General features: G+C 48.6%; 2 protein-coding genes across 2 annotated transcripts in view; both read left to right on the plus strand.

The window, feature by feature from the left end:
* Positions 1-25,708: 25,708 nt before the first annotated feature.
* Positions 25,709-59,045, plus strand: LOC149363269 (calpain-A-like). Its single transcript, XM_089573423.1, has 19 exons — positions 25,709-25,841; positions 28,934-29,116; positions 32,224-32,293; positions 32,428-32,689; positions 34,800-34,968; positions 35,049-35,114; positions 40,994-41,082; positions 42,006-42,083; positions 46,493-46,671; positions 48,134-48,297; positions 49,541-49,758; positions 51,292-51,334; positions 52,190-52,376; positions 52,945-53,003; positions 53,857-53,925; positions 54,350-54,428; positions 58,168-58,281; positions 58,801-58,859; positions 58,955-59,045. Exons 1-19 carry the CDS (start codon positions 25,809-25,811, stop codon positions 58,979-58,981), a joined length of 2,148 nt encoding a protein of 715 aa, XP_089429549.1. The 5' UTR covers positions 25,709-25,808; the 3' UTR covers positions 58,982-59,045.
* A 6,083-nt stretch (positions 59,046-65,128) lies between these two features.
* LOC149363270 (lactosylceramide 4-alpha-galactosyltransferase-like) overlaps positions 65,129-72,089 on the plus strand; it is a 9,381-nt gene continuing 2,420 nt past the window's right edge. The window contains exons 1-3 of the mRNA XM_089568446.1: positions 65,129-65,231; positions 67,382-67,644; positions 68,470-68,769. Coding sequence (XP_089424572.1) covers positions 65,129-65,231; positions 67,382-67,644; positions 68,470-68,769 — 666 coding nt within the window. The remainder of the gene's footprint in view (positions 65,232-67,381; positions 67,645-68,469; positions 68,770-72,089) is intronic.

The following is a 72,089-nucleotide window of genomic DNA, read 5'->3' on the forward strand; positions in this document are numbered from 1 at the left end:
GAAGATAAAAAATTCTGCCAGTTTTTACCTTAGATTTTGCAACGACTCTTCTGCGCTTTGTAACGAGGCTTTGACGCGGGTAAATGCAGGATTTGAAAATACCACATATTTTATGACCAGGAAGGAATGAAAGGCCTGGTTCCGGTTACCTAAGCGCAGTAAGTGGATATGCTTGTTTTCCCCTCATTGGCTCCGCTTTTCTCTTTTTACAAAAATTGGCAATTGGTAAATTGGTTTTGTAGAGAAGGAAATGGCGCAGTATCTGTCTGTTACGAAGTCGTGCCTGCCTTGTACGTATTTTCCTTTTGCAGCAGAGGTAGGCAAGGCGCCTCAGTTTTCCACGAAAGGGTCACAATGCGGCGACGACGATTTTGCACCCCTCGCGGGGGCAGTTGACCGCTCGCGACGCTGGAGGGTCAAGGAAACTCCGCCCCCTCCCCAGGATTATCGCCGGGAAGCGGGCGCGTGCACGAAGTAGGGACGGGAAGCGGCCATTCGAATGCCCCAGCACCATTCCCGACCTTCGCAAGCTTCTCGTTAGCACCGTAGTTTTCCCTCGCGTCCCTTCTCAATCTATTCGTGTTTCTTTCCCCCCGTCCTCAACATCTGCAAATTGTTGGCGCACTGGGCCTTGAGGATTTGTTTTTTTTTTTGTTGTTGTTTGTCACGAGAACGCGAAGGCGGGAAAACCGCGAGCCGAGCAGTTGGCCTGGAGACTTCGGTGCGTGCAGACGTGTGTGAGGTCAGCCAGGGAAGTGGTCGGCAAGCCAGCCTAGGCGGGTGTCTGACGCGTATAGCGCGGCGACGGCGGCCCCGAAGACACGTGGAAGACGCGTGGCCCAAGTTCGCCCGTATCCGCAACACCCCATCAGCCCCGCGCGCCTGATAACCAACATATAAGAGTGGTGCACGGAGCTTATGAAGGTCAGACAAAAATACGCGAAGATGATCGTTCGCACGGAACAACACCCAGACGTAGACAGCCACCTTCTTCACCTATGGGAAGCACGAAGAAGCCTTATCAGGAGATGGAGGCAGCAAAAACACAACAGGAAACTCAAGCTGTAGATCGCAGAACTGACTAAGAAGGCATCAGAACACGCAGACAACATCGCCACGCAAAACTGGCAACAGTTCACGGAAACACTTAGAGGAACACTAGGCATGGCCCGAACTTGGAGTATACTAAGAGCTTTGATAGACCCCACAAAAACCAAAACGGAAAGCGGCAAGTCCATGAAAAGAATACTCCACACCTTCCCTGGAACGGAAGACCAAGTAACACAAGCACTGAGGGAAAAATGCTACGGCACAATCATGCACCCAAAGCAAGACCAAGTATACACCGGCGAAAACAACCCCGAGATGGATAGGCCTATCACTGAGGAGGAAGTAAGGGCAGCCATAGGGGAAGCAAAAAAGAATACGGCAACCGGAAAGGACAAAATAAATAACGATACCATTAGAAACATGGGAGACACGGCCATCGCCGAGCTTATGAAGTACCTAAACGCTATCTGGGAAAAAAGAATCGTGCCGGCGGAATGGAAACATGCAGAGGTAATTATGATACCCAAGCTGGGTAAAAGACTCCAAATTGAAAACCTAAGACCAATCTACCTAACCTCCTGTCTAGGGAAGATATACGAGAGGGTGATTAATGAAAGGATCACAAACTACATGGAGGACAAGAGATATTATCCTGATGCCATGTTTGGCTTCAGAAGGGGACTGTCCATGCAAGACGTACTACTACAATTAAAGGAGGATGTCCTCACTGAAATACCAAGAAGCGGCGAACACATAGTGCTAGCACTCGACATAAAGGGAGCCTTCGATAACGTGGGACATGCGGCCATCATGGAAGGTCTCAATAACATAAACTGTGGAAGCAGAGCCTTCCGTTATGTCAAAGCCTTTCTCACGGAACGAACAGCTACGATAGGCATCGGAGATACAAGATCGGAGAGCTTCACGGTGCCAAACAAGGGTACCCCACAAGGCTCAGTAATATCACCGCTACTATTCAACATAGCGATGATAGGACCGACGAAAGTACTGGACGAAATAGAAAACATCAGCTACGCAATGTATGCAGATGACATAACAATATGGACAACCACAGGCTCCCTAGCAGCTAAACAAGAGCGGCTACAAAGAGCGATCGACCATACTGAACAATACGCCAGGGCCAGAGGATTATCGTGCTCAGCAGAAAAATCAGAATACATAAGAATAAAAAAAGGTACACGAAAATACGACTCCCAAATCACCCTGAAACTCGGAAACGAGACAATACCTGAGAAAACGGAAGTCAGGGTACTTGGAATGTGGCTGCAAAACACAGGACGATGTAGCAAAACCATTGCCTGTGTTAAGAATACAACAGAGCAAGTCGCCAGAATCGTGCGAAGAATCAGCAGTAGAAAGAAGGGGATGAGACAACAGGACACCCTAAGACTCATAGACAGCCTCGTCACGAGCAGGGTTACGTACAGCCTCCCCTACCACGAACTAAACATGCAGGAGACTCTACAAATCGACATCATACTACGCAAAGCGTACAAAACGGTGCTAAAACTTCCAATGTCCACACCAACCGAAAAACTAATGGCCCTGGGAGTATCAAACACCTTCGACGAACTACGAGAAGCGCAACGTAGTGCGCAATTAGACAGACTCACTCAAACCAGAACGGGAAGACACCTACTGGAGAAATTACGGCTACCTCTAGGTACACAAAGAGACAAGGAACAGATTAATAATGAAGACAGAAACAACATCCGGGTAAGACCAATACCCCGACACATGGACCCGAATTTACATCACGAAAGACAACAAGCCAGAGTCCGAGCACTCACCAGGGAACTCAGCGACAATCCCAACGTAGTCTACACGGACGCAGCAAAGTACCGATACCAACGCAAAACGATCGCCGTTGTAACAGACGAAGGAGGGCAAGAAATAACCAGCGCAACGATAAACAACGCAAACATAGAAGCAGCTGAAGAAGCCGCCATTGCTCTGGCAATATCGCACGGCAACGCAACAGGACACAACCTCACTATAGTGACGGACTCCAAACAAGCACGTAGAAACTACACAAGAGACAGGATCGACAGCATCGCCAATCATATTCTACACACGACGAGAAGACACAAAAACACTAAACATAGTATAGTGTGGGTTCCGGGACATGAGGGGATGAGGCGCAACGTGGCAGCAGACGAGTTAGCTCGAGGATACGTCAACCGAGCAGATTCAGCACTTTGCACCACAGGCACCTTTGACCCAGTTACCCCCACGTACTCAGATATACTCGATCATTACAGGGGTCAGCGGAAACGCTACCCAGCCCGACACAAAAGGCTCACCAAAGAGGGGGCGGTAGACTGGCGCAGACTACAAACCGGTACCTACCCACACCTGCACAAACTACACAGGATTTTCCCTACACAATATGCAGATGAATGTCCGTGGTGTCAGGGCAAACCTACACTAGAACATATCACATGGAGCTGCCCTAAGGCAGACTTAGAGCCAAGAATAAACCCGAGTGTGATGCAGTGGGAGCACTTGATGGCCAGCGAGGACGAGGAAGCGCAACGATTCCTTGTGCGCCGAGCCACGATGGCAGCAGTCAAGTGCGGTATCCTGGACCCAGGATCGACCACGGCACCCAGTGACCCGTAAGTGTCAAGAACACGAATTTATTGACAATAAAGTTTTTTCCATCCATCCATCCATCCATCCATCAGCAGCCCGACGCTCCCTGCGACCGGACCTTGCCACCCCGCTGATAAGCCACCGTTTCTCCCCACTCGCTTTACTCTTTTCTTTGTCCTGTCGCTTTTTCGCATCGTAACCTTTTGTACAGTATTGCTATAGTGTACTAGATATTCTAGTACACTATAGTATTGCTTTGTTGTTGTAATGTGGTTGTATAGTTCTCGCCCTTATGTTTTCGTTTTCCTGTTAATAGTTGTTTGTATTCGATTCTGTGTTTATTCATGTCGCCTCTCTGTATTGCCATTATTTTATTGAGCTTGGTGTAGCAACTTTTTGTTGTCATCCTTTGCCAGAGTAAAAGGGTTTCTAAAGGAGCTTGCGCTATGCCTCATACCTCCGGTCAACGGCTGATCAGGCGTGGCCCCTATCGCCGGTCAGCAGTCGAATCACATCTTTTGCACGCGGGGTCCGGGAGAAGTTTGTCGCTCCTCCCCCTCCAAACTTACGGAGAGTGCAGTGGTGGGCAGGTTGGACAGAATAATTATAATTTCGGCGCCAACCAAACATCAAGCCGCCCACGACATCGTGACACTGTCTCACATATCTCGGCGGACACCTGAATTGAGCCGTAAGAAAAGAGAGGAAGGTGTGAGTGAAAGAAGAAAGAGGAGAAGAGGTGCCAAACTGGAGGGGAAAAATCGAAAATTGGTTTTGTGGAAAGGAGATGAGGCAGGAACTGTCTCACATATCCCGGTGGACACCTGAACCACGCCGTAAGGAAAAAGAGGAAGGTGGGAGGGAAAGAAGAAAGAGAGAAAGTGCCTTAGTGGTGGTCTCCGGAATAATTTAAACCACCTGGGGATTTAACGTGAACTGACATCGGACAGCATATGGGTGCCTTTTGCGTTTCGCCTCCATCGAAACGCGGCCGCCGCGGTCGTGTTCGAACCCGGGTACTTCGGCTCGTCTACCGACCAAGAGTAGCCGTATCAGCTACAACTCGTCCGACTGGCCGAAGCCGCCGCCGAGAGTCAAGACCTTTCGGCCGTCGTCTAGGCGGGTAGCCCTCTGGCTACTCTTGTGATTGTACTGGTGTCCACGTGGGCCCGATCAAGCAGCAACCGTGAACAGTCGACAAGGCCGACAACCTCGCGACGGCGGCGGTGCAGTGTGTTGTTTGTGATGCCCCCCTCCTAGCCTAAGTGGATTAGGGCAGGGGACCTCCTCGAGCGGAGGTGACCACGGCAGCAGCGGCGAAGGCCGAAGATGCAAAGGGGGTTTAAGGGGGCATTGACAGCGGCAAACCACAGCGGAAGCGGAGGCGACGTGGCGGCGCCAGTCAGGCCGAGTGTATACCCTCGGGTCGCCGAAGGACGGAGGGTTGCTACGCACAGTCACGCTGGCTGTTAATTGAAGACGGCTGTGTCCTCGACAGAGGTCTCGTGTTCTGTACATCCAGCAAAGAAGCACGTTCGTTCACCTGCTGGTAGACTGCGGGAGATTCATTTCCAGCCGTGTCGGATTAGTCAGCATCTACCCCTTCGCATCGACCGAGCTGCGAGAGAGCGGAACAGCCCGCACCGCCCCTGCCGTGGGTGATAACTCCAGCGTCCACTCCGGTCCATCCGATTGGACTTTATTCCCCAGTGAGGAATCTGGGGAATCCGAACCCTATTTAACTTGGCTGTGAGTGTGGCCGGGAGAAGCCTGCTAGCTCCCGTCGACTCCGGTTGACGAAGAAGTTCCCTTCCACTGAGAGTCATTCTCAGTCGCTCTTTGTAAATAATGTAAATAAGTGTATAAAGTTTTCATTGCCTTCCTCCGAACCCAGTCTCCCATCCTCCTCGTCCTATCACCGGTCCGGCCATGCTACCCGGGTCGCAACACTACCCTATGTCTGTTGGATATTAAAAGTTTTCCTATCCTATCCTACCCTTACCTTGGTTTTTGCGGAATCCAGCCTTTCAAAGTAAACTTGTATATTACATTTCTGCTTTACGGCCCGATCAGTTATCCTCCCACTGTTGCTTTTTTTTTCACCGCAATGGCAATTTATACTGCAACCACTATTCTAAACACGATCATTTGTGCGTTAATTACTTGCACATGAACTACCCTTGCTAACAAGAAGCCAGGATACACTATACGTGACTTTTGAGCGCAGAAGGATGCCGAATGTATCGCCAAAAATACAAAAGTCATTATTCCTCGAGGAATGGTATTCGGCAATAAAAAATCTATAATGACGTCTTGAAATAAACACGAAGAGAGATATGCAGTCTACTGCCTCAGGACTAAACCAAACCCTGTCTTCTGCATCAACGCTGATTGCCACACCCAAGGCCAGATCGCCCAACAGGACATTCTAATTAAGGTTTGTTGCTAAATTTAGGATCGCAACCTTAAGCTTGAATGAGATGCAAGCCAAAACGCTCGCGATTTCTTCCGCTGCAGCGCAAATACGTGAAGGAGCTAGACACCGCAGCGGACACGGGACAGAGAAAGAAGACGACACAGGGCGGTACTTGCAACTAAAATTTTATTTGAAACTTCATGGCTTTTTAAAGACAGAGGCACGTGTGATCTTACAATCAGGTAAAAAGTATGAATGAAAAGCAACAGATAACAAGACCTAACTGACAACAATGCACATGAAAGATATGCGAGTCACAGTCTACAAATATCAGAATTTTGTAGATTGTGACTCGCATATATTTCATGTGCATTGTTGTCAGTTAGGTCTTATCTGTTGCTTTTCATTCATACTTTTTACCTGATTGTAAGATCACACGTGCCTCTGTCTTTAAAAAGCCATGAAGTTTCAAATAAAATTTTAGTTGCAAGTACCGCCCTGTGTCGTCTTCTTTCTCTGTCCCGTGTCCGCTGCGGTGTCTAGCTCCTTCATGTCTCACCAACTGGCCTACACATCTGCCCTCCGAACCCAGTCTCCCATCCTCCTCGTCCTATCACCGGTCCGGCCATGCTACCCGGGTCGCAACACTACCCTATGTCTGTTGGATATTAAAAGTTTTCCTATCCTATCCTACCATTACCTGGGTTTTTGCGGAATCCAGCATTTCAAAGTAAACTTGTATATTACATTTCTGCTTTACGGCCCGATCAGTTATCCTCCCACTGTTGCTTTTTTTTTCACCGCAGTAAAGTTTCACAGGTTCTTTCGTCTTCCTTATTGCACCAGCGGTGCCCCGCCAGAGACGGTTTGTTCCAACTGGAAGACTGAAGCTCTTCGCACCAGGGGTGCCCGTCAGAGACGGTCTTGTGTTCAGTTGAGACGCAGAGGTAAGGCGAACACTTCAAGTTTTATGTTACAGTATTTACAATAGATACAAGTTAAGGCACTAGACACATTAAGCAGCAAAAAGGACAAACCAAACAACAAAAAGGTGGATCTGGCTAATACAAGGGGAGGCCCCTACTCGGCGTTGCCGAAGATGCGTTGCATCTCACCTTAGCCCAGAACCCCGCTTTCGGCTCCGGGGCCCAGTTTTAAAGACTTAAAGGCCCGGCCCACATTTGGTGGCTTCCAATCATGTTACGATGTTCACATGATTGGTCTAACGAGAGCCTGGCCAGCCCTCCAGCTTCCGTAGGGCAAAACGCCCTTTCCAGAAACCCAAACGCACGGTCGTGTCAAATGAAAATAAACACAAACACATTCGTGCTCGGTACCGCGTGTCGGGTGGACACCCGTACTTCCCGGCGCGTTCGCGAGCGGCCGCGTTCCAAGAAAGGAGACGCTCCGCTTTGAGTGCCCCCAGCCGCGTTCCGATGACCCCCGCGAACGCTACCGATACCTTACACGCCCTTCCCAAGATTCTACAAAGGGCTCAAATGGCACTTTTAGAATTACAAACAAAAGGGATCGGTGTCTGACACGAAACTACCCTTCGGGTGACATAACATAAACGAAACGTACACATTCAAACGCGCGTTTCACACCTGTAAAACCAGCACATTCACCGAAGTCCAAGCTGTCGCGCTGCGACCAGTTGCACCAACAAAACCAAAAACAACACTGTACACGGGCACCAACACAACATTACGCAAAATGCACACTTAAATACACACAGTGGCATGCCTGCCGTGCGCCGTAACACAGCGTCCAAGTTGGTGTGTTGCACCCAGTTCACCAGCATGCACACCCGCGTCCTGCTCGACACACACACCGACACTCGCAACTAGAGCGTTCAGTAGCACGCACGACGTCCGTAAGTGGCCACGTGAGCCTCCTTAGTCGCACCGAGCGTCCCTGTGTCCATTCGAGCCACCACGTGTTGTCAGTAACACAATTAACGCCTAAACGGTAACTCACTCATTAGGCTGGCGCCACAACGGGGCGTGAACTGAAAAGACGGTGCCCTCCAGGATCGAAAACGTTGTGGTACTCGATGGGCCCAAATCCCTGATCACGCGACGCCCTTGAGGGCACGCTCTCTTCGGCGCACCAATACGAGACGCGTGCTGCGTAAGGAGCATAGCTCCTGGCCCGTCCAAATATATCAGTGCGACCGCTTTTGCCACACGTGATTTGGCGTTCTGCGGCACGGAACGTACTGTTCCCCGCGCCGACTTCCAAAGTGAACGCCACGCACCTGCCTCCTGTTACTTCTGCCTCGCTTGGAGCCATTGGCATCCTTTCTGCACGGGCAACCCTTTAAATTGCCGCTCCCTGCTTGATCGGCATTTGCCGGCTTCGTGGCATTGTCTAACTCAGAGGCTCCATGAGCTACCTCGCAGACACTTGACCCGAGCTTGCCTTGCGGCAAGTCGCCACTCATTTCCGGGTCCTCAAATGACCTGGTCGGACACACACCGGGTGCGTTCGACAACGGCGCGGCGCTCTGCCCGGTCGGCCCAGCAGGCCCACCTCCGCTCTCTGCCTCGGATGAAGGGCTCTTGCCACCAGTAACGCTACGGGGCACTTCATGCCCTTTGGCCAACACAGTGTGTGTTTGCAGCAACGCCAGATTTTCATCTGTTACTAGCTCCGTGTCAGAGGTCACACTCTCATCCATAGAGCCTACAGGAATTAGATCGCTGTCCTGCTTGGTTTCGGACAATTTGGTCTCGATTGGCCCTAGATCATCAAAATTGGGCTGCTCTTTTTCTTTGCTAGCCGCCTGCGGTGGCGGAAAAGCTGTGATATTTCCGCGCGCTTCAGGATTCTCGTTTGCGCTCTCTGCGGCCTTTGCTAATAAAGAGGCGTCCGCGCATATCGGCTGATTGCCTACAGCGACCTGACTGCTCTTTCCTCCACCTGTGCTTTAGAAGCATAAGCCTTTATCTTCCAGCACATGCGGCCTCTCCGCTCGGGACTCGGAGCAATTCTCCCTAGCTGATTCACTGGCTCTCCTAGACTCCTTGAGCTCAGCGAGCTCCAGCGCTAGCTGCTGGCGCTTTGCTTCTAATTCATCCAAGACGCACTTAACATCCTGAGGTTTCTCCTCGCACAGCGGCGCCTTTCCTCTATTCACTTTCGCAAGTTCAGCCTGAAAGTACGCTAAGCGCGCCTTCGCTAATTCCACTTGGTACCTCACATCGAGTGAGGGCCGGCATGGATAGCCCTCCATACCTCCGTCTGTACTCCTCAACTGTCCTACCGGCTCGAACACATGCACAGGGACGCTAACAATGCGACGAAGGAAACTCACAGTTTCGATGCGTCTATCCGCATTGCCAGCTCCTTGGCGTCGGAGCCCACCGCCACTTTAACCGGACGCTGCGATGAGCTGTCGCACGCTGCTGGTCCTGTGCCCGGTGTCGTCACTTGCTGCGACCCGCCGGTGAGCGTCGAGTTCTCGACGCGCTGCTTCCTTGACCGGACGCAGTCCCGCGTCGCTGGACTAATGCCGTGGTCCTTACGTCCTTGCCGCCGTCTCTCCGCAGGTCCTTTCTCGAACGCTGCTGTTGCCTGACAGTCGCCTTTCTCCCTGCGTTCAATCTTCTTCCTGCGCCGTCTTCCGATGGCCGCAGGATCCTGTCGACTGCGCCAGTAAAGTTTCACAGGTTCTTTCGTCTTCCTTATTGCACCAGCGGTGCCCCGCCAGAGACGGTTTGTTCCAACTGGAAGACTGAAGCTCTTCGCACCAGGGGTGCCCGTCAGAGACGGTCTTGTGTTCAGTTGAGACGCAGGGGTAAGGCGAACACTTCAAGTTTTATGTTACAGTATTTACAATAGATACAAGTTAAGGCACTAGACACATTAAGCAGCAAAAAGGACAAACCAAACAACAAAAAGGTGGATCTGGCTAATACAAGGGGAGGCCCCTACTCGGCGTTGCCGAAGATGCGTTGCATCTCACCTTAGCCCAGAACCCCGCTTTCGGCTCCGGGGCCCAGTTTTTAAAGACTTAAAGGCCCGGCCCACATTTGGTGGCTTCCAATCATGTTACGATGTTCACATGATTGGTCTAACGAGAGCCTGGCCAGCCCTCCAGCTTCCGTAGGGCAAAACGCCCTTTCCACAAACCCAAACGCACGGTCGTGTCAAATGAAAATAAACACAAACACATTCGTGCTCGGTACCGCGTGTCGGGTGGACACCCGTACTTCCCGGCGCGTTCGCGAGCGGCCGCGTTCCAAGAAAGGAGACGCTCCGCTTTGAGTGCCCCCAGCCGCGTTCCGATGACCCCCGCGAACGCTACCGATACCTTACAACCGCAATGGCAATTTATACTGCAACCACTATTCTAAACACGATCATTTGTGCGTTAATTACTTGCACATGAACTACCCTTGCTAACAAGAAGCCAGTACTCGGCAATACGCAAATACGTGTTTCGAACGGTCGCGGCGGCTCTAGCGACCAGAGTGACGAAGTTGCAGCAAGCTAAAATTGTCGCAATTGATATTGTAGGAGGGCGTTGTGGCTGAGCAGAACCTACGTCGCTTTGCAACGTTCAGCCAAGGTGCAGGCCAAGCGTTCGGGCTGCGAGCGAGCGTCACACGTCAGGATCGTCGTCTTCTTTCACTACCACAGTTCACCACAATGAGCGAGCGCGGCTGCTACACTACAATTACCCCCCCCCCCCCCCCCCGGCGGAAAAGGAGGCATCCTGCCGACTTAGGGCGCACAGATGGTAGGCGGATCGTAGTACGGCTTGAGACGGTCGACGTGCACTGTTTCACGGCCCCGACGGCGCGCATCTTGCGGCGGCGAAAGCGGTTCAATAATGTAGTTGACTGGAAAGGTCTGGCAGATGGCACGGTACGGGCCGTGGTACTTTGAAATGAGTTTTGTGGAGAGACCGAGACTGGTTGAGGGAACCCAAAGCCACACGAGCGAGTCTGGGGTATAGGACGGAAGCGGACTGGTAGGGGCGCGAAGGTGCTTCTGGCGATTCTGATCTTGCGTTGTAAAAGAGCGGGCAAGCTGGCGGCATTCTTCAGCATAGGTCGCTGCTTGAGAAAGGGTAAGAGACTCGGAGATATCAGGGCGATACGGAAGCACAGTATCCATGGTACAGGAAGGCTCGCGGCCGTAAAGAAGAAAGAACGGAGAGAAGCCTGTTGTGCTCTGTGTGGCAGTGTTGTAAGCATATGTCACAAATGGGAGAATGCGGTCCCAGTTTGAGTGGTCCGAGGCAACATACTTGGCGATCATGTCGGTCAATGTGCGATTGAAACGTTCAGTAACGCCGTTCGTTTGAGGGTGATAGGCCGTAGTAGAGCGGTGAACAATGCGGCATTGGCGAAGTAGGGCTTCGACGGTGTCTGAGAGGAAGACACGGCCGCGGTCACTCAGAAGCTCCTTAGGAGAACCATGGCGTAGGACGAGATGATGCAGGATGAAAGACGCAACGTCGGGCGCAGACGCGGATGGCAAGGATGACGTTTCGACGTAGCGGGTGAGGTGATCGACTGCCACTATGACCCAGCGGTGTCCAGCCGGAGTTATCGGAAGGGGTCCGTAGAGATCGATGCCAACGCGGTCGAATGGGCGCATGGGGCAAGGCAAGGGCTGCATCGGAGCAATGGAACGGCGAGAAGGGGTTTTGTGGCGTTGGCATTCCGGGCAGGAGCGAACGTACTGTCGGATGAAACGGTACATTCCCCGCCAGTAGAAGCGGAGTCGAAGGCGCGTGTAGGTCTTCACCACACCGGCGTGAGCACACTGGGGGTCGGCGTGAAAAGAGGCGCATATGTCGGAACGCAGGTGACGAGGAATGACAAGGAGCCATTTGCGACCGTCGGGAAGGTAGTTGCGGCGGTAAAGGAGGCCCTCCCGTATTGCGAAGTGGCGGGCTTGACGACGGAGAGTGCGGGTCGCCGGTCGCTGAGATGGTGTAGACAGGAGAGCGAGGATGGAAGCGATCCAGGGGTCCCGTTGTTGTTCAAATGGCATGTCGGCAATATCAAGGGAGGAGGCATCAGTGGTGGCGAAAGATGTAGAGTCTAAGTCACAAGGTAGCGGGGACCGCGATAGTGCGTCGGCATCAGAATGGTTACGGCCAGATCGATAGATTACTTCAATATCGTATTCTTGTAAGCGCAACGCCCAACGAGCAAGACGGTCTGAGGGGTCTTTGAGGGACGACAGCCAGCAGAGGGCATGGTGGTCGGTAACGACAGAGAACGGGCGACCATATAGGTAAGGTCGGAACTTTCCAATAGCCCAAATTATTGCCAAGCACTCCTTCTCTGTCACGGAATAATTGCGCTCGGCCTTTGTCAATGTGCGGCTGGCATAGGCAACAACATGGTCCGCGCTGCCGGGCCTGCGCTGAGCCAGCACGGCGCCGAGGCCCACGCCGCTGGCGTCAGTGTGAATTTCAGTGTGCAGGCTGGGGTCGAAATGGCGGAGGATCGGCGGGGACACAAGCAGGCGCCGAAGCGTTGTGAACGCCGCGTCACAGTCTGGTGTCCAAGACGAGAGGCTGGTGTCGCCGGCAAGCAGATCAGTCAGGGGAGACAGGATGGAAGCGAAATTGCGGACGAAGCGGCGAAAATAAGAGCATAGCCCGATGAAGCTACGCAGCTCTTTCAGGGAGGTGGGTCGGGGGAACTCGGCGACTGCGCGCAGTTTTGCAGGATCGGGAAGGACGCCTTCTTTGGAGACGACGTGGCCCAAGATGGTAAGCCGCCGGGCTGCGAAGCAGCACTTCTTTAAATTCAGTTGCAAGCCGGCGTCGGTCAAACATTGCAGGACACGCTCGAGGCGGGCCAGGTGGGACGAAAAGTCTCGAGAAAAGACGACGATATCTTCGAGGTAGCAGAGACACGTGTGCCACTTGAGTCCGCTGAGAACTGTGTCCATCATGCGCTCGAATGTGGCCGGCGCATTGCACAAGCCGAACGGCATGACGTTAAATTCGTAGAGGCCGTCGGGCGTAACAAAGGCCGTCTTGGACCGATCAGCAGCAGCCATGGGCACCTGCCAGTAACCGGAGCGGAGGTCCAATGAGGAAAAGAATTCTGCGCCTTGTAGGCAGTCGAGGGCATCGTCAATACGTGGAAGTGGATACACATCCTTTCGCGTAATCTTGTTGAGGCGACGGTAATCAACGCAAAAGCGGATGGATCCGTCCTTCTTCCGCACGAGAACAACGGGAGAGGCCCAGGGACTTTGAGAAGGCTGGATGACGCCGCGCTGAAGCATGTCGTCCACTTCTTTGGTAATGATGGTGCGTTCAGCGGCCGACACGCGATAAGGACGCTGGCGCAAAGGGGCATGCGTTCCGGTGTCAATGCTGTGTGTGACGACGGATGTGCGGCCAAGAGAGCTGCGCGGGAAGTCGAAGGATGGACGGAAACGTTGAAGTAATGCGACGAGCTGAGCACGTTGGTGTGGCGAAAGGCTGGCATCGATAGATGGGGAAAAAACAGAAAAGGTGTCTTGGTTTGGCGCAGCAGGAGGGGAACTAATGGCATCTATCTGGAGAGGGGCAAGTTCTTCAGAGACGGAGTATGGAAGAGCGTGATCAACTGCTTCGACATGTCTTAGGCACTCGCCGCGGATAAGCGTTGATGGACACGAAAAAGGGTTCGTTACGTAGATTGCACTCTGGCCATCGCATATAGTAAGAAGAGCGAACGGAAGGAGGAAACAGTGGCGACGGACAGCAGCATCAGTCGGAGTAAAGAGAACAGTCGAATCAGGATCGCAGGCGCAAGAGAGAGGAACCAGGGCTGCAGAGAAGGCAGGGATGTAGGTATCCTCAGCGACCATCATTTTACCGCGTCGGGGAGAGGCGTCGCACGGCTGGGTGGCACAGAGCGGAGACAGTTCAATGCTGGCACGGGCACAGTCGATGATCGCATGATGAAGGGTTAGAAAGTCGCAGCCCAGAATGACATCGTGAGAACAGCGGGACAGCACGAAAAACTCGGCGACATATACAACATCCCGGATAACAAGGCGAGCTGTGCAGGACGCTAGAGGTTGAATGCGGTGCGAGCTTGCAGTGCGGAGGCAAAAGTTCGAAACAGGCGTCGTCACTTTACGGAGTCTACGGCAAAGGGCTGCGCTAATAACGGATACAGCAGCGCCTGTGTCTACAAGGGCTAAAACGGCGACGCCATCAACAAACACTTCTACGACATTTGCGGGTGAAGACGGAGGACTTTGACAGTTCGATAGAATCGCAGTTCTTGCCTCCGGAACTGCGGCCGTTAGTTTTCCTCCGGACGGGAAGGTGAGCGCCGGCGCATGGGAGAAATAGATCGGCGACGGGGAGAAGGCGACCGGCGTGAAGAATATGAAGAGCGGTCAAGGTGGAAGGAGTCCGCAGGGGTGCCGGAGGAAACTGGTTGCGAGGGAGGCGCAGGGTCGTAGTGGAAGGAGCCTGCCCCGTCCCGGAAACTCGGCGGGTGTTGGCGACAAAGCCGAGCGACGTGGACCGGCAAGCCACAGGCGTAACATATGGGGCGGTTGTCGTAGGTGCGCCATGGGTTCATGACGGCGCGGCGAGGCGGCAGACGACGACGGATAGGTGTCGGTGGAGGTGGTAGGGGCGCGACAGACGGGTGGTTAACGTAGGCGTCGGGGCGTCGGGGTCTGGCGGCAACCTCAGCGTATGTGAGAGGAGCCGTCACAGGCGGAGGCCGAGGGCTACAGGGCAAAGCGTCGGCGACCTGCTCTTGAATGGCTCGTCGAAGTGCGGGATCTAGGGGTGGCCCAGGGTCGCCAGAGACAGGCAGGAGGGACAGTTGGCGGGCCACCTCTTCCCGTATAAAGGCCTTGATCTCGGGAAGCAGTGAGGCCGGGTCAGAGACCAGACTGCAGACCGGCGGCGCAGGAAGGGACTCGTCGAGGACTCCGGAACGGCGAGTAGAATTCCTCTGCTTCCTGAGGACGTCGCAGCTCTGGCAAAGCTGTATGACATCGATCACTGTTTGCGGATTCCTGGCGAGCAACATTTGGAACGCGTCGTCGGAGATGCCCTTCAGGATGTTATTAATTTTATCGGCCTCCGGCATGGATTGATTGATGCGCTTGCACAGGTCTAGAACATCTTCGATATAACTGGTGAAGGTTTCGGTGGCGTGCTGAGAGCGAGCACGGAGGCGTTGTTCGGCGCGCAGTTTGCGCACAGCTGGGCGGCCGAATACCTCCGAGAAACTGGTCTTAAAGGACGACCAGGTAGGCAGGTCGGCCTCATGATTGCGAAACCACAAGTTTGCAACATCGCTGAGGTAGAAAAGCACGTTACCGAGCTTGGTGGCATCGTCCCACTTGTTGTAGGCGCTGACGCGCTCGTACGACGACAACCAGTCGTCGACATCGTGATCGTCGGCACCACTGAAGACACTGGGATCTCGCTGACGGAGCCCGCCAGAACAGAGGATGGTAGGCGACTGGATGGGGGCTGTCTGGCTGGTGACTTCAGGCATAACGGGCAGCAAAGGTAAGGTGCGGCTACGGAGCTCCAGGATGAGGACGAGAGGGGGAACTTACAGGAGCCTCCACCAAATGTAGGAGGGCGTTGTGGCTGAGCAGAACCTACGTCGCTTTGCAACGTTCAGCCAAGGTGCAGGCCAAGCGTTCGGGCTGCGAGTGAGTGTCACACCTCAGGATCGTCGTCTTCTTTCACTACCACATTTCACCACAATGAGCGAGCGCGGCTGCTACACTACAATATAGATATTCCTTACGGCGGGCTGCACGCCTCTCAATAAATAGGCAGCCTTAAAGTAATAGTTAAAAAGTTAACTGTTCAATATTAGCTGGTCATGGTAGTCAGTACGTCTTAGCTATAGTCTGATGTACTACACCGCTGGCAATACTATGCTGAAAAAAGCGGTCTTCTAACTCAAAGATCCTATATTTAAAAATTGTGCAGTCTTAGGTGAAACACCCTGTATATAGAAATGCAGGCAAATAGCTGAGTAGGGAGATTTTAGAAGCCAACTGTATTTTACAGATACTGAGGACAAATAGGTGTTTGCTTGTACCGATACGGTACCACGCTCTAATCGCGAAGAGACCACTCTCGTCGAAAAATTGACTGGGGTTCAACGTGGCCTGAACCTAGTGATATGAGCGAGACCTCTGTTAAGCATAGTCTCCACTGTCTCATATCAAATGTCATGGTAAAAGTCAAGGTCAAAGATCAGGTACCCAATGGTCATAGTCATATGATCACGTGGTCGTACTACCATAGCTTGGGCCGTACCACCACGCAGTAAACTTCGGTTTGATCTTGTGAGTCATTGAAGGTCATTGTCTCGTCCACATCGAAATTGGAAGCTGTACCCCGAGGAGTAGAACTCGCACTCTAAAAGCTCGTAAAGCGAAATACAGGTGACGTAATCACCAGACCATTCAGGAAGTAAGCTGCGTGCGCCGACAACGACTCGTTTCGCGTTATCTCAGAGGCTGCACTGCCGTTCACTTAGGTTGCAAGCCGTTCTTATCAGTAAAGACGTCACGAGTTTGATTCCACTGACGGGAAGAGTGTGAAATCCAATTTTCTGTCTGACAAATGCCTGTATCGCTGCTTGACAAGCGTCAGCATAGCAAGGAAAAGGCAGAGAATCAATTTTTACTGAGAGCAATGATTGAATAGAGTTTTCCTCGTGGGCTTTCAAAAAACAAGGCCATGAATGTACCGTCATTCCTTCCCTGGACATCTCACTGAAAGAAATCTCTTGCTTGAATGTCAGTTGTGCGCTGTTTACATGTGCGCTGTTTACATGTGCGCTGTTTACATGTGCGCTTGCAACCCCTTCATGCTGCTTTTTAACTGTTATCGCCATATATATTGTGGGAATCCTGGCTTTCCGCCGTTGCCGTTGCTCGGCTGTGCCGGCCTCCCGCGTTGTTTCTCCTCTTTCCCTTGCTCCCGCCTCAGGCGGTGGAGAGGCGGCTAGGTGACTAATCACTGTCATTTGGCCACAGCTCCGCCCCGGCTCCCCAACGGCCTTTGCCATTGGCGCCTTTTGGCGGGAAATCGGGACCCGCTACGGGCGGCCGCGCACGGCGCGACCGTCCGAGCGGGGCCCAGAGAGAGAGATCCCTCCGAGACAGCGTAAGGTGCGTACGTTACTGTTTGTCCGTGCCGGCCTTTGCCGTTCGGACCAGTGCTTACTCGAGCTCGCCCGCACGTGTCCTCTGACCTGCAGCGGCTCGAGCCTGTCCAGCGGGGTCCAGCGACCTCTGACAGGCGTACCTTGCGTTGAATGCCCACTCTCTCTCGCAACCGGCCCAACGGTCGACACGAGAGAGAGATCACAGCACTGCCGCGGGGACATTCTCCTGCAGCGGCGTGTTAGCGGTGCGCATTACTCGAGTCGCTTCGTGCGCGCAGCGGAGCCTTGCTCCTCGCGCGCCCCCGGGACGGGGTGGCTATTGAGTGTGTGTGTATCAGCTGGAGGACGATGTGAATAAACGTCTCCTTTGTGAACTTGGAGGCCTATTTCTTTGCGGCGAATCGCTCTCCTCCCAGCGGAGGCTGAGCGCACTGCATCGGTGTCCCAGTGTGTGTGTGGTGACGGCTGATCGGGCCCCTTGGCTCGCGCGAAGCTCGAACCCGCGGTGGGTGGTGGCCTGTGTCCACTTAGGAACCCACAACTGGCGCCCAACGTGCTAAGTCACTGGCGCTTACGCCTTTGACGGCACATTAGCCGAGCAGGTCGCCTTGACGATCACGCTTGCGCACCGTGTCTAACACCCCAGCGGGGCACTCGGCAGCTACATGTCGGCTCCCTACGGAGTTGTAGCGTCGTTTGATCCGCTGGCTGCTGTTCCTTCGAATAGCTAGACACCGTGGTTGGCCGCGGCCCCCAGTGGGGTTCACGGCGAGACAACCCAAAATGTCGACCACGCGGCTCCCATTGGAGCTGTATCGGAAGCACCCTGCGGTGCATCCGCTGGTCGCATGCCTCAGCTGTGCAAGCTTTCCGCCCAGTGCGAAAGCAGTTCGTGTCACGCTGCCGCAACCGGCAGTTTCGAACAGCAGCAGCCGTGCCCCGCGAGCAGTCAATTCTGCTCTGGGAACGGCGAGGCGCTGGCCCGGTTCCCTGTGGAAACCACGCCGCTCATCGAACTAGGAGCCTTGCCTCCCTCGTTCGTGTAGCCCGCCCAAGCCTCCACTGAGGCAGGGGTGCAGTGCGCTCAGTTGGCTGATGCGGCTCCGCGAGCCTGCGGGTCGGCTGGCGCGCTGGGCTCTCCTGATACAGCATTACGACTTTTCCGTGCAGTGTCGAAAGGGGAGCACAAACGTGGTAGCTGACGCGCTATCCCGTGCCCCACTCGCCAGCGGCGCCTTGACGCCTGTAGGCGGAGGGGGCGAAACAGCGGACGAGCCGCCGGGCGGCAAGGAGGGGGAACCCGCAAACGGGTTAACCCATTCCGCTAACCAGGCGAGCAGCGCTTCGCAAAGCGGACGAGAGGCAAAGCTCTTCGTGAGCGCCTCGGAGGTGCCGACGCGAACGGAAATTTTGGCTGCAAACCTGAGTGGGGACGAGACCATGCTCCCCTCTGGGATGACTGGAATCGTTTTCAGCCGTAAGAGCTACTGAAAGCCCAGCGAAATGACCCCTTTTGTCGCGAGGTGAGCGACGGTCTCAGGGAGACGGAGCGCCGTGACGCTACTTGTATTGTAGCGGGCGCAGGGGGGCAGAAGCCAGCGTGTGTCGCGGCGAACCCCGGGGATTCATATTTGCTGGACCATGACGGGCTCGTGCTGAAGTACATAGCCACCGATGACGAGTCCATCGACCCGTTCTAGGTGGTTATCCCCAAAAGTCTAAGAGGCGCACTTTTGCGATTCTCTAATGACGAGCCACTGGCCGGTCATCTGAATGGCTCCAAAGTTTTTGCAAAACTGAGTCATTCGGTGACGTGGCCCGGCATGAAGCGTGACATTTTCCGCTATTGCCGTTCCTGCCATGTCTGTCAAGCGGTGAAGTCACGGGGCGGCAAGCCGCCTGGAATGATGAAACCGATTGACAGTGTGCGTCCGTGGCAGATGGCCACCTGCGATTTGATGGGGCCTTTCCCCAGGAGCAAGCAGGGGTTCATAGACCTGAAGGCCTACGCGTCACGGTCTGACGAGCTTGCGCCCGTACCCATTGGTATCAAAGGCAAGCGCAAAGGCACAACTGGTGCTGCGGAACGCAAGCGTACGGAGCACCGGTACAATCTGAGGCGACGGTCACCGGCGTGATTGATGCCGGACGGCGGACTCTTCCGCAACCGAAGGCACGCATCCTCAGCTAGCTGGCGAGCTTTCTCGTCAGGCCCTACCCAGGCAAAGCGCGGTGTTATTTTTTTTTTGTTTTTGCAGCATGCTCAGTTCCAGCCTTGTGTGTTTATCAGTTTACTTATTTGTTTTGTTTGAGTCAGTTTCTAGCCACTTTCGTTTCCCCGCTTGTACATCTGTTTTCGTTCTAACGTACCGAGATGTACATAGGCAAACTTCAGCCCGCTCGTGCTTGCTCTTATCTTCTAGAAGGAATAGATTGGATTAGGTGTCGTTTGTACAGCGCGCCTTTTCTCATTTCCGGCCCGACTGTGGGTGGTTGGCTCGTTAAGGAGCCGTGTGTCGCGGTGCGAGTTTTGTGCGGCCCGTATGGAGGGGAAGTTGGCGGGGCGTTTGGGACGATGGGGGGCGGAAAGTGCACCCTTTGACCCTCGCCGCGGCGCCTCTGGACGCTTCTGATCAGGGGATCGTTGCCGCCGACCAGCGTCCGCGCACTTGCCAGTGTATGCGTGGTTGTGGCTGTGACTGTGTGCGCGCGTAACCATGAGCCAAGGCGACGCCTGTGAGTTGTGCCGTTGTGTGCTTCTGCGTGAGCGCGAGGATGAGAAGGACCCCTCGCTGTGGACAAGGTTACACATCTGGACGCCGCCGAACGTCCTCGCCCGTTTCAGCCGGCGTGAAGGGGGTGCACTAACTGTCTTGTGCCCGAACGTGATGTCGTGTCCAAGGGCGCGAGGTCAGTGCTCTGCCGCGGCCCCGTCGTCATCAACGCACCCTACATCAACGGAAAGAAGACCGCCATCAGTCGTCGGCCCTCCCAACCCGTTCAACTTGAAGTCTGCGAGCGGTGAGTCGCCGACAGGCCCACTGGGCCGCGCCATCGAACTTTGAGGCTGACATCCACCTGTCACATAGTTGTACAGTTGAATTCACATCTTCTTGTGTACCGTGTATATAATCTGCAAGCTGTTTTGATTTACTGAAGCGTATGCAAGTGTTGTTTGCCTTGTTTTCCTTTGTTTGTGTGTTGTTTTTTTACTTTGTTCTGGCTGGAACTGAAGTGTAGCTAGTTTTTTTTTGTGTATTCATTTCTTTATTTTGGAACTGAAGTGTAGCTAGTTTTTTTTTGTGTATTCATTTCTTTATTTTGGAACTGAAGTGTAGCTTATTTTTTTTGTGTATTGATTTCTTTATTTTTGGCCGCGTGCTTTGCCGATGGGTAGGAGGGCATTTAAGGAGAGGGGGATGTGGGAATCCTGGCTTCCCGCCGTTGCCGTTGCTCGGCTGTGCCGGCCTCCCGCGTTGTTTCTCCTCTTTCCCTTGCTCCCGCCTCAGGCGGTGGAGAGGCGGCTAGGTGACTAATCACTGTCATTTGGCCACAGCTCCGCCCCGGCTCCCCAACGGCCTTTGCCATTGGCGCCTTTTGGCGGGAAATCGGGACCCGCTACGGGCGGCCGCGCACGGCGCGACCGTCCGAGCGGGGCCCAGAGAGAGAGATCCCTCCGAGACAGCGTAAGGTGCGTACGTTACTGTTTGTCCGTGCCGGCCTTTGCCGTTCGGACCAGTGCTTACTCGAGCTCGCCCGCACGTGTCCTCTGACCTGCAGCGGCTCGAGCCTGTCCAGCGGGGTCCAGCGACCTCTGACAGGCGTACCTTGCGTTGAATGCCCACTCTCTCTCGCAACCGGCCCAACGGTCGACACGAGAGAGAGATCACAGCACTGCCGCGGGGACATTCTCCTGCAGCGGCGTGTTAGCGGTGCGCATTACTCGAGTCGCTTCGTGCGCGCAGCGGAGCCTTGCTCCTCGCGCGCCCCCGGGACGGGGTGGCTATTGAGTGTGTGTGTATCAGCTGGAGGACGATGTGAATAAACGTCTCCTTTGTGAACTTGGAGGCCTATTTCTTTGCGGCGAATCGCTCTCCTCCCAGCGGAGGCTGAGCGCACTGCATCGGTGTCCCAGTGTGTGTGTGGTGACGGCTGATCGGGCCCCTTGGCTCGCGCGAAGCTCGAACCCGCGGTGGGTGGTGGCCTGTGTCCACTTAGGAACCCACAATATATATATATATATATATATATATATATATATATATATATATATATATATATATATATATATATATTTACATGTGCCCTTTTCCTCAATAAAGAACGTTTATTGTTGAGTGGTTGACCTGTGTGCTGATTACATATCTTCGCCCCGTGAGCTGGCGGAAAGGTTCAAAGAGGAAGTAGATCGGAACAACATATTTACTCAGTAGATTGGACGGTCTTTCTACAGCAGTTGCAACCAGCGTTTCACGCGTGCTTGAGCAGCTTTATTCTTTTTCACTAATGAAATAGAACTAGTAGAAATGACAATATTAAGCTGTAATTTTTGTGTGCCAGCCTAATGGGAGAAACTAGACTGTGCAAAAGAGAAGCTTTCCATTGAATGCCTTTCTTGCATCCGTTACGAACCTTCTCAGATGTAAAACATGAAAGCACTGAACAAAAACATGTGTTAGATACATCTCGGATTCATCAAGCATTCTTATACTCACCTTTATTCATTCCGATCGGTTTATCTGTAACGCCTTCTCCTGGTTATTAGCATATTTTCCGCGCCCTTTTCGTAATGTGTGGACAGGCTTCGGAGATATGGGAAGCCCTTAACACACTGTTCAGCATTTACTGCAACGGTCAGCTCATGAATATGCTATATGAATTTAGTGTGCATCGCTATGACGTCACATGAGTATACTACGAGTGTCTCCGACGTATGGTTTACCGACAGCAGCTCAGAAAACGTCAGCGGGCTGATGCTCTCATCGTAGCGACCGGACTATCTATCGCGTGAGCTACGACCGCGTCTGAAGAGGACCCTCGAGCTGTAAATGTACCGGTTTGTCTTTGTTCGCCTTAGGTGTTGCAGTCGCGTTGGCGTCGATCACCGCAATCTTCACCAAATCCATTCATGCTCTTTTCGAAAGGGAGCGTCTGCTCTGCTTGACGCCTACTTCCTTCTTCGTACTACCAGAGCGTGTGCAACGCCAACGCTGTCCACGACGTGCCAATGACGGCAATGTACCCCTCGCTTCATGGTGAACTTCTGAGCTTTTTTTTGAACGCGCTTCCTATTGACCGTTTGTTTTTAAAAGGACGCTGCAGAAAGAATTAACTTAGACAGAATCGAGAGGTAACGGCATATAAACTGCGATGAGACCGCTACCACAGAATACTCAGCTTTTATCAGGTAGGAGAGCCAAAAAACAAAATGAAATACAGGTGCGCCGTAACCAGTGATGTTCCAATCAGGCCAAAATTTTCTCAGTAGACGCAGAATTTCCTATTTTAGGAATTCTTTTCCTCCAGCAGCTTGAGAACGCGGTCAGTTTAAAAAAGAGAAGACATTTTCCGTTCCCAGAGCTCAATGAAACTCTGTAAAAAAATTCCTTTTCTCCAAACTTTGCCCCTCTAATTCCCCGAACGGAACATCTCCGGCCATCACCGGCAAATTTATCAGGTGCAGAGCGGATCTTGGACGCTTTCCTACTCCCCCGATCACTTAACAAAGACTGCAACCTGTCCTTATCGGTGCGGTCGTCACGAGTTTGAATGTAGTGGCGGGAAAGTTTATAAATTCAATTTTGCCAGCCTAAAAAGGATTTTCATTGCTCGACAAGCGCTAACATACCCTGAAAGAGCCAGAGAGAACATTTTTAATAGGAACAATAAATGAATGCAGTTGTCCTCCGAGTTGCTTTAATGCAGAAATGTTTTGTGCGGGGTTTGCAAGCCCCGATTTCATGCACTTCGCAGCAACCATTTTATACGTCCACACCTCGCGGCGACACTTTAGCGTTCGCCCTCTGAAAGGCTTACCAGGAAGCAGTTCAGATACCCCTGAATAACGACAGAGACAACCACTGTCTTTTGAAAGGTATATATAGCTATATACGTATATATACGTTGATACTATATACATGATTGACGTTATACTATGTCTCGGGTTCAGGTTTCAATTTAAAACAACAATTTTTGACTTGCAACACACACACACACACACACACACACACACACACACACACACACACACGCACGCACGCACGCACGCACGCACGCACGCACGCACACACACACACACACACACGCACACGCACACGCACACGCACACGCACACGCACACGCACACACACACACACACACACACACACACACACACACACTGTTGAGGACGGAGGGGCCCAGCGTGTTGGGGGGTGTCGTTCAGGGCAGCAGGACCCGACTCGGAAGGACGATGGCGAACTCCATTTAGGAGGTAACTGTAGAGAAGGTTTATTCACATATTTACAGGCATAAGAGAAGTGAGAGACCTGAGTGAGAGACTGAAGTGGGAGACGATTCTGCCGCATTCGTTGTCGACTTTTATACCCTTCTTGGTCCCCAAATTCCCTAGGTTGAGGACGCCCACGCCGGAGTGGGAGGGGCCTATAACTTTCACCTCTGCGCTCAAACACAACACCGCACTTAGGGTCACGCCCCTGTCACGTGTTGATTCCGAGGGAAAGAAGGTTGCCGTCGAGACGTTGAATGCGGTAGGTGGTGGTTTCTGGCCAGCTGAAAGCCCCGCGGGTCACCGACATCTGTGGTTCATCAACTGGTACCCGCCGCTCGAGGCCGGAACGAAGAGGTCATGAAAGGCCGGAAAGTGCTCCTTTGTCCTTGCCCACCAGCTCGTCGCGGCGCTTGGCACGCCAAAGAGCCACAGCCAACGAAGCCCTTTGTTCCCCCGGCATGCTCACAGCAATTGGGGAAGATAACATCGGTCTCCCCGCGGCGGCGGCGGCGACACTTGAAGAGACTTCGGAAAGGCGGTCTGTTTTTGCTAAAACTTCAACCCCTTCTTTATGGTTCTGTACTCCGACCGGGAAGGGCTCGGTAAATGGAATCAGCGGTCACCTGGGTCCCGTGTGTGGTCCATGACGGCAGGCTTGGGGCAACGGTCGCCGAGTAGAAAGCAGGTACTCTCAGCCACCCAGGAGACATATGTGTGCTGGCTGCTTCCGCCGCTGCTTAGCCTTCGCCGTACCTTGCTTAACGACGACCCACGTTTGGTGGTAATTTCTCCCAGACCCGCGTTCTTCGACCCTAACACCGCATCTGGCTTCCCGATGACACACGTCGGGAAGTAGTCTTTCCAGGCCCGTGTACTAGGACCTTAACAACACACACACACACACACACACACACACACACACACACACACACACACACACACACACACACACACACACACACACACACACACACACACACACACACACACACACACACACACACACACACACACACACACACACACACACACACACACACACACACACACACACACACACACACACACACACACACACACACACACACACACACACACACACGTACGTTGTAGGTGCGCGAACAGCCGTAGGAGAGAATTTCAAGGACGGGGCATCTATTCATTTCATCCAAGGGGCCACTGCACTGTCACGAAAGCCGTCCAGCACAGATGGTCAACATTCGACTCTAGCGCGCCGGTGGAGTCTCCCGTGCAATTTCAGAGCAATTGAACATTTGATCTACTCCGCAAGTCGACGACCACCGCTGGCGGGTTGAAGTTTCAGAACAAAGGCCTTCGTTCATATGCCGTTCCCTAAATATAGGGTACCGTTGCGCTGTACCGGTAGTCCCTCCAGACGTTCATGACGTCACGTTATGGATTGATTGATTGGTTGATTTATTCATTCATGCATTGATTGATTGATTAATTGATTGATTGCTTGATTGATTTTTGCGGGTGTGTGCTAACTTGTGGATTACGAGGCGCACCTCTTTGTGGAGGGCTTCTGATTGATTCCGATCGCGTGGGGTTGTTTGCCGCGCAGCGGAAATCGACCTGCCAGTAAAAAAAACCCAATTGCGAGATGTAATTAGGAGCTGTCTACTACTTAGAGCGCCTTATGTCCTACGATGTTGCTGTGGTAAGTAAAAGTCTCTTAACCCTAAACATTTGTGCATCTCCTGACAGCTTCAAACCACTTCAGCTTGTTATTCTGCGCCTTCAGAAATTTACTGTGAAATCGCCGCCAGCTTTCCTCGTCACCATTGACTCATACGCAGACACACCTGCTTCCAACCAGACAAACAGGGCGAGTCGTAAGAGGGAGAGAGAAAGAAAAAAAAGGTTAGAGGCCGCAGAAGTGTTTCAAGTACTTGTGAGCCTGTGGTTGGGCAAGGGGGAGATAAGGGTTATTTATTGGGCATCTGTCAGCGGCAGTACCGCAGTGAGAAGGTGCTTGCCAGGAGCGCTGTGCTACATACCTCTTTCGTCAAGTCTTCCGAAGTGTGAGAAGTTCTCCGTTTTACGGTGTAAGAGAAGTAAACGCCAAGGAGGAATCATGGAACATTGCAAAAGGGAGAAAATCTGCAAGGTAAGATATATGCCCACGGCTTCTGTATTTTTTCCTTTTCGCCATGTCCCGTGTTTGCTCTAATTTACTCTCCACCAATATTTCAGTTTCGACGGGACTTGGAGGCACATTGTTCACTCTTTTTTTTTGTTATTGCCTACATGTGTGAAAATGCGCCCTTATGGAGACACGTCACTGATTTAGTGTTACATTTTTTTATTTCTCCATTTTATAGCCTACTTCGCATAACCATTCGCGTTCAAATCTTAAAAATTCCACGTTTAGCTGTCAGCGGTGAAAAGTATGCAGGATGTGTGATAAATATTAAGAAAACATCTGTGCGACAGGATGCTAACTCGGGCTTATCTTTTGTAACGCTGCTCTAGTCAAACAAAGTGTAAAAGCTCAAAGTGTTTTTATCTGTTAGGGGCAGGATCCCAGAATACGCTCGAGTAGGCGCCTTTTATGCTGTTCTGGTCACCGCACCCTGCTCGTGATACCGGCGCCGTACACTGTTTCCTTCCGCTTTCATTAGGAACGTGCTCTCATCCCACGCTTGAGGAATAGCATGCCCGTACTCTAGTAACGTACAGACTGTGTCCCGACTCCCAGAAGAGTGGCCACTATGGTCAGCGTGGTCTTGTATATGATCTGTTTTAAAAGAAAAAAAAGCAAAATAAAGAAATTACACAGTACATTAAGACTGCAGAAATAACACTGCGTTGAACACTTTGATTCCTGTCTGTTCTAGGTCGAGAACCCAAACATAAGAAGTTTAATGCAATGCTCCTCAGAGTTGCCGCGGTGGCTCAGTGGTTATGGTGCTCGGCTGCTATCCCGAAAGACGCGGGCTCGATCCCAGTCGGGACGGTTGAGTTTCGATGGAGGCGTACTTCTAGAGGCCCGTGTACTGTGCCATGTCAGTGCACGTTAAAGAACCCCAGGTGGTTGAAATTTCCGGAGCGCTTCACTACGGCGTCTCTCATAGCCTCAGTCGCTTTGGAACGTTAAACCCCATAAACCGACCAAACCAACCAATGCTTCTCAGGATATTAATATTCCATTCAACCCAGACAAAACTCTGGTACATGTCATGAGTAATGCATTTACTGATTTTGCTAAAGTTTGTGCGCGCTGCATGAACCTACAAAGTACGCATGCTTACGAGCGAAAACTTGCGCACTCGAAACTTGTAACTGCTGCTCAGTTGTAAGTTTAAGGTTATATGTCGTTGATTCAGACTTCACAACAGAGGAAATTGGGGATGTCTAAGGTTTATATGATGCAACTAAAAGTATATGTAAATGGGCTTGACGGCGGCCATAAACAAAGAAAGTAAAACTGAGCCCTATGAATTACTTCCATTCTTTATCTCTAACTATTATATGCGCATTCATTAACTGAGGAAGCACAAGTTAACTGTCATGGAAGGCGGATTGCATTTCTGCGGAAAACGGAATGCTGTTATGGTGTGCTGTAATAAGTGCAATATCACAATGAAGGCAAACTTCACGTACGGTATGCTCCGGTACTAATAGGTGTGCATTATAAAGGTAAGTCTGATACGTCAGCTGCTTTCAATGGACTAACCTTGAAAGGTCGTTGCGAAACGGAAGTGGCATTACCTGCAGTTGCAATAGCTGGTAGTGGTATGCTAGCGTTGGCTAGTATCGCATGTGTAAATTCAGGTATTTTTTTTAGACTTGACTTTGGAAACTGAACACTCATAAATTTTATGCTACCAAATCTGCTCAATATAGCTAAGCACTCAAAATTTTAAGGCGAAAGCCTTTAATGTCTCATCGTTGTAAGCAGCAGTTGTCGACAGAGAATGTCACGCTTTTCAGTTGGTCGAAACGGTCGCGACGTCAGAGTGCGCCAATTTCAAACGGAGCCAATTGTACTTTGGCTAGTAACCATGCAACCAATTGAAGGGACCATATAGTGATGCTCCAAGTAAGTGGGACTGAGCTTAGTTAATTGCTTAATTGCCCAATTAGCCTAATTAACTTCTCTAGTCAGGCCATATAAATAAATAAAACCTAGTAAGAAATTGGTCGAGCTCGGGAATCGAACCACGGTCTTCGGAGTGCGAGACGAGCATGCTATCCACTCCGCCATGCCAGCTCGATGGTTTGGAATGAACAAAGGCACGTCTAGTGAATACGGTGTCTTCGCTCACTGCCATCCTCCTCCCTTCCCTTCCGGTGAGGTTTAGGTGTCCACCGAGGTATGAGAGAGAAATACATTTCCTTTCCTCAAAAACCAATTTACCGACGAGCGAGGCGTAGAACCGAATGGGCGATGGCGTTCTATGGACTCCCTGGCAGCGTTGCAAAACGCTCTCGCGTTCCACTCTTAGAGGCGAAGCTTAACATCTTGACCACACATCACTGACCACACTTTAGGTCAAAAAAGTGCACCCCCCCCCCCCCCCCCCCCCTGAATTTTGACGGGTGTCCACCGAGAATGTGAGACAGTTACTGCGTAATTTTCTTTCCTCAAATACAATTTTCATTTTATTCATTACGGGCCATCTTCGTCTTTCTTCTTTCACTCCCACTTCCTCCGTTCCTCTACGGTGCGGTTCAGGTGTCCACCGAGATGACAGAGATTTACAGCGCCATTTCCTTTCCTCAAAAACCGTTGCGGTGAAACGGCAAGGCATCGCGCCGAACGGGTGGTGGCGTTCCGTGGACTCCCTGGCAGCGCTACAACACGCTGTCGCGTTCCACTCCTAAAGGCGAAGCTTAAGCTTAAGCTTAATTAGCAGTTAATTAGTATTCAGGCATTAATCAGTAATTAACCATTAATTAGTGATTTGTCATCACTTAGTGATTAGTACTCAATTACATGTGACGCCACCAGTGCCACAGAAGCACTGAAAGTGGTGCGGAAAACGCTTTCGCCTCTACGCACTTTAGACAGTCAAAGTGCCCCCTGAATTTTTTTTCGTGCTCTTGGAATAGCTCTGTACTCACTACTAAATTAAATTTTTGATGTGGGGGATAGTTCATTATATTTCCATGTTCACGATAAAACTGTAATTGTGTGTCTGAAAGTAAAATTTTGTGTTCCAGTTTCGTTTTTAACATATGTGTCCTGGTGCGTAGTTCGGTGAACGCTTCTCAGGCACCGAGGATATGATAAGCGGCGCGCCTCAAGACTACGACGCGTTGCTGGAGCAGTGTTTGGAGAGTGGAAACCTTTTCGAGGATCCGGAGTTTCCGTGCACTGAAGCCACGGCCTGGGGCACCGCGGATCCCGAGATCAATATCGTGTGGAGGAGGCCTTGGGTAAGAACCCATTGCCGTGACTTTCTTGATTTTCTGAAAAAAAAATTACCAATATCCATGCCATCTAGATTACTGCGTGCTTGCTCAACCGCCTCCTTTTTATAGCGTTAGCTCTGATTAATACTCGCATTAATCAAGGTCGCGTTAGTACGAAACACGAGGTCATAAAACACAAGTTGGACCTGTGGGTGGTACCATTGGTGCACAGATTGTGGACCACGTAATTGGTGTAGATGGTTCGGAGTGGTATAAAACCGTTCAGCGCGTTAGATCGCTAGTCGAAGTAAAACATAGCCTACCAAAGGGATTTGCACCGACGGCCTTTGGTTCCCCCAAACCGTGACTTCTTGAAACTTCAAACGTCCATTATGGCCAAACTAATTGACGTAGGACATTCGAAGGGGTGTAAAATGATTTGTCTTCTGGCGCTTGTATACGTTGGCGTCAAAAAAGTAGGTATCCGGGTATAACGAAACATTTGTACCTGATATAGCGAGGATGTCTAAATACTCAATATTCGTTGGATATTGCTAACGCTCGATACTCATATATCTGCCTCAGCGTTTTGCTCTTTTTTCATTTTGTTTTCTCCCCCATGTTTTAGGGTGCCAGTAGTGGTGATCCTAGCTATCAGACAGTTTTAGTTGTGCGTCCGCAAAAGATTTGCACACGCACCGCGCACGCAACGGGCGCGCATTACGGCGCATTGATTCCTGCGTTTGCGACGACAGTTTTAGTTGAGCGTGACAGGCGTAGCGCTCGTGAAACATAACACACTGGGGCGCCATCTAATTGCACCAAGTGAAAGGGTCTGACCTGTGTAAGCAAAAATGTGCTTATTCTAAAGCGTTAGTATTAGAACACCCATTATCGCCAAAAATACCCGGCGATAGTGTAGTCCTTGGCGTGTGAAGCTTGTGCATCTGAGAGAGAGAGAGAGAGAGAGAGACTCTTTAATGAAGAGCAGAGAATTTAGCCGGCGTTTAAAAATCGCTGGCATGCTACTCTGCGTAGGGAGGGGAATTTGGGAGATAAGACAGAAGGAGAGCAGTGTGGAAGAGGTAAAAAAAAAACGAAGATAAAATGCGGTCATGAAATGGGTACTAAGGATGCAATGGCGAGTATTGATGTAACCTATGGAATGATGGAGTGCATAGACAGTCAAATGGGCTGACGAAGTTCACTGCATGAAGAATGCATGAAGGTAACGTGCAAGTGAATTTACAGCTTATCGAGATGTCCAATGTCTTTTAAATATGTGAATAGAAAGTTCATTGCAAGTCTCTATTGCCTAAGGCAGGCTAAGAGACCTAAAACTTGGTCCATTGTTAGGGGCACTGGGCAGAGCTTCTGCATGCAATGTTCATAGTACGCACGCTCGTTAGCATACGCAGGGCACTCAAGCAAGATATGTTCCACAGTTTCTATCGAGGCACAGTTGTCACAGTGCGGACTGTTCATTTGTCTAAAACGGTATCGTAAGCCTTTGCATCTGCTCATTCTCAATGAAGAATGCTGTACGGCTGAAACTTAACACTGAGTGTTTTTATCGGGTTATCGTGCTGCGCAAGTCTTGGCATGTCTATTGGTTTCTGAACGTCAGGTGCGTTCATTCTGCCCTCGCAGTATTTTCTTGGCTATAATTCGGTTAAACCCACAGCAGTTTTTTCATAATCACTGTCAAGTATGCACCATCATCAGTTAACAGCAGTGAATTCTAAAGCATCACTCCATCGTCCGCGGCGATGAAGTATCTTTGTGTGCTTAAGCGCACGTGTGCGTGTGCGCATGCGTGTGCGTGCGTGCATGCTTGTGAGTGTGTGTGTGAGTGCGCGCTTAAAGCTCTGTTTTTGATTATTGGATGAAACAATTATATCTTGATTTCTATAACAAAAGCAGTCACCGAACACAAGGAACGCAGGCGATTTTTTTTATAATTTGTGGTGTCATCAATTGGAGATTAATGGTAAATTATTTTAAAGATAACAGATCTGAAAGCAGAAGAAAAAAACGACCACATGACGGATATGGGATCAGAACCTATGACCTCCGAATTTTGCGTTCGGTGCTCTACCAACTGACCTACGGCAACGGCCGTCCAGTCTTCTGCTTTTGGGGGTAATTAAGTGTAGTGTAACCGAACCTTGAGAGTGCTCATCACCGCCACTCTCGTCCATAGCGGCGGACGTAGTACGTCCTGTGTTACCGCGAGTGCCATGTAGGAAAGTGACCGAAAGGTGAGGACGGGAGCTGTGCCAGAACCTTTGGCATGAAGACTCCGAGAATCGAGGCCATCGTTAGCTACTGAGCGGACAAGGGAAGAAAAAGAGGGGTTCGTTGTGACATACATGACGGAAGCCAGCAGTCACCGAAACCAAGGAGCGTAGGGGATTTTTTAAAAACTAATTTGTGGTGTTCATCAACGGGATAATATTAGAGTGACTATTTTATAGATAACTGATTCACTCAGCAAAGTTTCACAGTCACCACGATAGAGAAGTGCCTTGTGGCGTTAAGTCCTTTGGCGGGCTAGCTGGTTCGTCCTTTACTGCGTGTCTCAGGCCACTCTGTGCGCTTCATTACTGAAGAATTAAACAACGCAAAGCACATGACAGAGAAAGACATATCATGCGCTATTCAGTGTTCAATGTCCCCGTCATTTGTTCCCTTTGTTTCTTCAAAATGACACTAAACAACCACTCGCCTATGTGTGTGTTCTTATGCTTCATGGAGTTTGATGCACTACCCCCTGTACACCATCCGGTTCGAAAATTCCCTCACCACCAGCCCTTGCCGTGGCTCATGCAGTGCACTTCTCATAACATCAGTATCACACTGCATTAAATTCATTTAATTAACTGATTAGCATTCGAAATAACTAACCAATCAAAGAAATATCTGGAGATTGAGAACAACTTGCCCCTCAACCTTTCTGTGCTGGAAAGTGTCACGAGTGCCACTAAAGCTCCGATACAGGTGCAGGAGCAAACTCACTTCCAGTGTCCTGGGAACTTTCTAAAAGTGCGTTACTTATCGAGTGGAGATGCTTTAGTCGTTGCTCTGCATAAGCTTCGTAACGCTCACGAATTGTGTCATCGCGCTGGCAGGAAATCATCGACAACCCGGAGTTCCTGACGGAAGGCTTCAGTCGCTTTGACATCGAGCAAGGATCGCTGGGTGAGTATATCACAAACTATCTTTCATCCTATCATCATTACCCTTTAACCTAACCACCAGAAGTAAATAGACTTGGGAATGTGAGAAGCCAAAGTTATCAGCGATACGCTCAACCATTATCACTTGAATTTCAGGAAACTGCTGGATGGCCGCTTCCATCGCCACCCTAACGATGCACCCGAAGCTGCTGGAGAATGTTGTGCCTGCGAGACAGAGCTTCGCGGAAGGAGAGTACGCAGGCATCTTCCACTTCCGCCTCTGGAGGTTCAACAGGTGGATCGACGTGCCCGTCGATGACCGGCTTCCGGTGAACGAGACGACCGGCGGACTGGCCTTCATGACCTCCAGCGCCGACGGAGAGTTCTGGAGCGCCCTACTCGAGAAGGCCTACGCCAAGTGAGCAGATACCGCTAGAGACTGAATATTTCGAGCTGAGCATTTACTTTGGCTTCAAACGATATATTACCGTGGCGCTGAAACGTGGCATGCTCTGCCGAAGTGCGCTGTAGTTTTACTATTTTCCGCACAAGCTATGGGGTCGAGTTCTCGCTTAGCAGGCGTTGGAATGTGGTTAAACAGATTTGACTAAAGATAGCCCTACTCTGGCTAGATGGACGGAAAAAAATATTAATAAACAGTCATGTTACGTTATGCGTGTACCTCAACAGAATGCGAGTTCTAGCAGTGAAGCACAAAAGCACATCATTGCTTTATATATTTTGTCCTGATCCACGTTGCGAAATACCGCTTACTCGAGCGAATGGCAGGTACTAAGTGAGATGCACTTGTTGGATTACCTTCTGTGTTTAACAGTGTCAATACTGGCTCATAATATTATAGTGACACATCAGGATAAGTAATCTTGTCCTTTTGCTAATTTTAGTAAGGTGCAGAACGTATTATAACAAGCCGCGGTGGCTCAGTGGTTATGGTGCACGGCTGCTGACCTGAAAGACGCGGGTTCGATCCCGGCCGCGGCGGTTGAATTTCTTTGGAGGAGAAATTCTAGAGGCACGTGTACTGTGTGATATCAGTGCACGTTAAAGAACCCCAGGTGGTCGAAATTTCCGGAGCCCTCCAGTACGGCGTCTCTCATAGCCTGAGTCGCTTCGGGGCGTTAAAACCACAGAAACCAAACCAAGCCAGAAAGTATTAGCTTCGGTAAAGCCATAAAGGGCAGCTCCGCTATCGTGGCCCTATGCTACAAGCCAAAAAGATGTCCAGACCAGCATAAATCACTTGTCCTGTTCGCATTCCCTGATGGCAATTGACGTTAATCCGTCTGAAGAGAATAAAAAAAATTGTTCCCGCCCGGGGATGTTTTTGTTTTCCGGCTGCGATGAGAATGCTTATCAATTCCTTCAAGGAATTGCTACGGGTTGATAAGGGAATGTTACGTTCCAAAGAATCTCACGCTACAGCGTGAGCTTCGTGAGGGACGCCGTAGTGGAGGGCTCCGCATAATTTGACCACCTGGGATTCTTTAACGTGCAGTGACATCGCACAGTACACGGACCTCTAGAATTTCACCTCCATGGAAACGCGACCGCCAAGCAAACAATGTAGCAGATTTTACGAATCGCGACGATACCCGCACATGAGCATACACTGAGCACATGAGCACATGAGCATACGACGGCTTTAGCCGTCGCAAACGTGTCGAAATTTGAACGAGGCCAGTAGTCAACTCCGAGTTGCAGGCTCATGAGAACTTCACGCGATCCTCATAGTGGTGCCAACGAGATAGATATTAAGGCTTTTTCATTTCCCCTGCGGCTCCCAGATTAGGAACAAAACACGAAAATAACATTCCCTTTGATTGTCCCGATATTTGTATTTTTCATTAATTGCTTCGATTACTTATCGCGGGAGAAGAAACAGCACATGGTTCGAATTGATATCGGAAATATTTTTTAAAACTCATTCAAATATTATTTTAACGTAATAACATTAAATACTCCCCTGTAACAGTGAATTATTAGCACTGAGAAACAATGGACTTTATTGCAATAGCATTAGAAAATGAACACATTTACCAGAACAGGATTCCATCAGGCTTAAGGTGAAGGAACCTAACGTTAAAAATGGAGTTTTTTCATCAACATAAAAAAAAACGATTTAGGATGGGAATAAACTCGAGTTATGCTACACCTAATTCCACGCCGATTGGCGGCTGGTATAAAATCACTAGATGAACAGATACCTTTTCCCAGTTACAGCATAAATGTCTAGAGCATAGAAATTGAAACGGTATGTGTTAAATTGAAACCACCGGTTCTGTAGATTCGTGCTTAGTGTGAATGCATGGCGTGCCTGTCACCTTCGTTAATATTCCCATATTTTCGCACTGTGGGCTGTAACTCTTCGTAGCGTAACGTAAAATGAAAAATGTGAGGTCTAACTTCATTTTTTCGCAGTGTCGCCAACTACGCTGATTTACAGAAAAATACACTAATAGAATCAATCAATAAATTAATCAGTCAGTCAAGTCACCCTGTTTTCGCAGGCTGCATGGAGGCTACGCAGCACTTGTCGGAGGCTCTGGGGTCGAGGCTTTCGTCACATTCACTGGGGGTCTGACCGAACAGCTCACTGTGTCGAGTGAGTCTAAGGATTTCTTTAGGATCCTACAGAGGGCACTGGACAGGAATTCCCTCGTGTCTTGTTCCATCACGGTGAGCTGAATTATAGCACTTTGATCCGCGCTGTATTCAGCTCGACAACCAACCTGAAACTTCCTTCGCAAACTTAACAGGACGAAAAGAAGGGAGCCAAGGGCCTCCATGGTTTGCACGAGTACAGTGTCACCGGCGCTGAGAAGGTAAGCAAGCTTTCCGAGAATCTCGTGGATGCAAAATGGCTGTAAAAAAGGCCCACTGCTCCTCAAAAAAATATCAAAAGTAATACAAAATTCTCGTTATTTTATGCACTTCGTTTTCTTGAGTTTCTATTGTCTTTACCGAAAAATCATAGGTTGCAGTTGAGAACGCTCAAAAATGCGAATCTTCAGTTTCTGCTGGTGGAGGAAGTAATTTCTACAACCCTTTGATCCAGAGTAAGCGATCACTTCACTGAGGTGCCTTTACTGAGAGAAGGATAACAAAAGAAAAAACATGTTCGCAATAAATAATAGACAGGGAGTATCGAAACAATTAGCACTTCTGCAGTTTTCCTGTCATCGTACATCCATGTTGTTTTTGACGTTTTTAGAAATACTTTACTCTTCGTCAGCTTTTCATGGCAATGCAGGGAAGGCTGCAGGTTGCGAGAGTTCGTAACTGTGCCATTCCGACAAATAATTCGGCTGCAGGAGTGTGCACACCAGGCCACCTGCCCATCGCTTCACTGTACCGCTGGTGTACTTAGCGCCATCTACGGTAGTTTTTAAAAATCGACAGCGTAAGTGCTACGTACAGCGGTGACTGCGGAGTCAGTGGCGTTGGTGTGCAGAAAAAAGAAAGCGGCCCACGTGCCACCTAGGTCACGTGACATTGTGACGTCATCGCAACCTCGTCAAGAGCAACGTGGGTCACTGTGTTTGAAACAGCCACCTTCCTGGGCAGTGGCGCATCGCTTAACAGCGCACCACTGCGTCAAGAGTGGTACGAAGACGCCCAGTGATGTACGAATGTAAATTAGAGGACGAATTTCGTATTTATGGGCATTAATAAATTAACGTTATCATGTGATTTCAATAAGGCGGAGTTTAAGAGTACTCTCAAGTTTTTAAAGAGACGTGCATAGTTCGTTTATTGTAGTCGAGAAAGCTGTTTATTCCTTAGAATTTCAACGTTTAAAGTTGGCAGTTGTGTTAGAAATCTGCTTTCAATTACGGATATTGACAATATGCTATGTTTAAGAGGAAACTAACACCTTCAAACAGGGACAATACTCCAACGCGTAGGAAGAAAGGGTGTGTTTCAGCTCTGCAGTTCCCTCTCCGTTTCCAGAAAATTTCTCAAACACACACCCCCTACTCTGCCCAAGCAAGAAGATAAGCTAGGAGATAAGGCTATGGACGTAGAGGTGCCACCTATACCTAAATGGCCGGCCAATTCGATGGCAGATACTCCTCTCGCACCTCCCACGAAAAAGACCTAAACGACGGTAGCAGATTTAGTCGACAATGTAACCTCAGATTTGCCAAAATGGATGCCGACAGAAAGGCCGATCTAGAACGTCTAGATGCCGAATTCGCGGCTATTCTGGAAGAATTCAAAAGCTTTATCATAGACAAAGTTAAGAAAGAAATCGCCATCCTAGTGATCAGGATCACTACACACGGAATGCAACCAATTCATGCGCAATATGGCCCCCCGCCCGCAGAGAATTAGCGTGTGGCAGTGGAACTGCAGGCACTTCCTTCCCAAGAAGGATCACCTGCAGCTTCTAACCCAGAATACTGAAGCGAATCCAGACGTAATAGCGCTCCAGGAGAATAGAGGACAAACTAAATTAGCGGGATTCAAAAGTTTTATGCAGAAAGGCGCGGACACCAAAAAGAAACAAACGCTATCCTAGTACAGAGAAACATCACGGCTATTCAGCAGGAATTCGATGGCAAAACTGCTAATTACACTCTGATAGAGGTTGTTCCTCGCAAAAGAGGAGACAGAAATCTTTTCGTACTAAATGTGTACAGCTCTCCCCAAGATAAAGGGCTAGACATTCCAAATTTATTGCGTAAGACTATTCACTTCACTAAGGGAGCGTAACTCCTCGTAGTCAGAGACTTTAACGCACCCCATGCTGTATGGGGATACGTTAAACCCACCAAGAAAGGCACGAAGCTATGGGAAACCTCACCCGACCTCGGCCTCACTTTACTTAATGATCCGCACTCCTATACGCGGATAAGCAACAGCGTCAGCAGGGATACCACACCCGACCTGACCTTCACCAAGATATAACTCAAACCAAATGGAATCAAACCGGAAATACGGCAGGCAGCGATCACTGCATCATAACAATCTCGTTTCACACGTCCGCACACAAGTCAATTCAAACAAGCACTACGCTCACGGATTGGGATAACTTTAGAAAACTCAGAGAAGAGACCGCTACCACTAACATCGAAAACTTAGACAGTTGGGTAGAGCAGCTTAAAAATGACGTGCGCAAGACGACCAAGGAGGTGGAAGCGACGGAAGATCAGCCGACGGCTGACTCCAAGCTTCTACATCTCTGGGAAGCGCACAAAAGCATCCTCAATAGGTGAAAAAAACAAAAACACAACAGGACACTTAAGCTAAAGGCAACCAAACTACAGAGACAGATCGAAGCCCATACATCCTACCGAGCTAGGCAACAAGGGGGCCAGATGTGCGACAGCCTAAATGGTCAGTTAGGCAACAAAAGGGCCTGGCTCCTCTTAGGGCACCTCTTAGATCCCACTCAAACAAAATCCACTACCAGATGTCACATGAGCGAAATCATACACGCATTCCCCGGAACAGATGCGGAGCTCCTAGACGAACTTCGAAAGAGATACCTGAACACGTCTAAAAGCGACGCCCTTAACCACTACACGGGTGCTCCCAACGACGAGCTGCACAGAGACATAACGGACGCGCAGACATGGGCTGCAATCGGTCACCTTCGCACAACATCAGCCGCGGGACCGGACGGAGTCACGAATAAGATGCTGCGAAACCGAGATAGTAAATCTATCTCGGCAGTTACCAATTTAATGAATGGATATTGGCGTAAAGGAGAACTGCCTCAGTCATGGAAACACGCGAGTGTAACGTTTATTTTTAACCCCAACAAGAGGCTCAGCACTGACAATCTCAGACCCATATCTCTTACCTCGTGCTTAGCCAAACTCATGGAGCATTTGATCTTGACCTGATTGCAAGGCTATGCTGAGGATAATGACTTATTACCAAGTATTATGTTAAGTTTCAGGAGCTCCAAGACGTCATGCTCCAGTTGTATAACGACGTCATAGATCCCCCGGACAAAACCGGCACCATAGCCGTTCTTTGACTTGACTTAGAAAAGGCCTTCGACTATGTATCGCATGGAGCAATTCTAAGAGGCCTCTCGAGCATAAATATAGGTGCCATAACCGACAAGTATGTCAGCTCTTTCATATCGGGAACGACGGCAGAACTCTTAATCGGGGGAATCAGGTCGGATAGGATAGAACTGGAAGATAGAGGCACGCCGCAAGGCTCCGTCCTGTCGCCCTTTCTCTTCAACCTATCACTCATATCGCTGCCTAGCAAGCTAAACGCCATAGAGGACTTACGTCATACACTATGCGGATGACGTTACCCTATGGGTGGCGAATGGTTCCGACGCTCACGCTCACATAGAAGAAACTCTGCAGAAAGCGGTACAAGTAGTCCAGGAACACGCGAGTAGCATATGACTCAAATGTTCTCAACCCAAGTCTGAACTCCCTCTAATCAGACAGAAGAAACAGAGAGAAACCACCATAGAGGTGAACCTTCAAGGTCTCTCGACACAGGAGGTCGAAACCATTCGAGTACTAGGTCTGTTCATTCAAAATAAACCTAAGAGCAACATTACAATCAGCCGTCTGGAAACAACGGTCATGCAGATAGTCAGGCTCATTCGAAGAATCACTGCTAAAAAGAGCGGAATGAAGGAGGCCGACGTCTGCCGCCTTATGCATGCATTCGTCATTAGCATATTCACCTACTCTCTACCATACCTCAAACTATTTAAGGTAGACATCGAGTATAAACAGGCTTCTCAGACAAGTTTATAAAGCTGGTCTAGGCTTCCTAGAAACACACCCACGGACAGATTTTTATCCTTGGGTATACACGACACCATAGAAGTACTCATCACTGCACACAAGGCGATGCACATCCAAAGACTGGCCAACCCTGCAGCGGGAAGAGAGATTCTGGATCGAATAGGCGTAAACGCTGAACCAATGTCCAACCGACCGGGCCCTCGACTACAAGGAGGGCGCGACAAACTACTCATCAAACCGCTCCCCAAAAATATGCTGCCGGGCTTCCAGGATAGCAGAAGACGAGCCAGAGCCCGGGCTCTACATAGAAAGTACTTCAATCATCCTGGAGCAGTATACACCGATGCAGCCGGTTATAATTTCAGTCAAGGGGCCTTCGCCATCTGCGCATCCAAATTCATAGCAGGAAGAAGCGAGTGCATCACTGCGGCCTCGGTCACGGTCAAGTACGCGGATCAAGCAGAAGAAGCGGCCACAGCCTTGGCCATAGCAAATACTGACTCTGACATCATTGTCAGCGATTCAAAGACTGCCATACGCAAGTTCTCGCGCGGTAGAATATCCCTAACTGCTAGAAGCATTCTCACAAATGTTACGCTAGAACGAGAGATAGAACTGGTATGGACGCCTGCCCATTCAGGGAACCCAGGGAACGATGCAGCCCACCAACACGCTCGAGGTTTTGTCGGCCGAGCGGTGGGCTCTCGTCCAGGGGGACCCGAGATGGAGGCTGTGATTTCGTACCACGACATTACCCAATTCTACAAACTCTCTAGAAGAATCTATCCTCCCCCCGCACAAGTCACTCTCCAAACATCAAGAGGTGGCTTGGAGAAGACTACAAACCCATTCATACCCGAACCAGTACATTTACGCCCACATCTACCCCGACCTCATAGACACCACCAGCATCCCCTGCGGTAGTACTGCCACTCTCGATCACATGCTATGGGACTGCCCGGAGGATCCTCCCCCGGAAGCTCTTATACAAGCTCCCTCACCAGACGCCTGGGAAGAAGTGCTGCGCAGCTCGGACCCCGCCATCCAGGCGGGAGCCATAGAGCGCGCTGAAGAGGTCGCCGCCAGCTATCAGCTAACGGCCACCTGGCCCTTCTGCTAAGAATCCAGGAACCCTTCTTTTCCGGCAATAGAGTTTTCTCTCTCTCTCTCTCACGGAGTACAGGGGGCATTCACGTGATGTCACGGGCCCCATGTGGTTGTCCAGCACGTAGCTCCAGCCGTTCAGGGCGGACCAGGAAGCGACGATTCCTTTTATACACACTGGCGGTCTTGTAGTGCTCCACAGATTCAGAGACAAAAATGGCGGCCGTTGTGACGTCGAACATTTATACGAATTTTTATTTATTTTGTAACGACGAAGAAGTTCCTATTCAGGCAAAGACGACGACGAACTTCTGACCGTTGTATTCAGCGGCATTGCCATTGCTTTATGTGTGCGCTCGGTGCTCGACTTCTGTGTCTACGGACCGCCGGCGCCCAGTACCCATCTTACAATTTATTTATTTATTGCTTCTACATGTGAAGGCTCCGTAGCGGCGCTTAAGGAATCAATTGTTCGGACACAATCGTAGAGTCCTAGTCTTGCATTCTGTGTTTAATTTTGGCAAAAGAAAGGACAAGCCGCAATGCCGGCAGTGCATGCAAGGCATCGATTTACAACCGAATTGAAATTGCAATACGTCAACAAGATCACTCTGGCTTTAAGGTCACGAATGTCGCAAATTATCATCAGCAAAACAACGGTTATGCTTATTGAAATATATTAGTACGTCATGCACCGGCACATATGCCAAAGAAACGCGGTCGTTGAAATAAGGCAAAGCAATCATGCCTCTCATTTTAGAAAAAAAAAAAACATTCATTTTGAGCGCAGTATTCAAAAACCAGAACAGTAACAGCAAAGCTGGCCTGTTCGTGCTTGATATTTCTTGCTGTTTCGATTGCTTCAGGTGTCAATGGAAGGAGACGTGGAGGTGAACCTCATTCGCCTGAGAAACCCCTGGGGATGTTCTGAATGGAGCGGAGCTTGGTCGGACGAGTAAGCACTGGCCAGTTCTGAATTCGTGAAGGATAGGCACTTCAGCAAGACGCTTCGGCAGCTTGAATATGTCGCAGTCAGATTAGATCGCGTCATGTCACGTCGAACAGTATTTATTCACATCCAGTCAATGATTCGATGGCTTATGACAGTTATTTATGTCAAGTTTCGAAGTCTTTTCAGTCTCTCTAATGATAGAGATTCCTTTTAGTTCGATAGTGAATTTTCGCATTTTCGACGCTCGGGCTAGCACGCAACTTCGTTCTTGCAAACGGTGTGCACTCAAATTTCAGTTTATAACTTCTTCATATTCTGGCTCAGTAGTTACCAGGCAGTAAATTAATTCAATTGTCTTTAATCACAAAATTCACCGCTATGGCACTTCGTTGATCGGCGGTTGGGGAAAATTTGTGTCTGTGGCGTAGATAAGCTGGGGCAGCAGTTTTACAATGGGAGGAAAATTTCTATTAGTAATGCGCAGCTTCGAGCGTATTCAATTCAATTAAATTCGTTTATTTTCAGAGCGGTACAAATACAAACTCTGAATGGTCCCCTGGACTAAAAGTTATTGATCAATAACTTCGTTTTGGCCCTTCTCTCCAGGCTCGAGACAAAAATGCGGCGACTGTGCGAACGCTGCCACTAATTAAGAGCGTCCGGCTTAGAATGAATTCTCGATTTCGTGCGTCACAAGACAACATTACACGGATGTAACTGTATTTGCGTCTAAGGCATGTGAGAGCTGGAGACCCAGGACGTTTACGCACAAGCATGTCATTGAAACCCTCACACAAACTCAGAGTTTGATTCTTTCATATCAGAGTAATCAATGATCTCCCCCCCCCCCCTCCCCCATCCCACGCCCTGAACAATGTTCTTTTCACTTCTGACGACACCCGTGTGTTCGGTTCTTCCTGTTGCAGCTCTGAAGAGTGGAACAAGATCAGCGAACAAACTCGCCAAGAGTTGGGACTCGTAGTCAACGACGATGGAGAGTTTTGGTGAGTCGCCGTCGTACGTGGTTACCGAACAGTCTCGCTTTGACACGTATCAGGATACCATGCGTGTGAGCTGGAAGTCGAGCCTCTCGTGTAATCCTTGTAGGTCTGAGCCATGTCAGCACTGTCGTGAGATCCTTTTGTTGAATCAGTGAGTAGGCGCTAAATAATGTTTCATAAGTGATCACGTGGTTGGCTTTAGAGTGGATACAACTATTATAGCTGTCACTTCTAGACACCGAAGGAGGGGAAAAAGTGTGGAGAACTTTTCCATTTTTCGGTGTGTATTAAGAGTTGTCTCAAGCTTTGCCCCTTCAGCTTACTGCGTTTGGTGTAGATGCTGTTGCTGCTATCGCATTCGCCCTAGCTAGAGAGCCCATTATGGTAGACAAATTAAACGAGAATAGAACAATTCGAACGCGTAAACTAATGAATAGTGATGAGTTATGAACGCTAAATGTCTGCCCGGTTCATTGCCAGTTCCGGCGTTGACTGTCTTTGTTGGGTGAAAACTAATGGAGCCATTATTTGAAGTTTATCGTCTTATACTGCGGTGTTTTCGACTTTCTGTGTTCGTGTTTTTGTGTTATCCATTGTGGCCAATCTCGAATGTTCACATCCGCTTAGATAGCGTGATCAATGGAAGTCATCTTAATACTTAGAAAATGACACTGTGGAGTTGTGACAGCGGGGGAAGTTGCCCGAGAACAGGAAATGACTTCAAGAAAAATGAAGCCCTTAAGGTGCGTCAGACAGAAAATAGCTAGAATTGTAATCACGCCATCTAAACAACAACAAAATTAATGTTCACGAAATATGTGCTCCTGTGCTTCTCTGCGATCCTCTCATACTTGACAGCTAAACTGAGCGAAAAATAAATACCAAAAAACCATGCAACGCAGTTGTTGAAGCTCTAGGCTGCTGAGAATGACTACGGCGGGGTTCATAAAAAAAATGTGGCATGAAACTTTCCCGTTGATCCTAATCTGAGCGGAATTTTTAACGGCAACCCTATCATGTGATGTACTATCGGGGACAAAAGTTTGCTGGACGCGAGTTCTTGGAAAAATGTTTATTGTAGCTTCGCCTGACTACACAGTCGCCTGACATTGTTACCAGAGGAAGGAGCATTTGGGCCTTTGATGCCTTCACACAATACAAGGCGACTGGATAGCGAGATGGAGCTACAATAAACGTTTTTCCAATAACTCCTGTCCCGTAAACTTTTGTCCCCGATTGTACCGTGGCGACGTGGCGTACAATGGACGGCTGTTACCTATCGGTACCGCTGGTACAACCGAAGCAAGCGATGGCACTTGTAGGGAAGCGTGTGCAGTGTAACTCGGGTGTGGCCGCTTCAAAGTTCTGTCATCGGGCATCATCAGACAAGTGAAACTAGGCGAGTTCCTTGTTTTTACCACTTTCTACTGCATAAAGAGCCACAAAAGCGATCATGAAAATCTTTCTTGACACTTGGCATTTCTAATCGAGTAGCAAGAGATTGATTGGCAATATTGCTATAGATTGATTGACAGTATTGTATGAAGGCGCAAAGGTCAATGGAATATCTGAATAAACTACGGCAGTTTTTTATCCTATGAGTTAAATAAATGGTAAAAAAGGTTATCTTAGAGCGCATCTCTTAAGCCTGACCCGGATGGAGCGATTTCCTCACGCGAAAACATGCCGCGCGTGATGCGCACGTGGTCACGACACTGAACGGGCATCATCATAAGAGCAAGCAGCGGGCGCGAGAAGCGCTCATGACAGCTTCAAGGCCGCGCAAGGCTTTAGACGTCCGTTCCTGTATTTCGCATCGGTGATGATGGAGAAGAGGCAACAAGCAGAGCAAACAAGGAGCAAGGCAGAGGATGAAAGTACAGCTTTAGCAAAGCTAGCGCGAGGAGGAAAGCGAAGGAGGAGGGTACAGCGAGAAAAAGTAGAGCGCACATGGAAGTCATTAATTTACTGTAATCAAATTACACCCATCGGTTTCTTTTCGCGGTATTCCGTAAGGTACTGAATTTCTTTGCGGCAGTAATTTCGAAGCAATATTAATTAATTAATCATTTATTTATTTATTTATTTATTTATTTATTTATTTATTTATTTATTTATTTATTATACCCTCAGGGCCATTACGGCATTACAGAGGGGAGTGGTTACAAAAAATGAAATTTAACAAACCGGAGTTAATTAAACAGGCAAAGTACAAACATGATTACTTTCGAAATTAATTCTCCTAAAATACATCGTTTTTGTTTGAAGGTTTATTAAAACGAAATACAAATGAGCTGTAAGTTTCATAAAAAAGTTAGTACAGTAGGAGGTCCCAAAGTGAAAACTCTGGGGGACCTCCCATCAGGAATACATAAGAAAAGTGCACCAGTTTGGCAGGGGAGCTGGAACAAAAGTATACAATCAAGTTAAAAAGTCGGTGTCGGCAAAGCTTTGGTCTTCTCATATGCAAGGTCGGGCACTCGACATCACGAACGACACGTGGCAAGCCAGCACCAGTTAATAGATGGCCAGGTATAAAATAATTAAATGAAGACCGTGCGTCCGCGACTGCCTTTCTGTGTTGTCGGGTTGCCGTCTGGTCGCATACCAAAGATAGCCAGATATGCACGTTTTGGGAGCATCTCCCGAGCAGAACGATTTAAGCTGCGCTTATGCTCCGAAGCGGAAGATGGCGCATATCGGAATTCAAAACAAGCGAGGAGCGCGTGCTGAGGCAGTCCCATGGTTACGTCGGCCAAGCGCACAACTGTGCTAGGTTACGCTTGGCGCTTATAGGATGCCGGTAGAAGGTGGCAATGCGCATGGCGAGACCATTATCGAAAGCAGGCGGCCGGGGTCGATACCTGGGACCACCGAAGTGATAAATAACCGGCTTCGAAGACTGGGAACAGTGGAGACAACTTCGGGCACCGATGCGTTGGGTTCGCCGCTCGTTTCTGTCCCGAGTGCGGTGACAGTGAGGAGTCCTTAGCCACCCTTCAGGTTTCATCGCTTTGTTTGTTCGAGACGTCTCATCTTTGTAATAATCCGTGCTTTTGGAAAGAAGATAGAAGAGGGAATATGTGGGCGGGGCCGAATTTTGAGGGAAGAACAAATAATATGTGCGTCATGTTCAAAGATTGAATGTATTGTTTCTTTTACCGTGTGCTTTGGTTCTTTGCATCAAAAATAGATAGCAATTTAAGAGTAATTGCATTATTTTTGAAAGTAATTGTAATACAATGCCATTACTTTTTGTCAGTGGTAGTTCGCTATGTAATGGAATTACTTCCGCACGCATTTTAGAAGAGTAACCAGCAATGTAATTTAATTATTTTTAAAATCAATTTTGACATGTGCGAAGACATGATAGAGTGAGTGGCGGAATATGCCACGCTCGCTCTCTGGCGGCTGCTGCTTAAAGGAACCCGAAACACATTCTGAGCAGAGTCCATAAACTCTCTGAATCACTACAGTCTCGTCACGAACACCTGAGCCATATGATACACTGCTACACTCAACAAACAACCCACCATCGCTCGCGAAAGTTTGCGAGTCCTTTCCGACGACTTTTTATGCTTGCGCCCTCCTCCGTCGCGCGCTGCTGCGTAATTCTGTTGAGAGATGGCTATTGGTTACGTTCTTTCAGGCGTCACGCAGCTACCACAGCCGCGGCAAGTCAGCCGCTCTAGCGGGTCAGAAAGCTGTAGCTGCGTACTCCTGCCTTGCTGCGAGGCAGCGACTGCAGATGCAGAAGACGCTTGCACAAATTTCTTGAACTCAGTTCTATGTTTCTATGTTTTGTAAACATCTTGAGCGATGGCTGAGCATCCCATAGAGAAAAGATTAGTACTGCGCGAATGGGACAGAACAGGAGAACGAGGAACACAGACGACACACACATGCGCAGTGTTTTCGTCTGTGTTCCTTGTTCTCCTGCCCTGTCCCATTCGCGCAGTACTAATCTTTTCTGCAATGAACCAACTAGCCCGCAAGAACGTTCTACTTCATCCCATGAAGGCGTTCATGGCCAAAATGTGGGCATAATACTCAGTTTTGCCATCGTATCGTTCCGAAACTTCAAATTGAAGCCCAGGCATGTTCAGCTGTCGGTCTGTTATAGTCAGTGAACTGCAGCACCCCAGGCAGCTATCAGAGGCGCACTAATGCATTTCTTTTTCACATTCGACACAATCCTGAGACATCACTGCGGCGAGTGGTACGACAGTCAGCGAGCCCACAGATTTAGGGTCACGTCATTGTGGTGAATTTAGATGCATTGTCCCAGCGAGATCAGCAAGTGGTACGATATCAGAGCTCCGGTCATAAATGGGCCAAAATATGTTACTGAATTGAGCGATAGCCGCTGAACTCTATGAGAATGACGCACCGACGATCGTGTTTTTTGGCAGGATATCTGAGCCATGCTTTCTGGAGCACTTCGATCTGGTCGACTTCTGCCACCTGGACCCTGGATCCATGGTCGAGGAAGCAGAAGACGAAGGTGAAGGAAAAAAACACTGGGAAGTGGTGAAGTTCGAAGGCTCCTGGGTGCCCGGTTTCAACACTGCTGGATGGACTGAGGATAAGGGTACGTATGCGCCTAAGTACGTACGAAGTTATTGAAGTTATAAAAACTGGTATGGATATGAGTTACGTAGGGCTACAGACCCTCTATTTCTCTCCCTCCCCCCGCCCTCTCTCTCTCTTTCCATATATATATATATATATATATATATATATATATATATATATATATATATATATATATATATATATATATATCTATGACAGAAGCCAACAGCCACAGAAACCAAGGGGCACAGGGGATTTTTTTTTAAGTTATTTATTTTGTGGTGTTGATCAATTTAGAATATTACTGAATATGTTATCGTTTAAAGATAACTGATTAGAAAAGCAGAAGAAAAAACAACCACCTGCCGCCGGTGGGATACGAACCCACGACCTCCGAATTACGCGTCCGGTGCTCTACCTCTGAGCTACGGCGACGGCTGTCAATTCTGCTTTCGGGGGTTTTTATGTTTTACATGTAACCTAACCTTGAGAGTGTTCATCAGAGCCACCCACGTTCATAAGCGGCGGACGTAGAACGTCCTGAGTTTCCGCAGGTGTGACGTAGAACGTCATCGAACGGAGAGGGTGGAAGCTGCGTGAGAACCCTCTTATGCTTCCTAAGGCGTCAAGGCTGCCAGAATCGAGGCCCTCGCTAAGCAATTAAGCAAACAAGGGAAGGGGATGAGGGGCTCGTTATAAATATGACAGAAGCCAACAGCCACAGAAACCAAGGGGATTTTTTTTTAAGTTATTTATTTTGTGGTGTTGATCAATTTAGAATATTACTGAATATGTTATCGTTTAAAGATAACTGATTAGAAAAGCAGAAGAAAAAACAACCACCTGCCGCCGGTGGGATACGAACCCACGACCTCCGAATTACGCGTCCGGTGCTCTACCTCTGAGCTACGGCGACGGCTGTCAATTCTTCTGCTTTCGGGGGTTTTTATGTTTTACATGTAACCTAACCTTGAGAGTGTTCATCAGCGCCACCCACGTTCATAAGCGGCGGACGTAGAACGTCCTGAGTTTCCGCAGGTGTGACGTAGAACGTCATCGAACGGAGAGGGTGGAAGCTGCGTGAGAACCCTCTTATGCTTCCTATGGCGTCAAGTCTGCCAGAACCGAGGCCCTCGCTAAGCAATTAAGCAAACAAGGGAAGGGGAATGAGGGACCTCGTTATATATATGAGAAGCCAACAGCCACAGCAACCAAGGGACACAGGGGATTTTTAATTAATTAATTAATTTATTTTGTGGTTTTGATCAATTTAGAATATTAGTGAATATGTTATCGCTTAAAGCTAATTGATTAGAAAAGCAGAAGGTCGTGGGTTCGGTTCCCACCGGCGGCATGTGGTTGTTTTTTCTTGTGCTTTTCTGAGGATCGTGTGAGCCTTCGTTGGAATTGTAGATGTGTGGGAGACAGCGTCTGCCCGCTAGTTTTAACGGCGTGGCATTGTCTCCTCGTGGGCGCAGAAAAGTTCGCCACAAATCCGCAATACCTGGTGGAGCTGCGCGAGCCCGACGACGAAGAAGAGGACGGCGAATGCACGATGATCGTGGCGCTCCTTCAGCCGGGACGTCGTTACTTCACAGCGCCCGAAGACATGTGGCTCTCGATCGGCTTCTCTGTCTACAGGGTACTGTTTTTTTCTGTCTTGTTTGTATATGTGGCCGCAATTTGGTGTTCGTTTCGGCTTTCTTTTTACACATTTAGCCGGGAATAAGTGCGCAGATAACTAACTTACGATCAGCCAGCCGCAAATTATTCATGCGAAGAGATGGTCGCTTTCTCAACGCTCGAAAACAATAGGAAAGGTAGGCCTCGTCATCGCAGTGATTTATTCAAAAAATACCTTTCTATAATCGAAAGCCATACAGGGAAACCAGCTTTTCAGCAGTGAACGCGTAGGAATATTTCCACGTGGACTGGAAAGCGACGTGAAACCAACGTGAACACTATATACACACTCCACAGCCTTCGCTCAGGCTGCTGTTTGGGTGCAGTCAATTCCCTGCCCCAGTACTCATGCTTTTGCTGCGACATTTCTGAGTAACATCTTGAGTAACCCCGACTATGTCGAAAGTAGCTTCCAAGTTCTCTTCGCAAGATTATTTCACGCAATTTTCATTAATTCGCTTACATTCCAGCAGTTTCAAAAATATTATTTTCATCATTTTTTTCCTGTCCTGGTACTAATGTCGAGCGCAACGAGCTATGGAAAGAAAAATGATAGGTGTAGCGTTGAAAGACAAGAAGAGGGCAGAGTGGGTCACGGATCACACGCGGGTTAATGACATTCTAGTCGAGATCAAGAGGAAGAAGTGGGCTTGGGCAGGGCAGGCAAGACAACCGCTGTTCCTTGAGGGTAACGGTGTGGATTCCAAGAGAAGGCAAGCGTAGCAGGGGGCGGCAGAAAGCTAGGAGGGTGGATTAAATTAGCAAGTTTTCTGGTATAGGGTGGCCACGGCTAGCACCGGACAGGGTTAATAGGAGAGATATGGGAAAGATCTTTGTGCTGCAGTGAGCGCAGTCATGCTGCTGCTGATGATGATGATGACTGATGTTAGGCGGCATATAGCCTGACTGGTCTGCTGCTACCACGTGAAATGGTTTGGTTTGGTTTATGGGGTTTAACGTCCCAAAGCGACTAAGGCTATGAGAGACGCCGTAGTGGAGGGCTCCGGAAAGTTCGACCAGCTGGGGTTCTTTAACGTGCACTGACATCGCACAGTACACGGGCCTCTAGAATTTCTCCTCCAAAGAAATTCCAGCCACCGCGGCCGGGATCGAACCCGCGTCTTTCGGGTCAGCAGCCGAGCACCATAACCGCTGAGCCACCGCGGCGGCGCTACCACGTGAAATGTATACCTTGTTGTTAGGTTGAAGACCCCGACAGCAGCCCAGCCCCGCTGACAGGTCAGTACCTGACCGAGGACCAGCTTGTTTTTCAACCCGAGTACTTCCAGCCACAGCAGGAGGTGAGCCAGCGCCTGAAGCTCGCGCCGGGCACTTTCTGCATCATACCGTACACCTATGAGGAGCACGCGGCGGGAGACTTCCTGTTCAGAATCTACACCGAGAAAGAGAACTGCTGCAGGTACTCAGACGCGTGTTGTGAAGAATTATGACAAACTCAATAAGGCGACTGATGATTCGTCACGGTCTGCTTCATTAAGGACTCGTTGACGTAATGAAGTGCTGGCGATCAACTGACTGCTCGTATGAAGCGAAATAGACATGGACTACGCTGCAGCGTAGATTACCAAAATATTCCCATACCGGATTTCTGCTTTATAAATGCGGAAATCATCACTTCCTTTTTTTTTTTTTTTGCAGGAACCAAGGGCGTTGATTTAGTCAAGTGTGCGATGCTTGTTCAGTGGTATAATAGCATACACTGCAATCGATGTAGTCTTTAATGAGGCCACTCTGTGTTAAAGGTGCAGTGAAGAGGAATCTGAACTCGTCTTTTTGCCGCGGGAACTCAATCTACACGTTCCGAGCATTCTTAGAAACTTCAATTTATTGCCCTGTGAAGCCGATTTCCCTAGTTAAATCGGATTAACGTCCGGCTCCCGCTTTTTTTTTTTTTGAATTCTCCGCGTACGGTGGGCAGAGTCGACCAACGCGTGGAGTGCCTTTCAGCCAGCTGCGTGGAGGCTTGCCGCTCTGCTATTGGCGGAGTAATACGTAGTAATCCGTAATAGCAAATAATCGGCACGTATTTTTATTTCTGCGGGCTTATTTTGCAGCTATATTATCTGCGAATGAAGCTATTTATTCACAGAAACCTAAAAAACAAAATAAAATGAAAGCAAAGCCTCCACGGAGCTGGCTGAAAGGCGTTCCACGCGTTGGTCGACTTCGCCCACCGTAGGCGGAGAATTAAAAAAAAAAAGGCGGGAGCCGGACGTTAATCGGATTTAATTAGGGAAATCGGCCACACAAGGCAATAAGTCGAAGTTTCTAAGAATGCTCGGAACGTGTAGATCGAGTTTCCGCGCCAAAAAGACGAGTTCAGATTCCTCTTCACTGCAGCTTTGAGAAGCCAATTGAAATCTGGTTTAGTGTAATCGATTACGCGTCATGAAAATTTAAGGCACAGCAAGAAAAAAAACCAGAACAGCGAAATAGAAACGCGCAGAAACATGTGCAGCGCTCGATCTTTTGTATCCGCGCTGGCATGTCCTCCTGGTTTTTTTGTTTTTTTTTGACGCTGTCTTAAATTTGCATTTATAAAGCAAATCAAGCCAAATAATTAAGAAGAAACACTGTCAGCTTCGTGATTCACGGCATAATGGATGTTTAGACTCGCAGAGAACGGTCGACCTTGTCGCGTGGCGGCTTCATTCTTCAAATATATGACACCGTAAAAAATCACTAGTCTTGGGTGCCTTAACAGGAAAGGCACATTGTTCCTGTCAGCATACCACATCAAATTTTCTTTCATATGCGCTAGAAATAAAAACATTTAGCTGAACACGCTATGCGGAATCCATTACGCAGCAACCTATACTATGACGTTGTTTCAGAGTTTGCTTTGCTGCAACTGTGCGTTTTTTCTAAAAGAACTTCGACAAGCTTCCCCTCTGTCGAGGCCTTAATCGTTTCTTTTGCATTCTTTTTTCAGGGAGTACGATGAGGAAGTAACCATCTGCCGACTGTCATCCAAGGTTCGTGCCGCTAAGTTAACTCTCCTTGACGTGGACGCCGGGTCGAGCCCCGGCAACAGCTTTGCCCGTTCAGAAATAATTTGCGGTAATTTCACGGCAAGGACAAAGATTCCGACGCAGTAATTCTGGCAAACGAGACGGGTGCTGTACTAATTTACCACCGCTGCAGCACCGCAATTATGTGTAACGAGGTTGGTTCCTCACATATCGTTATATAATCCACTAGAAAATTGCAGCAAAAGTATCAGAATTAATTTCTTCTTAAGAACTTAAGCACGATCGCATTTACGCAGGTAAAAAAATTCTGTCAGTTCTTGCTGCAGGTCGTGCAGTGACTCTTCTTCTCTTTATAACAAAGCTTTGACGTGTGGTAAATGCAGGGGTGAATATATCACCCATTTTGTGGCCTGGGAAACGAACAAGCACACACGCACACATTTTACAGCCTCTGTCGGATTCCTCGAAGCCAAACTCGTACGTTGGAACAAAAAGCAGAACCGACAGTCCGGCTGACTGATGATGCCTGACTGGAGGTAAGGGCGCGTACCCCCTCTGTCAAAAGTAACCGAGCAACAGGTTTTTGCTTCTTAGCCGTATAACGGAGCCTTTGTGGCACCCTTCAGGGCCAAAAGATGTCGGAACGTGAGGACAAGGGTTCACCTTACTCTACACAAATCCATAGCTTAAGGGCTGCCATACGTGCTTCGCTACGCTGCTAAGAAACGAACCACCTGTGTCCGGTTACTTTTGACAAAGACTGTACGTTGGCTGGGAACAGCAATAGCCCTTAATAGTGGAAGCGCGCATTTTACTAGCTATGGAAAACTTTCTTAAGAGTAATGACTGCTTTCCCAGGGCGCAAAGCGGCCAGCCGACACTGTTAACGGTGAGGCTGACGATGGTTGTGAAGATGAGGGCGGTGACGACGAGGACGAAGATGAAGTAGGGGAAGACGTCAAAGAGGCCTTCGATCTGGTGGCCAGCAACGGCACCGTCGACTGCTACTCGCTCCAGACTCTGCTAGAAAATCTGACCGAGGAAAGTACGTTCGCAGCAGCTACTCCTTTAGTTTGAATGGCGCGCCTAGTAGTGTACATTATTATTAGGTAGGAATCTCATTAATTCCAACTAGCATATTTCTTATAATCGGCTTATTTGAACGAACGTTCTTAATATGTAAACATGTAACTTTTTTTTTCAATAACAGGTCCTGTTAATTTGGACTCGTCATAGTTCCAAAAAATTTCCGGTCGAATTTGAGTTCGAGTTCTGGACAGTCGAGTGTAACGCTTAAATTTCTGCTTAAAAGTAGGAGCATGGATTTGTCTGGTTTCACGGGGACAGAGCACATTCCTACTGGAGCAACCTAAAGGAGCGCGAAATCAATTTTTGAGACAGAAGAATACAGGAGTGTGGCGATAAAAAGGAAGCAGGTAACCAAAAGAAAAGTGACAGTTTTTGGCTCCAAGTTTTCGAGTTTTCTACAGCAGCGAGATGCTTGGCGTAGCCTAAGCAGGAGGGTGTGCCACATTCGGTTGTGCTTCGAGCCTCAACGACTGCGTGTGGAGTTCTGAGGGGAAAAATTATCGGGGACACAATTGTGGTTTCAGATGGAAATGCCCTGGAGTTCTCCCTGGATATGTGCCGAAGCATGATTGCACTCATGGATGTATCCTTGGTGACTTTTGTTTGTTCTCTTGTTGTATGTTGGCATCCATAAACAGAGCGCGGGCGACGGTCAGCATAGACGAGTTAGTAAGCCAGTAGGTCAGACGGTAACTCAGCATCCTTGTGTTTCATTTAATGTAACAAAAGGAATTCGCATCTATACCTAAGATTGTAAGCTGTCTGCAGTTTTAGGGATCTATATACCAGTAAATGAGCTTCCCATTTTAAATATTGAGGAATAGCGTCCTTAGAAGTTTTTTCCGGCCTTTCTTCACTCAGATATACGAAGAAATGAAAAGAAAAGATAACGTTCATTGGTCGTTTTACTCAATTCTCGAGAAGAAAGAGACAGAGGTGTGCACCCAGCGTAGTGTTTTTCATCTTTTATACTTGTAAACATGGAACTCACACCAGACTAATAGAAACTCATGCTTATTAGGTTTTGTGTGCAAAATTTGTTACCTGCACCGCTGCACAGATCGCCAGTCTCTGCTGGGTGCGTGCTACGGTGATGAACCCGTCTTCATTCAAGCTGATCCGAGAAATCAATGTACGATGATGACAAGGCCTCTGAATGGATAAAAAAGCTCCCACTTTCGTATATTAGGCTGCAGTTTTGTTTAGTTACGGAATCATAGGGATTGCGTAATGTAGATATTTTCTATTCAAACTCTACTTTGTCCAAAGCAAGCACAAGAAGAAAGATCTGAATTGTGATTTTTCGTTAAAATCGTGGCTTTTTGCGGAAGGAGGAACTAATGAAGACAACGAATATTCGCTGAGCATACGCTGACTGTCAGTCATGGTTGGTCGATGTGTTGGAAGCGTTGTGTCCCTTAACTTTCTTTGGTCAGAGCAATTACAGTGGAACACTTACTCTGCGAGAGTTCGACCGACTTCACAAGCTAATTATTAGATGGGAGGTAAGTGCTTTTATGTCTCAGCAATGTGACCGAGAAAGCAAGAGCGATTGATGTGATGAAAACTGTAAGCTGAATGCTCCGAAAGAGTAAGCAGGGGACATTGCAGGAACACAAACGATTAGACGTGCTAAAAGGAAAATTTCACAGGCGCCACAATAATGAGGTACAAACACCATGAGTCAATGTATACGAGTAGCAAGCCCAATAATAAAGTATTTATAAACGGTTCCGTAACTACTTTATGGTAACCTAAAACAGTGGAAACAGGTGCCAGAACAAACTCTTCATTCCATCTCTCACTGAATGGTGCTTGGCACGGTTAATATTTTGCAACAGGGAGCAAGAGCTTATCACATTTCTGACGTAATGAACTGTATCGAAATTTTCTTCCGGTGTTCTAGCAGCGTTCTTTCTTCTATGACAGGAAGCCTTCAGCGGTCACGATAAAGACTCCTCTGGAGAGCTGAGCACGTACGAGCTACGAAAAGCACTGCGAAGTGCAGGTGAGAGCATTTGCAAATATCTAGATGTTCCAGGCGACCACTTTCGCAAGATTTGAACACTTGTTGCAATGTTGGGCTCTAAATTTTATAGTAATCCGGAGTTGGGCTAGCTGGTGAATCGCAAACACAACCGAAAACCACGGGCAAACAGGACGAGAGACGATAAACACAGGGCGCTGACGCTGACTGGAATGGGGGGGTAACTAATCGAGAACCATGGCTTGAGAAACTTTCGTCAGGGTGGCGGCCGCGTGAACTTGCCCGTGCGAAATGGAAAGCGAGACAAGAGGAGTGGTTGTGGGGGATAGAAAGGGGCACAATGGCGTCCGATAAGGAAAGTCAGGGGTGGTTACCAAGGAAGTCGTGTCAGCCTTAGTGCTGCTGCCTTTGGTTGCCATGCGATGAGGCGGCCCCTTGGTGCGTCAAGCTCTTGCTATCGACTGCGATATACGCGGCGTGCTTCAGCGGAGATGCCCTCTCGTACGGTACCTGCACGCTGCGGCTTATTAAACAGTGCCGTAGTATGCCGCCTCGCCCTGCTTTTCTGTGAAAAAACAATCCTAGCGAAAATATGCGTCACGAGCGATTCTGTGCCGACCGCTGGAGCGTACCGCCACTGAGGATCGAGCGCCCGTACGCGGCTCGACACGTGTTTCTCCCGCCCGTAGCCTGCTCCCAATAATCTCAGCCCTCCGTTACCGACAAGCAGATTGTTTTATTCCCTTAAATCTTGTTAGTGTACCTCAGAGCTGGAGCAAAGGGAGTACTATTTTCGCGACCGCGGTGGTCCAGCTGAAGCGGAGGGTACCAAGTCAGTGCGCTTCCTGGGGCAAAAACAGATTACTCGGGACAAACAATGTGCCGAACCGGAATAGGCCAGAGGTAATCTCATTGCTTATCGCGGAGGGATTTCATGGCGATGAGCGAAATGTTTTGGGAAGGCAGTAACTAGAGACAAGCCAAGCGACTGGGGCAAAACAATTTGCGTGGCGGCGCCTCTAGTCACTTGTCGCCGTCGCCTGAGCATTGACACAAAATTTCGCATACATATGCTGCTCAGCCTTTGTTTTTTGGGCGGAAACCGGGCGGGACGGCCGGTTTCTTGGGCCATTGAACCCTGTCTCATATCCTGTGTTCATCGTTTCTTTCTTGTCCCTTTTCTACGCGCTGTTTTCCGTCATGTCTAAACTTTTAGTGAAACGTAACCACGCTTCAATGAGGCGTGCATACATTGGAAGAGACTAATGTTAGGGTACACGTATACTCAGCGCAGTGCAATAGTGCCGCTTTAGGAAGTATTCACGCGGAAGACTCTGACGGTGATGGAAATGTAAAGGAGATTAACGACATAACTGACCTGTCAAACTCCGCCTCTGTTCCTGAATTCACAATCCACACGGGAAGCTGGGTACCGCCGACAGGTACCCAGACGATCGAAGCGTGGGAAATTAGGAGGCAGAGCGGGGAAGGTGAAAGGGGAATTAAAGAAGGGACCTGAAGGTCCGCTGCCATGCTGAAGGAGGTGGGCTGTGCCGGCCGGAAGACAGCGGAGGCAAAAAAACGAAACGAGAGTGGGCAAAGAGAGCATATCAGATAAGAGAGTTAAAAGACAGGGCTGATAAGATAGAAAAGAAACCCAAACAAGGAAAATAAACTGGTATAGATGGTACCTAAGTAGCACGGATAATCGGACCAATACTGCAAACAGATGGTTTCTCTCTTGTCCTTTGGAGGACCAGTATCTTCCAGTACGTTCCCACTATTGGGCCAATTACCCACATCCTATAGTACCGACAGCGAATTCAGCTTCGGTGGCATATGCAGGGCTCGTCGCGCGTGCGTGGTGGTCCGCTTGACGCAGACCGCTTCTGTATCTCCAGTAATTGTCATGGTGTAGTCTACCCGGCCGAGCATGTCCTCTTCACTTCCATTCGTGGCAGGCTGCCTCCTCTCGATACCACTTTGGCAGAGAGAACACGCATTTATAACGGAACTCGGCGAGCGTTAGCGCAGTATTGTTTCAATACAACACCAAAAGTAAAATTTGAAGTCATGGGTACGTACCAAGCAGCCCGAGCTCTCTCAAAATGCCAAAATGCATCACTCTAAACAGAAAGGAGTAAAAAGGGAGTAAAGTTGTCCCCTAGCGCGCACGCTTTTGTATAGAGGAGTGTGCTAGAGGACAACTTTACTCCATTTTTTACTCCCATACAGGTGTATTGGTGTTTAGAGTGGGGTGCCAGTGTACCGGATGTTGCCGCGTTGACGCTGCAATAGGCCCCGATTACACAGTGGAACACGTGTATCAAAATTCTAGAAAGAGAGTTCGAAGCACGAACGCACAGAAGAGCTCTGATTCGTGGAGAGTCATTTAGCATATGCAGTGCCCCTGTATGATCGCCTTGTGTAATACTCTGGCCCTCTCTTTTTTGTTTTTCAATAGATTGCCCCGGAGGCTTGTAGACACAACATCTACAACATTTCTTTCTTTCTTTCTTTCTTTCTTTCTTTCTTTCTTTCTTTCTTTCTTTCTTTCTTTCTTTCTTTCTTTCTTTCTTTCTTTCTTTCTTTCTTTCTTTCTTTCTTTCTTTCTTTCTTTCTTTCTTTCTTTCTTTCTTTCTTTCTTTCTTTCTTTCTTTCTTTCTTTCTTTCTTTCTTTCTTTCTTTCTTTCTTTCTTTCTTTCTTCCTTTCTTTCTTTCTTTCTTTCTTTCTTTCTTTCTTTTTTTCTTTCTTTCTTTCTTTCTTTCTTTCTTTCTTTCTTTCTTTCTTTCTTCCTTTCTTTCTTTCTTTCTTTCTTTCTTTCTCTCTTTCTTTTTTTCTTTCCTTCTTCCTTTCTCTCTTTCTTTCTCTCTTTCTTTCTTCCTTTCTTTCTTCCTTCCTTCCTTTCTTTCTTTCTTTCTTTTCTTTCTTTCTTTCTTTCTTTCTTTCTTTCTTTCTTCCTTCCTTTCTTTCTTTCTTTCTTTCTTTCTTTCTTTTTATTTGTTGCTTAGACGTTTGCCTAAGAAGGGGCTGAGGCTAAAGGCACAAAGTTGCCTGAGAGGGCCTCAGCTCCCTACTGCATGACAAACAAACATAAAAATTACAAATGATAGAAGTCCGGCGGGCCGGTACAAAATAGTATCGTTGATAAGGAAGAAGAAAAAAAAAACAAAATTAAAAGAAGTAGGCACAAAAGTAAGCGTTATACAGAGGAAAATACATACGGAAGAAAATACATACAGAGGAAAATACATACGCACTCAGCAAAAAAGGCAGAAGCGCTTGACAAAAACTTGCATCATAAATGTACGATGAGTATATAAATAAGAAACAAAGACCAAGACATACATCAAGCACTACATCAAATAACAAAGTTCTACTTAAGGCTTATTCTAGCCTACTGAAAAACAAGGCATTATAGACATATAGGCACAAACAAGAGTACAGAGATGCGAACAGAGAATCATTAACTGTGAAGAAAAAAAAAACGGACTACAACATGCCTGCGTGAGAAATTTTAGCGATTGCTATAGGTGGCATTGCTACAGAGAAGAGCTCCCTTACACTCATTTTTGAAAGTGGAGAAGGGTTTACTGTAATTAATATTTATATCCCTTCTATTTAGAATTCTGATAACTTGAAAAGGCAGTGGATGACGACCATAATTTGTCCTTATCCTCGGCAATGTATAAGCCTCGCCGCTCGGCACTGCGTACGTCGGCTTTGTTGAAACTCCTGCTTTCCCTCAACCTGCCGCAGGTTACAGGGTGAACCGGCACGTGCTGAAGGCTCTCGTCCTGCGCTACGGCCACGACCGCAAGATCAGCCTCTCCGACTTCATCGCCTGTGCCGTCAAGCTCATGTGCATGATAGGTTGGTATGGCATGGGTCTACTTGCTGGCACTTGTCCGGAAAAAAGGCCGATCATTCAGTTTGTAATTTGTAGCCATCCGTCTCTAAGTATAGTTTGCGTAGCAAAAAAAAACAATTTGTTCAACTACGCAACGGGCTTTATGAAAAGCGCTAAGGGCAAAATAAACACCACATTTAATGGTTCAAGACTGTTCGCGGGCTAAAAAAAAAAAGGGGGTGGGGGGGGGGGGGGGGGGTTGTGGATCACGCCGTATAGAGGAAGGTTCCGAAATAAATTCAAGCACAAAACCAGCTCTGAATTTATTATCCGGCGAAGTGCGACCACCAAAGTAGTAATCGGAGGTGGTCACAAAAGTCTGTTGTGAAGAGTCTTCGTGTAAAGCCTGGTCTTAAGACGAGAAAAAGCTTTCTCCAGAAACAACGTATGAGCGAAGTTTTGTACAGTTTCGATGCGGCCTGAAGCCTGGGCCTCGGTGATTTATACTCTCAGTCATGGTTTTTTTTTTTTTATTCTGGCAGATATTTACTGCGACTTGGATCTGAACAAGGAAAATGCGATTGTACTCAGTCGCAACGAGGTAAATATTCTCTCCTAAGCGAAACCCACACCAATCACTGCTATTCATCTGAAGAGCATGTATTCTTATTCTCTGTTTTTTTTTTGTTTTTGCAGTGGCTCAAGTACACAATGTACTGCTGACCGACATCATCTCAATGGACATCTGCAATGGATGCTCCGGGAAGATCAGGAACATTGGTTTCTGTGATAGCTTCAACACCTGATAACAAATAAAGCGTTATCCTTTCGATCACATTACATCCTCCGATGCAACGTGATATCCATCCCCTATGAAAATGCGAGCTAGCTGGGCCTCCGTCGTGACAGTTACTGATGGTACGGGAGTCGGCTGTACACGGAAGTCGATCGTGCCTGAAAACCGTCAATGCTTCACTTTTTTTTTCAAGGCCGGTTCAAGTCTGTGTCTTCTTGCGGTACAAGGCTGCGCTAGGAGCGCGCTACACGTGTTCATGATAACTGCGTTGGCGACGGCAAATTTCATAAACAAAAACAATGGTGGCTGAAAGACGATGGGGAAAGATTACTCGCGTTACCAGGCTTCTTTTACACGACAAAGTAATCTGAATTGCGCGCAACAAGCATGCGGCTGCTCGCCGGTTCTTTTTTTTTTTTTTAAAGTGAAAACTAAGCCACTGAATGCGGCTCGCGCAATTTCTTGGTTTTCATAAAGTCTCCGAGTTAAAAAACTTGCATTACGCTCCTTTCGCCATAGGCTGTCGAACATACACAACTGTTTGCATAAAATAGTCCAGCATACATTTCCTCTTTTTATGCCTTCGTCTTCTGCCTAAGTTGCGTGCTTCACAATACTGTCTGTGGTTCGAATCATCTTAAATCTTTTGGCAAATCCATAGCATCTGCTATTCAACGTTCGTCTAATTCTTTCTTTCTGTTTGTTTGTTTGTTTAAGATGAGTGGATGTTTATTTTTTCGGTCGCAGAAGCTCGCTTGCTGCGAACATGCGTACAGCTATTACATCAATTAAGCAAACAGAAAACTTCCTGTATACCTTGCAGGTTGCACACAAAATGAAAATAAACGCCTCCTCACATAAGCACAATTTAGTGGATTCAGGAAGCCATGAAATATTACAATTAGGCAGAGGGAAAGTAGCCATCTAGACTCAGTTAACTTCTTTTATCCCCACCAACACGGTTTTCGAAAACACTATTCCTGTGAAACCCAATTGGCCGAATTCACTCATGACATCCTACACTTTATGGACAATAACCTTCAAATAGACGCCGTTTTTTTAGATTTTTCGAAAGCATTCGACCGTGTTCCTCACTCGCACCTGCTCGCAAAACTCTCCTCCCTAGGCATTCCTGGTAACCTAATAACCTGGATCGATCATTTCTTAAATGGGCGCATGCAATTCACTTCATGCAATGGTTACCGCTCACCCCTTACCGATGTATCATCAGGTGTCCCCCAGGGCGCTGGATTATCACCACTGCTATTCCTCATTTACATCAACGATCTTTCAGTAAACACAAACGCCAAATTAAGACTGTTCGCGGACGACTGCGTAATTTACAGCCCCATTCGTGATCCCACCGATAGTCACCTACTACAAAAAGATATTGACATAATAGCCACATGGTGCGACCGATGGCTCATGCCTTTAAACCTAGATAAATGCCAACTGTTGTCATTCTCTCGCAAACGCGCAGTTATTCATCATTCATACAATATTAACTCAGTCCCGATTGCCTCAACAACGTCATATAAGTATCTTGGATCACATCTGACATCTTCACTATCTTGGGTGAACCATGTCCAAAGAATATGTTCTGATGCCTCCCGTGTCTTGGGTTATCTCCGACGTAACCTCAAGTCAGCATCTCCCGAAGTAAAAAAGCTTGCTTACCTAACATTTGTTCGTCCCAAACTTGAATTTGCATCATCCATCTGGCATCCCTCTCAAGCGTACCTTAGCACCGAACTTGAGGCCATCCAAAACCGCGCGACCCGTTTTATCACCTCTGAATACTCAAAAGAAAGTAGCATCACTGCACTCAAACATTCTATCTCCCTCCCCACACTTGAATCACGCCGCATCATCTCACGCCTTTGCCTACTACACAGCTTTTTCTACCATCCGATATCAAAACATCCCCTGCTGAAACCACCGATCCGAACTTCCAGTCGCCTCAGCCACAGCCACCCCATAGCCAGCATCAAGAGTCGTACTTTAGCAATGAGCAGTTCCTTTTTTCCTGACGCAATAAACCATTGGAATGCCCTGCCCAACGACATAGTATCATGCAACGATCGCAAATCATTTCGCGCGAAACTCACCAGTCATTTTCAGAACACGTGAATCATTTGCTGGCCTTTACTTTTTTTTCTGTATTTTCCCTGAGTTTTTATTGTATTTTTCTGTGCTTTCTTGGCTTCTCTTGTTTTTTTTTTTTATATAACCACTTGATACTTTTTATCTTTATTTTTAGTGTTTGCAGTTGCAGTGTTTCTTTTATTGTCTATGTTTTCATCATGAGTGCGTTCACACAAAACAATTTGTAACTCCCTCCTTATGGAATGCCCTCGGGCCTTTAAGGACGTAATAAATGAAATGAAATGAGATAAAGAAGGTTGCGCAAGATTTTCTTCGCTTTAGGTTCTAAGTAATCAATCTGTCTCTCCTTGCTTCTTCAACGTATTCAAGAAACAAGAAAAAAAATTAAGAAAAACGGCAAATCTGCCGGCCACAGCTCAAATGGTGGCTGATCTGAAAGAACGGAAACCAAGAGAGAGAAAATGACAAACAAAACTGAGCTGCGTGTTCTAGTTGACAATTATAATTCACACATTACGGCTAATATAGGACTCGCTTCCTCAATTTAAATTTCGGATTGCTTTCTTTGACTGGCAGTGTCCATAGCTTTCTTTGCCTGAGTGTCGTTTCGCTTTAGAGTTTTTTCCGCCGGAATTTAGGGACGAAAAATCGGGCAATATCTACATTTTGAGCAGCAGTTCAGATAGAACTCTGGTTATTATTAAAAAAAAGAGAAAGGAATCACACCTGGCTTTCTCGGATACTTTTTCCCAGGAAGTACCATTTACTAGATTCGAACCTGGCTATAACAAAACGGCATTTAGCGAGATAATAGATATAACGAAGGGATAGCAATTCCCCTCCAAACTCCAGTAGAAGGTCACATGACAGATATCTCTTTTTTAAGTAGTAAAATTTTCCTACAACTGGATATGCCGAAATTCCAGTTAAACCTCCTGGCCATTTTGCGCCGAGCATGTGATTCTATAACGGCTTCCAACACTTTCGTATCGATTCAAACTTATAAATGGCTGTTCGCCCATTCTTCAACCTGCACACGGCCCAGCGCTCTGCTTCCCATGTGCACTTGAATTTCTCTTTCCGCAGCTTGGTCGTACGGTTAAAACCGCTTGCAGTGCGCTTGGTGAGTTTGACGGTATCGAGCTCCCACCGGTTCCTTAGATCCAAACAGCGGAAAATGAAAGCGTGCAAGATTTTTTTTGACCAGGAGGCGGTCATTATCAAAATTTGTTCTGGAGTACGCGTTCTCCACAATACATTTCTGTCATTCGGAGAAGTGCTGTGGCACACGCGCTCGTGAGCTATGCGGCGAAGCCAGCAAAACAGGTCCTCGTGACAAAATCGCCGCTACACACCATATTTAGCGGCCCGTATCGGCTTCAGCAGCCTAAAAATGGAAGCTAAATACTATTATGACCAGATCTTTCCCTGTCCTTTATGTAGATAATCCTCTAGGACGCGTTTTCTAGGCTCTGTTACCCGTGCAGGCTGGAGCGAGGGCGCGGGCTAGCGAGGCTCACATAATCGGTTGGTGTACGTATGTTAGGCCGCGTTAGAGGGCGCTCCGTGCGCTTGCTGGAGGCTCCCGCAACACACATCGACGCCGTACTAAACGCTGGCTTTGGTTTGGTTTGGTTTGGTTTATTGGGGTTTAACGTCCCAAAGCGACTGAGGCTATGAGAGACGCTGCAGTGAAGGGCTCCGGAAATTTCGACCACCTGGGGTTCTTTAACGTGCACTGACATCGCACAGCACACGGGCCTCTATAATTTCGCCTTCAAGAAATTCAGCCGCCGCGGCCGGGATCGAACCCGCGTCTTTCGGGTCAGCAGCCGAGCGCCTTAACCACTCTGTCACCGCGGCGGGGCTAAACGCTGGCTTTGTGTTCCAGTATTAGACGGTGGCAGGTTAGCCCACTGGCACACGGCATTTGCAGCCTGGATCAAGTGTCGCTATAGCGAAGCAATGGCAATAACGAAGAAAAGGCGGAGACCTTTCCACTTCATTATTACGAAGTTCAACTGTATTAGCACACGTTTTACTTCGAAAGCAGGGCTTATTCGGTACCCCCCCTTGTCATTCTCCAAAAATCTGCTGTCTGTTGAAGTGTAGACTCCAGCCCAAGCGAGAAGCCATCTTCCACCTCCAGAAACACCACACAACAGAATGCATTTCTTTTTTTTTTGCGCAAAGAACGCACGACGAAGAAAGCAGATACACGCAGGACGAGCGCTGAAAAACAACGCATTGTACGTACGAAGGTCAACTAGCCCGTCTTTCCACTTTAACCACACAACAACCACCTCCCCGTTGCTTCAACCAAACCCAGCCTAGCTTTACTCTCCAGAAGCGCCACCCAGTGCCAACTCACCTCCCTCCACTGTCCACCCACGCAGCAGCTGAAGGAAGGAGCGAAGGCGAAATACAATTCAAAGAAGCTGGGGTAAAACCAGCTGCCCAAAAAAGTACCACACCTGTGCACCAGCCTCGCCCGGTAAATGTAGAGAATAAATTTATCAATGCTACACCACCCTGGAATTTCCCCGAGCTCCCAGAAAGTCCAGGAAATGCTTTATCAAGAAACTCCCTGAAAGTAAAACCCAGCACTCATTAGACAGTGCCAAAAACAAATGTTAAGTACTCTCTAAAGCCTGCTTCGCATGCAAGTAAAAAATGATATAGCTACTTCTGCCGTCGCGAAGCAAGAACTTCTTTCGAGCACCCCTGGCGACTTGAGCGGCCACAACGGCGAAGTGTGCCTACGGATTGGATATTTGGAAGCCGCGCTGCTCAGTCACTCAGTTCGCTCAGTTGCATGCATGTACTTAGTCTTAAGTCCCCAAAGTTTTTGTAATAAACTTTACTCATTTTTAAAATGTATAATGTTTTTGCGACCTAACTGCAACATCTATGATTCAAAGATTTCAGCATCCTATGAATATGTTGCCAAAGCTGATGTCAAATAATTTTTTCATGCTGCACCACGTAGCAGAAATCGCTACTCATGATCACAGAGCTCCTTATCACCGGTAATCAGCTAGGAAGTACCTTGAGTAGTTCTTGCCCGAGTAGTTAAGGCATGGTTTCTTATGTGGGGCTCAAGGTCTCGACGGTGCACACAGACTATATGAAAAAGAAGCACTTGCAGCTGGGCTTGTTGGTGCGTATTCGTGAAAGACATGAGAGCGGAAAATGGCAACATGGACGAGTGAGGGAACAGGACGAGCGCTGCTAATTACGGCTATATGAAATCCCGTAATGGAGGTCTCAGAATCGATTTCGACCACCCAACGTTCCTCAATGTGTACTGAGTCCATCCTGAAATCACGGTTATAATGATATGTGCCGCTTCGGCAGATGCACTGCGCGTGTTTCCCCCCAAAATAGGGGTTGACTAGTTATTCGTTTTTAAAAATATTTTTCTTTTTTCTCATCACTCCGTAAGTCTATGTTCCTGTGCTTCAATGATTATTTCTTGTTCTTTTGGGGCCTACAAACTCAAGCCGTTCCATTTGTTCTCTTTTTGTGGTTTTTTATTTACTGGCTATGATTTGTACATTTTCCTCGAACTCTTGTGTGCTTGTATAGTTAGTCAGAGGGGTTTAATTTATACTTCCATTTTACAGCTAGGTTACTGAGCCTTCAGGGGTAAGTTTAATAAATAAATAAATAAATAAATAAATAAATAAATAAATAAATAAATAAATAAATAAATAAATAAATAAATAAATAAATAAATAAATAAATAAATAAATAAATAAATAAATATCTTTCGTCTTTCGTGCTACGGAGTTATACTCATGCACGAACGGATGACCATACTAGCTTAGCGCGGTCACATGAAGACAAGCCGTTTTTTAATTTCTTTTCGTTGCGGTCAGCGCAGGGGTTTCAGTAGCACTTTTTGTCCGCCACGAGCCACATTTTCATAAGGAGGAAGTTGCTTTCGGGAGTGAAGAAAGAAGATCATGACAGCGGGAGGACGGGTGCCAAGGCGACTTCTGCCAGCGCTCTGTTTGGCGTGCATGTGTTTTGTCATCCTATTATTCAACACGAGCTGGAACGACATGTGTGAGTTCTTCGTGTGGTATTCTACTGCGCCGTGTATTGAATATACTGTGGAGAATGTTTTGCAAAGCATCGATAACGGTTCATTTGTTTAGCAATCATGGCATTCATTATGTCTAAATTTACGTGGGTGCTCACATCCTTGAAGTCTTACCGCGATAGCTGTGTTAGAAACTTGCCCACGGGGCAAGAGGCGCCGCAGTCATACGGTGCAACAAAAAACCGCATCGAGACATAACAGGAATTTGGCAAGCCGAGAAACCATATAATACATACACAGTGTTTCACCTAAGACGTTACACAAGTTTTTAAAAAAGGCTTTTTTGAGTTAGAAAAGCGCTTTTTTTCGGCATTGCATTGTCACCGGTGCAGCACATCGGAATACGGCTAACTAGGAAGCTGGTTAATTGATATTGAACAGTTAAGTTTTTTAGCTATTACTGTTAGGCTCCTTAATTACTCAGAGGCGTGTAGCCCGCCATAAGTAATGTCCATATGAGTTTTTATAATTCCGAAAATGCGGTTACGCTAGCCACTGCAAACTTTTGGTTAATTCGGAGAGTTACGTACACTGGAGAGGTTTCTTTGCTGCAAGCTTCTCTAAAGCGCATGCATTTTGGCGCCATGTAGCCAAAATTGCTTCGGCCAAAGCGTCGGGGGTAACCGCATTTTCGAAATTCTAGAAACTGATATGTACTTTACTTACAGCGGGCTACACGCCTGTCAGTAATTAGTGAGCCTAACGGTAATAGTTAAAAGTTAACTATCCAATATTAGTTTAGCAGGCTGCTAGTTATCACACCTTAGTCGTATTCCGATGTACTACACCGCTGACAATGCTATGCCAAAAGAAGCGCTCTTCCAACTCAAAAAGCCTATTTTTAAAAATTGTTTAAAGTCTTTGGTGAAACAAACTCTATAGAGACAGATACACAGACACACAGACGCTCTCAAGGATATGCCGTCTGTGGTTTTGTGATCCAGCTTGACTTGGGTGAGCGCACTTATGAGGATAACGATGGAGTAAAGGAGCTACCGCTATAAGTTTTTCGCCCAGAAGAGAGTAAAATATGTCTGGCGCTTTTATTTTCCACCCCTCCTCTCTTTCCCTCACACATCTGAGTGAAAAAAATAAAAACATTCGTTGAGCAGGCGGCTGCAGTTTACGATTGCACTGGCATCGAGACCTCGTAGTAGAGGTCGAGAACTTTTGTGGTGGAGTGTATTTTTGTATCCGACGTTATTGGCGTTACGCTTCAGCGAAGAACCGTCCATTCTTACGACACAGCACTCTGCTCTCGATCGGGCCGTCATTCTTCCGAAGGTTAGCCAAACTTTTTCGCTTTCTACGATAACGACAACAGGACAGGTACGCTTACATTTCTGCAAGAATGTTATAGTTCTCATTAGTACGGTCATTGCCGGCAACGTCCCCTTTTAAGACGTTGTTCGCTAAACGTGAGATGCTGTAACTTAGCGGCGCGCATGAGAAGGTCTTTCAATGAAACAAGACGCACCATTTACTATCACTTCTGTCATCTGAAGCACGCCAATATAATCGTGCCTTTTATCTCAGAGCGGCGAATGCCTCTTGCTCATCACCGCGCATCGTCGAAAAGTCTTAAATATTTCCTGTTATGCTCGATGCCGCCTTCGTGAAAACAGGTCGGGATGTTCTCCGGGGCCGTATTCTAAAAGCTGTTCACTTTACATTGTTCCTTTTGCGTCCGTTCGGTCTTCTGTCTGTGGTCGCTCAGATATACCCTGGACTTTCAAGCGTCTGTTGTAAGCGACCCGGCCATTGGGCAGATGGCGACCTGACCTTACCATTAGCTCAAATTGGATACGATATGCGGCCAATGGTGAGGCGCATCGCAGCGCTCTGTCAACAGCAGGAGACCGGACCTCACCACGGGCTGCCACTGAATGCGATTCACCGGAGACTTTAGGGCAGCCATCCGAGCGAATGCACGTACTCGCTTCGCGGAAGTAGTCTAGAAGTAATCTATGTTTGTGTCCTCTTTACTACAACCTTTTTTATTCTACGTCTTGACCAGTGAGAGTGCTAAGGCAAGGCTACATTGTCCCCAGTGTTTTCTTCGGAACAAGAGTAAATACAGGAGTAAGACAAAGCTACTCTTCTTGCGCTGCAGTCTTGGAAGACGCAGCGTTCCTGGGAGGAGAAGACAAGCATGCACGGAGAAGGATATTCTTTCTGGAAACGTCGGAGACTAGAACCATCGGGTCAAGAGCGGTGTGTGCCGTGGAGTCAGCGTCTCGGCTCCACTCCCTATGGTCGGTGCACTACCTGCACGCCAGCTCAAAACTACTGTCGCCCTTCTGCCGCTTCTTCAGGCTTCTTCGCACCTTTCCGAACGTGCACCTCGCCTACTTGAACTACATGAACCATTTTAAGGTAACGAAGACATCGGGCATTTTCTTTTTCTTGTTTTCACCAGCCTGTCCCTTCTGGGCGCGGCTGAACAAAAGCGTGTCTTGATGTTGACGGCTAGAAGGCCATTGTTATAAAGGATATGTTTACGAAGCAAAACTGCGGAAGCGATGCTTTCGGGAATGTTGCCGCAGAGCCACCTAAGTACGTTAATTTTATTCGCCTAATTACAACCGATTTTTCGACAAGATGAAGGAGTTTTTATACTGACCCCTAAACGCATTAATTCGCTTGCGTCATGTCGGTGTCCACAAGCAGCATCCAGGGACCGTCTTCCATAAGCTGCCCATTTTAAAATAGCCATTCAAGCGGCTTTCTAGTGTCTGTGGAAAGCAAGCCGGTATAGGGTGGTGGCGGCCGGGCCTTACCATTGGCTGGCACTGACTAGGATATGCAGCCACTGCAAAGGTACATCGTAGCACTCGGCAGGCTCGTAAACGGGCCTGCTTACTGGCTGCCATTGGTTGCCTTCTGTTGACAGAGCCCTGCGATGCAAATCACCTGTGGTTGCACATCGCAGTCAATGCCAGCGAATGGTGAGGTCCGGCAGCCAACCACCCAATGGCTTGGTTGCTTTCCACAGACGCTTTAAAGCCACGAGTATATCTGAGTGACCAATGACAGAGGGCCAGACAGACGCAAAATGGCGGTTTTATAATGGACAGCTTATGGAATACGGCCCCAGGGAGGCCCAACATTGGCTCTTATTGGCGTTGCCGTTCCGTATGCGGGAAGTGGGGTTAGAGATGTGACAATTAGAGAACTTCCTCTCCCCCTCTCATTCCGCAGGACACCGCTCTCGACCTGTGGCTCCGCGAGGGGGCCTACAGGCGCGGTCCTTACGAGGTCGTGCATCTGGCCGACGGCCTCCGGCTGGCTCTGCTCTTGAAGCACGGCGGCGTGTACGTGGACACCGACGTCGTCTTCTTGCGCCCCCTAGACGGAGTGGGCGACGCCGTGGTGGCCCAATCGGCCGACGACACGGTCACCAACAACTTCTCCGCCCGCCACCCGTTCATTGAGGAGTGCCTCAGCGACTTCGTCTCGGGCTACTATCCCAAGGAATGGGGATACAATGGACCAAGGCCAGTGTTGTTGGACTCTATTTTTTAGCGCAGAAATTCCTTCTAGGGCTTGTATTATACATTTTGAGCACTGCTGCGTCTGCAGCGCAGTTCACTTGAATACCAGTAAAGACCGATTATGTCTAGGAGAGCACTTACTGTATGCACGGCTATGTGTAGTTATAGCAGGGTAGATTATCATTTTTATCGAGATGAGTTTGGAAGAAGGGGAAGTTCAAGATGAATGATGAAGTGCTAGATGAAGAACCTTCATCTGTCCTTCAGCTGTCGGCTCGTCGTGTGAGGCCTGAAGAACTTCACCACGCAGACTTAAAGGTACAACAAGGAGGTAGGCTGTCTTTTTGGCTGCAAAGTTCTTGTTCACGAGGTCATCGTTCTGTAAACAGAACAAAGACAATCCTCGCTTTAACGAGGCGGGGGGTGAACAAACCTTGCCTTCCAAGTATTCGATGAGGCATTTTATGTCGGGGTCTACACGTTGCTGCTGTACAAAAGAGTTGGAGCTGATGGGTCCCAAGAAGGCGTCCTCTTCCTTGTCCGGCGGCGGTGCATCTACAGGGGCTCGTGACAGGCATTGAATAGGTTGGGGCAACCGAAAAGGAAATAAAAATAATAGGCCCCTGCCTGCACCACTTACGTACAACAGGCTTAATCCAATAGTAAAATAAAAGAATAGGCCCGTAGGCAAGTTGTAATTTTACCACCCGTGGGTGGAAAAGTAAAATAAAAGGGAAAAGCTACTGTAGCGACCCACAGCCGAGAGAGCGGGCCCGGGGAGGCTCCCCTGACCTCCCCTGGGAAGTAGCGGAAAGGGAAATGGGACGTGGGAAGGGAATGGGGACAGCGAGTTTTTTGCTCTGATCCTTCAATTATCTCGACTCCATTACTGACCTGCCTGGCCAGGGCAGGGAGAGCATCGAGATTGCCCAATGGTGCGGCCCCACTCACGGGATGCCCGACCACCCACCATACGCAACGGGCTCCGACCGTCGGAGACAGGAAAACCTAACACGGGGTCAGTAGCTACCTGGGGCTCCTCTTCGCTCACTAGAGGGCTTTTCCCACCTGCCGGCTACTAGCCGTCGAAGGTTTTTCGCGGTTTTTCAGACTCCGGAAGTATGTGTGATAGTCCCGGCCAGTAGAGGTCCAGAACGTCAACGGCCTCGCGGCCTCAGAACTGGTCGCTCCGGGGGGACCCATCTGTGCTTCCTCCAACCATCCATGCACTTATTTCCTCTCCTAGCTTGCTCTTCTCCTACTGAGGAGAGAGTGTTCAAGGCTGGGCGACTGGGCCACTAACCAAGAACGTGGCTTAGGATGAGATGACCCGGGCCTACTCCACCGGTACGCCACACATCTTCGGTTTTCGCCAGACTCTTACGAAGCAGTACTAGGCCCTCATCCCCCGGCATCCCGCAGGCGGTTAAGCCTGCGGCCGGTCGTAAGGCCGCTTCCCCGAGGCGGCGGTCCTCAGAGCCTGGCCACTATGAACCCCCGCGCGGACCTGGTTTCTCTGTAACCAGAAACCGACGCGTCGGTAGCCAGACTTGCACGCCCCCGCGCGCAGAGGAAGGTAGCATGTATTTGAAAACCTTTTGGCGTTTTGACATACCTTCCGGGCCGGATTTCGTGGGTCCAACCTGAGTATAAACCCAGGCCTGCCTCCGCTCAGGCATCGGACCTCACGTGCACGACTGGCCCTCACAGTCGTCTGGGAGTCGCTGCCACTCCCATTGGGGGTTTGCATCCCCAGAGGATGGGTCCCGGCCATCCCATCCCCACTGCTGGCATTGCACCGAAACAAAGCCTAGTAGCCGAAACTACACCGGCCCGTATCCGGTGGCGGGGGGGGGGGGGGGGGGGGCACGAGCAGGCTGTACAGTCAGATTTCCTCCCCTCGTGACAGGCAGTCGGCGTCAGAGTGCTTGCGTCCGGACTTGTAAACGACGGTTACATCAAACTACTGGAACCGCAGGTTGCATCGAGTGAGTCGGCCGGAGGGGTCCTTCAAACTGGCGAGCCAGCACAGTGCGTGGTCATCGCTGACCACCTTGAACGGTCGTCCGTAAAGGTAGGGGCGGAATTTTGACGTAGCCCAGATGATGGCAAGACACTCCTACTCAGTTGTCGAATAATTAGCTTCGGCTTTGGACAGAGAACGGCTAGCGTGCGCGATGACCTTCTCCACTCCGTCAATTTTCTGAACGAGGACAGCTCCTAGGCCCACACTACTTACGTCGGTGAGAATTTCAGTCTCGGCGTTTTTATCGAAGTGCGCGAGGATCGGTGGGGACTGTAAACGACGCTGAAGTTCCTTGAAGGCTTCTGCTTGCGGCGCTTCCCATTTAAATGGCATGTCTGCCTTTGTCAAGTGGGTCAGTGGCTCGGCGGTGCGCGAAAAGTTCTTCACAAATCGTCGGTAGTACGCGCACAGTCCGAGGAATCTGCGCACAGCTTTCTTATCGGCCGGTGATGGAAATATTGCGATAGCAGCGGTTTTCTGCGGGTCTGGCCGTACTCCTTCCTTGCTAACGATGTGGCCTAGAAACAGCAGCTCTTCATAGGCAAAGTGGCACTTCTCTGCTTTCAAAGTTAGGCCGGACGATTTGATTGCGTTTAGTACTATTCGAAGCCTTTTTAGGTGTTTATCAAAGTTCGAGGCGAAGGCAGCGACGTCATCTAAATATACCAGACAAATCTGCCACTTCAGGGCTGCCAGCACCGTATCCATTACTCGCTGAAATGTGGCTGGTGCGGAACAAAGACTAAATGGCATCACCTTAAACTCGAAGAGGCCATCTGGAGTGATGAATGTGGTCTTCTCGCGATCTCTTTCATCGACCTCAATTTGCCAGTAGCCGCTCTTGAGGTCCATCGATGAGAAATATCTGGTGTTGCAGAGCCGGTCCAGTGTGTCGTCGATGCGAGGGAGGGCGTAGACGTCCTTCTTTGTGATGTTGTTCATGCGCCGATAATGCACGCATTATCGAAGTGCACCGTCTTTCTTTCTCACTAGAACAACAGGTACCGCCCAGGGGCTCTTTGAAGGCTGAATAACGTTGTCGCGTAGCATTCCTTCCACTTGGTCCCGGATAGCTTGTCGTTCTCGCGGCGACACTCGGTAGGGGCTTTGGCGCAGAGGTCGGGCTGCTGGTCGGTTATAATGCGATGCTTGGCAATCGGCGTTTGTCGAACCTTCGGCGATGACGAGAAGCACTCGCTGTAGCTTCGAAGGAGATTGCGGATCTGGTCTTGTCTGTTCCGGGGCAGGGCTGGGTTTATGTCGAAAGTGGGCGAGTTCTCTTGGTCAGACGAATCTTCTAC

This window comes from Amblyomma mixtum, chromosome 2, assembly GCF_055824585.1.
Source record: "Amblyomma mixtum isolate Tamu chromosome 2, ASM5582458v1, whole genome shotgun sequence".
Taxonomy (NCBI): Eukaryota; Metazoa; Arthropoda; class Arachnida; order Ixodida; family Ixodidae; genus Amblyomma; species Amblyomma mixtum.

Coding starts and splice junctions, on each gene's coding strand:
- LOC149363269 (XM_089573423.1), top strand. CDS start 25,809: ATGGAACATTGCAAAAGGGAGAAAATCTGCAAG. Junction 29,117..32,223: donor TCGTGTGGAGGAGGCCTTGG/GTAAGAACCCAT, acceptor TCGCGCTGGCAG/GAAATCATCGACAACCCGGA. Junction 53,926..54,349: donor AGCTAATTATTAGATGGGAG/GTAAGTGCTTTT, acceptor CTTCTATGACAG/GAAGCCTTCAGCGGTCACGA.